Source organism: Ochotona curzoniae, unplaced genomic scaffold, assembly GCF_017591425.1.
Source record: "Ochotona curzoniae isolate NIBS_2020 unplaced genomic scaffold, NIBS_Ocur_1.0 contig_66, whole genome shotgun sequence".
Classification (NCBI taxonomy): Eukaryota; Metazoa; Chordata; class Mammalia; order Lagomorpha; family Ochotonidae; genus Ochotona; species Ochotona curzoniae.
This window is the reverse complement of record NW_024466512.1, coordinates 26,337,112-26,409,200: the sequence shown is the minus strand read 5'-3', so window position 1 is coordinate 26,409,200 and position 72,089 is coordinate 26,337,112. Positions and strand designations below refer to the sequence as shown.

General features: G+C 46.0%; 1 protein-coding gene across 1 annotated transcript; it reads right to left on the bottom strand.

The window, feature by feature from the left end:
• Window positions 1-30,045: 30,045 nt before the first annotated feature.
• Window positions 30,046-71,583, bottom strand: PDLIM1 (PDZ and LIM domain 1). The gene is made up of 7 exons (XM_040992414.1): window positions 71,375-71,583; window positions 52,783-52,934; window positions 50,463-50,547; window positions 45,972-46,171; window positions 35,732-35,883; window positions 30,874-30,994; window positions 30,046-30,513 (listed from the first exon to the last, which is right to left on the bottom strand). The coding sequence occupies exons 1-7, from the start codon at window positions 71,468-71,470 to the stop codon at window positions 30,327-30,329; spliced, it is 993 nt and encodes a 330-aa protein (XP_040848348.1). The 5' UTR covers window positions 71,471-71,583; the 3' UTR covers window positions 30,046-30,326.
• Window positions 71,584-72,089: the final 506 nt, after the last annotated feature.

Sequence of the window (72,089 nt, the reverse complement as noted above, 5' to 3'; positions counted from 1 at the left end):
CTTCAATGGAAGAGAGCTTGATGATCATGTGTTGTGGTGAAGATTGCTTTTGATCAAGCCTGTTGTTAAAGATCTCTTTTGGTCAACTCTGTTGGGAGTTCTGTACCCCTCCTGGATGTTGTTTCTCAATCCTTTCTCTAGATTAGGGAAATTTTCTCTTATTTCATTGAATACACCTTTAATCCCAGCTTCTCCTTCTGCACCTTCCACAACTCTCACAACTCTTATATTTGGCCTTTTAATAGTGTCTTTCAATTCTTGAATACTTTTTTTTGGCTTGACCCAGCTCTGCTTCCAGCTTTTTGTTTGCTTCCCCATGGTGACAGGAAATATCTTCCAATTCAGAGGTTCTTTCTTCCGGCTTCTTCATTCTATTTTGGAGACTCTGCACTGTACTTTTAATTTGCTCTACTGTGTTCTTAATTTCTAATGTATCAGCTTTGATTTGATTCATTTCCAATGTGACATATTCCTTAAATTCCTTGAATGCCTGCTTTACGTGCTTCTCATGGTTGATAAGAAGCTTTATAACAAGTGTTTTGAATTTTTTTTTAATTTTTTTTTTTATTGGAAAGGCGGATATACAGAGAGGAGATACAGAGAGGAAGATCTTCCATCCGATGATTCACTCCCCAAGTGAGCCGCAACGGGTCGATACTATGCCGATCCGAAGCCAGGAGCCTCTTCCGGGTCTCTCACGCGGGTGCAGGGTCCCAAAGCTTTGGGCCGTCCTCGACTGCTTTCCCAGGCCACAGGCAGGGAGCTGGAAGGGAAGCTGGGCTGCCGGGATTAGAACCGGCGCCCATATGGGATCCCGGGCGTGCAAGGTGAGGACTTAACCACTTGCGCCACCGCGCCGGGCCCAAGTGTTTTGAATTTTGTATCTCCAATTTTCTCAGTGTCTTCCTCAATTAACTTTGAGGTTGCCAAAAAGCTTTTGCTTCTTTGCAGGGAGTCTTCAGTACTATTCATTGTGCTTTTGTCTCTTCTTTTGCTATTGGTCATTGCACTTTTGGTTATCAGATTCTTCTTGGAGCAGATTTCTAAGCTGTGTCACCCACAGGTCTACAATTTGATTTTACTTATTGCAGTTGGTACACAGCTCTTTGTGTGCAATCACTTGTGCCACTCCCTCCAATGAGTTCCAGGTCTGGGTTCATGGTCTCTGTAGCCCCAGCTCCTGGCTCACCACTCTCCACCTACTATACCATACTGAGGCTGCACCGTTGTCTATACAACCTTTGTCCTACTTCTGGTTGGAGCATGTCCCAGGATTAGGGAGTCTTATGTAGCTAGGTTGTTGCTGTTGGTAATCTTGTTGGAACCTGTTGTCTGTTAGGTCTGAGGGCCACATGGATCTATTTTGATCCATACAATGCCAATGCTATTTTGAACCATGTGATGCCATAGTTGGTGGTATTTTCCTGTTGGACCAGTGCTTATATACTTAGCGAGTTCTTGCTGAGCTCAGTATATGCATAGCTCACTGTTGTCCCTGCAGACTTAACACTTTTACCACACTGTGCAAAATGATGCCTGATGTGCCACTACTAGAGTTCTTGATCTGCTGGCCGTTAGGTCTGAGGGCTACCCAGACCTGTTTTGGGTGGAGCCTGTAGGATTCCATGTTGTTGCAGTTCTCTGAGCCAGAAATGAGTTCACTCTCAACTCAGTGCATGCTCAGTCCTTTCCCTAGCCTTTGCCTCCTTAAACAAAACAGGGCCTGATTCAGCTCTAAGAGGCGCACTGGGCTGTGAAATCCACCTTGTTCCTGCACCACACATTGGAGGCCTGCTGCTCTGTCTCTGCTCCTGGCCAAGTTAAACAGACCAGTGGGACAGACAGTTCTTTGTCTGGGTTCACCTCTGGAGCTCCCAGTGAGCGTCCCTTCCCACTTTGTTCAGCTGGTGGAGTTCCGGATGCCAGTGGAGTACAGATCGCCACATGCTGAATGCTGCTGGGGTATCAGTCTCAGCAATACCACACCATTGTTTTCGCTGCTTTCCTGTGTCTATCAGTCTCTAGGTACCCCTCTGCCATTGTTCTGTCCTCTCCTGTTTCCTAGGATATGCCCTCTCTGCCTCACACTGGCTTATGTTTCTCCATCCGTTTAAACGTGTCCTTACCCTATTCTGCCATCCTGATTCTCCTGGACCCATAATTCTTAATATGGAGAGATGACAGCTGTTTGAGTTTTCTTAGGCAGGCTGAGGTTTGACTTACAAAATCTGAGTTAGGCTTGGTAACTTTGAAAGAATTCCAACCCTGAGATTCCATATGGTAATTCAACTTTTCCTACTTTGCTTAAGACAATCAGTCAATAAGCCACAATGTCTGCCATTAGATTCTGCTTAAGGCCTTTTTTTTCTGAGCATTGAACCCACTATGTGTCAGAATTCCAAAGAGACACAATTCCTAGGGAATGCTAACCTGATACTTTACGATGATGGCTCTCATCTCAGAAGTGATAACATTATTTTAACAATGGACTTCAGGTAAACATAGTCCATGGACCCCTCTTTCCATCTCTTTGTTTAAATATGGTTGAAAGGGTTTCTGACACTAACTCCCAGTATTCAGCCTGGTCCCCCAAACCCAATGTAGGACCAGATAAGATTGAACAACCAAGACAGATCTCATCTGGCAATGTCAAATAAACAAAGCCTCCTGACCTATAGTGTTTTCAAAAAGAAAGAGATGATGAGGGTGAATATGTGGATGTTAAGATGGAGTCATTGGTGTCAACATGAAACTAAAACATAAGGCTGAAAGGTTGTGAAAAAATGGGCTCTTAGGCGTGATTACCTAATGGGCACTATCACAATAGACTGCCAGAAGTACTGAATTTATACAGGCCCACTGTTTAAAGACATACTAACTAGACAGAAATTTGGAATTCTCATACCATATGCTAGAATCTACACATAACACCCATACTGGGGTTTTTAGACCTGAGTTAGCTCTTTAATATCTTGGAAATTAGGAAGCAAGAATGAGCACTCGGACAATTTATGGCATAATTGGTAAAGGTAAGGTTGTGATACTGTATGGGAACTGGTTTGACTTCCAGATCATCATGAGATCCAACTCCCTGCTAACATGACTATAAAAGCAATGGAAGATGGACAAAGTCCTTTGGTTCCTGCGCTCAAGTGGGAAACCAGGAAGCTTTTATTATCAAACACACCAAACTGATTGAAGGCATTGTTATAGAAACCTCAAACTGGGCCCACTTGTCCAATCCAATGAAGTTAGGGTTGAGGTTCTTATGGATTGAAATTTTGGCTGAGAGGTGTGTGATCAGCTTGTATCCAGGTTGGCCAATGGTTCTTATGCCTGCCTTTGGTTAATCAGGGATGCCATGTTCTTTAGGGAACATATGTTGCCAGGTGAGCTCCAGTTGATCTTCAGATTACATAAAGGTGACAACTACATTATGCCCAGACCTGGAGTTCTCTTCACAAGTCACTCCAGAAGAACACTGGCCATTGGGGGTCTTTATCTATTGGAGAAGCAAATGTTTCCTTGAATTCTGTAATTAGAATAATGCCAGCTAAATCACTCCTTAAATCAGTGAATTCCTTTTAATAAAGGTTAGGCAAGGAGAACTTGTGTTAAAAGAGACAGACAAGAGGCTGGCTCATGCTTCTATATAATGGAGGTTTGGTTTCATACCCCTCTCCCTGTTTTTATATTAATCTTCAATCCTGAGGGAAAGGGCCAATGACCACTCTGTTTCATGCTGTTTATGGAGAGAAGTGGGGTGTTTTCAGGATCAAGGGACAGCAAGTTGTCAAGAAGATTCCCAGTCCCAAGTCTAGCCATGGAGGTCTTCTGCCAAGCCATCAGTTGGCCAGTTTTTGCCCAACTTTATCTTGCCAGTATATCACCATTCCACAGAAACAATACAGGCAACAAGATACTAGTGTTCCCATACCTGTAGTGAAAACCAGAAAAATTAGTAACATCTCAAACTGAAAACTTCAAATCCAAAGCAGGATTAGAGTGGTTATTTAAGACTGTGATTTTAGGACAAGGTCAATATCATTTGTCAGGGCTACAGAGTGTGATTTTGTTCCTTAACACACTATCTGTAGAACAAAGATAACATACCAATGGAGGACAGATCTGATCTATCTAGAAATCATATTTAGGAAGTTGTTAAGCTTCTGTATAATTTTTCTATCTTCCCTGAATTTGAGACCCAAAGCACATCTTTTTCTCTATCCCAGGAGAAGCCAAGGTCACCAACCTTTCTTCCTTACTTAGAGTTGATGGGGTGTTTTTTGTTTTTAAGATTTTTTTTTTACTTGAAAGATTCACAGAAATGAGAGACAAAGATCTTCCATCTACTGGTTCACTCCCCAGATCACCACAACCACTAGACCTGAACTGATCCAAAGTCAAGAGCTTCCTCCAGGTCTCCCATATGGGTGGGGGCCCAAGAACTTGGGTCATTCTCCACTAGTTTCCCAGGTCTGAAACAGGGAGCTTGGTTGGAAATGAAAGATTAGTTTGCTGTGCCACTACACTGGCTAGTGTGGGTATTTTTAGCTTCTTTCCTCTCCAAAGGCATGAGTAAGGACTTTGAGCTCAGCTTTCTATGCTAAGATACCTGGTAGCAATGGCATTGTTTCCAAAGATTCCTAAGGAGTAACCACTGTATACCCTCGACTCCTCTGGTCCATGAAGCTCGTCCATCCATGAATGTTTTAGACCCATATTCTCAAGATCAGTCAGATATAACCCACTAAGACATAACTTTTCAAAAGTCTGTAGTCAGTTACAGATTTCCCAGAGTGATCTAGGGCAAGGTGACATGAATAAAAATATTATTTCCTCTTTTTTATTGGAAAAGCAGATTTACAGAGAGAAAAGGAGAGACAGACTTTCCATCAGCTGGTTCACTCCCCAAACACACGTGACAGCTGGAGCTGGGCTGGTCCAAAACCATGAGCTAGGAGTTTCTTCTGTGTCTCCCTTCTCATTGGAGGACCCAAGTACCAGAGCCGTCCTCCATGGCTTTTCCAGTCCATTAGCAAAGAGCTGGATTGGAAGCCAACACTCAAACTGACACCCATTTAGGAGGCTGGTACTGCAGGCAAAAATTTAGCCTTCTGTGCCATGGTGCCATCTTGATAAATTTTCTTGAATAATATGGCTTGGTATATCCAAAATAAACAAAGGAGCCAGTTATGTGCCTTTTAGTTCAGAAGTAACAGTGCCCCGTGATTAGTGTGCATTGTGGTAGACTGCCTAAAAATGAACTACTCTATCTTCTGCAAGTGTTTTTCTCAGATGAACAGCCAACCTTAGGGGCACTGTCCAGATTTTTTTTTTTTTTTTTTGCTAAATTTTGGGTTAATATGCCTAGGCCTGATCTTTGCTTTTCAGGCAAAAGAGATCAAAGAGCTTCTGCTGAGCCTCACTGTGAGTGCTATGCATGGCATTAGGTGTGAGAATACCAAATACCATGCCTAGTTAGCATTCTGTTTTGCAATGGGAGAACCCTTTCTCATGGGTACAGTTTTAGCAGTCTTGTGGCAGGTAGTATCAACAATCACACATATGAACCCATCCTTCATAACTTCTCAGCTTTTAAAAATTTAACTTAGGCCTACCACCACTCATTTTTATTTTTATATCCTTCTTGCCAGGAATCCTTTTTTTTTTTTTGAATTTTGAATTTTATGGTATAATTTCTATAGGGTCTGGTTTTCTGCTCCAGCTGTGCCCATTTGGCCACAAAGAACTGCATTTCATTTTTTTTTTAATAGCTGAGTAGTATTCCATAGAGTAGATACACCATGGTTTCCTTATCCAGTCCTCTGTTGATGGGCATTTTGGTTGCTTCCAAGTTTTTGCAATTATTGATTGTGCTGCTATGATCACAGGGGTACATGTTGTCTTCTCATGTAACGGGTTTTGGATATGTTTCTATAAGTGCTGTTGCTGGGTCATATGGTAGGTAGATTTTCAGTTGTCTTAATGTTCTCCATACTGATTTCCATAGAGGCTGCACCAGCCTGCAGTCCCACCAGCAGGGGAGTAGGTTTCCCAGTTCTCCGCATCTTCACCAGCAAGTGTTGTTGGTGGTTTTTCGTGCGTGAGCCATTCTTACTGGCATTAGCACCTGAAGAATTTTACAAAATGTCCCTTTTAGGCCTTGATGCCTCTTTTTTACCAAGATCATCACCATGACTGATTTCAAACAACAGGTCCATCAGGCTTATCTGTTGTATAATTCAATTAAAAGTAAACATTTAAATCAATAACATTTCTGTGTTCGTAAGATAAAGTTTGGCATCATCATTTCACATCTTCATAATACGTCCCATATAATTCAAGTATTCAAATCAGTTATTACCGTTATCAGAAGAGAAATACAGAATTAAGCCTATTTAATATGCCAAGAGGCCTTACAACAGCTGATGAAAATAAGATTCTTCAGCATCAAGAAATAACATCTACTCATTTTGTCAAGGTGATTCAACCAGTGATAAATCAGGTTTACTCATAAAGCAATCAAACATTTCAAAGTACGTACATTTCCGTAAGCGTCCTTAACTCTTAGAGCTCAACTCTGCCCAAATAATTAGAACTTAGCAAAGACGGTGGAGAATCAAGTTACATTACTAAAACACAAAGTGTGTGCTTCCTTGATCAGTAACCATAAAAGGAAAAAAAAACCATGAATAGAAGAATTAGCACATAAACCATCTCATAGCTTGGTACAATTTAACAGCTAGAGGTGAAAAGACTTACTGGAGCTGCCTAGGAAATTGACAGTCATAAATTATTTAAAAGAAATGTTACAATGTCTTTCTTTTTTTCACACAGATCTATTTTCCAATATTGAATAGACTTACTGTTTTCAGATAATCACTAGCATATTGATATGCATATTTCAAAAACTTGGTTGCTTTTTTTTTTTTAATTGGAATCACTTTTCAGTGGAAGCTGAGATTCCAGTTCTATGTTAATTTGCAGACAGTGCTGTAAACGATACCTTAATAATTATAGTGAACTTTATCACACGTAAATCTTACAAGATTCATTCCCCTCAAAATTTCTAATTTCCCCACTGTTTCTTCAGCATATTAAACTGTTTTTTCGACAATTTTTTTTATTATATTTTGACAATCTTTACATAGTTAATTGGGGGGAAAAGGTTCAAGGGCTACAGGAAGGTGGGTAAGACTATTATTTCCATATTGTTTCCTTCATGTTTAAAGGAGGGTATTAAGGGAGAAGGCCCACCCAATTTCCCACCCTCCCCAGGTCCCAGATGTAGGGTATGCTCCAAGGTTCTTGCTCAAGTGATTTTGATAGTTCACCAGGTATGAATCGCTGCCAATCATGCCACTCCAAGCACAATGAAGTCTTTGAAGAATCCACTGATTGACATAGTCCATCATAGAGTCTCCATTTGCCCTGTGTTTCGCTGCCAACATATAGCTGAGTTGGTTGATTGACCTGTTCTGTCTTCTCTCTTTTCTTGGTTAGGGTTCTGAGTCCAGCACTTTGATTGGGGAGATCTCCAAAGAAACTTTGTCCGAGGTGTTCTCAAACCAGATTCTTGTATGTACTAGCAAGTACAGGCCCAGCACAGTCCTTCGCCCCAATCAGCTGGTGGTTGCAATCACTGGGTTGATTCTGTTTTCGCTTCCGACTTCCACTGGAACCAATGGGTGTTGCAGTCCAGCCTGGTTCTGCCCAGCACATACTCGGCCCTTGCATAAACCAGTGGGAGCTGCAGCCTAGTTGGAGCGACCCACGATAACCCCCACCAGGCCCGACCCCTACCCTGGTTTGCCAGTATGTGTAGCAGTGGTCCAGTCTGTCCCACACCCCATTCCAGCCCAGCCCCTGTCCTGGTTTTCGTGCCCTCCCATAGAAGTGGTAATGCCAGAGGGACGAGCCCACTATTTCCCTCCAAGGCCTCTCCCACTCCCACATTATGCACTCTCCAGGTAGTTTTGTGGTTTGACTTTACAGAACTAGCCCCCAGTGCCAGCTTCTGCCAGCTGATGCTGTGGCTAAGCCCAAACAACCCTCACCCACTCTAATTTTGTTTGCACCGTAGGAATAATCAGCCCAGCCTGGCTTTTGCCTAATCTAGTCCACATGAGGCACACAGGTGTTGGAGCCCTGCTTAGTCTGGTCTGCCCCCATCCCAGCTCATGCTCTCCAGCGGGAGTAGCTGTCCAGCAAGGGAATTACCCTTTATTCCCCTTATTCCTCCTGCCGGCTCTGCCCCCTCCATTCCTCGCTCTCACATGTGCTGGTTGGGTGTGCGGTCACTTCTGGCACAGGCAACCTCACCTTGGCATTCCGTATTGTGCACTAGTTTTTGTTGAGGCCGAACCCGGCTCGACCCACGCTGTTCTAGTGCTCAGATTTGCTAGTGGATGATGTGAACTGATTCAGCCTGGTCTGCCCCCAACCCATGCCTAATGTATGCACATGGGTAACTTTCCATGGCCTGTCCTGGGCTGTTTCCTATCATGTTTCTTGCACTTACCTGTTGGGTCTGTGTCCTGCCAGAGGAGTTGCCCAGGCTCCTCCATCAGAACCTCTCCCAGTGCCAGATTTTGCACATACCAGTGTGTCCATGAGCCAGCCCTACTCAGTTCACCTTCTGTCTAAACAGGAACAGTGGCTTTTCCTGACTGGCCTTCAACCCAAACTGGTCCATGCTGTTGGATGTTTCAGCCCAGCCATGGTTCTTCCATACCCACATATAGCTCACACATGACTCAGTAGGGGGTTGAGACCTTGCCTAGTCCATCCCACATCTATCCCAATCCTCCAGGACACCAGAAGGTGTTAGAGTCTGGCCCAGTTCGGTGCATCCAATCTCAGTCCACATTTGTGCCATGGGAGACTACAACCGTGTCCCATTCAGAACGCAGCCCCCATTCCAGCCACACGCCCCTTGGTAGAACCTCAACCCGGCTAGGGTTGTCCCCTTCACTCCCCAACTGGGCCTGTTCCCAGCCATAGATAACATGCATACCAGTGGTTGCTCAGACTCAGCTTGGCACAGCCCCTCACCTGTCCCAACCTCTGCCTTAGACACTGTGGCTTAGTGTTCCTGGCTCATGCAGACCAGTAGGTGCAAGAGCCTAGCTTGGCATGACCTGTGCTCCATCCTGGTCTCTAGTTTTGCTTGTGGGCTAAGGTTTGCTCAGTCCTGCCCAGTTCACGCTGTTCCATTACCAATTGACACATTAGCCAGCTGTTGGAGCTACTTTTCCCAGCTTGTCCAAACCCCAGGTCTGGACCACATGTTCACCAGTGGGAGCTATGATTCGCCAAGGGAGTTTCCCAAGTTCCTGCACTTAATCCACTCCCACACCCAGTTCTCATACATGCCATTGGGTTTAGGCCAGGTTCCAGCAAAGTCTGGTCTTCCATTTGGCCTTGTATGAGCTGGTGAAAGTTGCAGCCTGACCCACCCCACACCCTATTCAGGATGCACATTTGGGTGCTAACCAGTGGGGCTAGAATTTTCACAGGATGTGGCCCACACATCCCTCACAGAATTTACCCCCGATTATGGTTCTTGAGTGCTAGTTAATGTAATGGCTTGCTTAATGTGACCCTTCTCCTGATCCATCATTATGTCAGGTAACATGATATAATTCTGCAGGACAAGCCCCAAGCCATAGCTTCTGCATGGACTGGTGTTCAGTGGTCAGCATTGTTCAGTGATTACAAGCTTTTCAAAGGAAGAGTTACTGTCATTGGGGATCTCTACAATTGCTTCACATCCTAGAAGCACAGTGGGTTCAAACTGGAGCTACCTAAGCAGTGATTCAAAGAACCAAAACCCAGAGCTCCGTGGCCGGGTGGCCAGCAGGCAGAGCCTGGCACCAAATTGCGCACTGGCCGCCCAGAGACAGTTTACCATGTGCACATGGTGGCTGGTGTCTGGGATCCAGGCATGAGACACCCCATCCTGAGACCCACCAGCAGCCGGGAGGCTGCTCCAAGTTTAAACTCCCAGGCCCAAGGTCGCGCCCCTCCCCAATCCCATTCACCGCCCAATGAGGGCAGCGGGTGGGCCCCAGATCTGCCCAGTCACGGAGACCTCCCCCCTCGTGTACTCACCCCAAAGGGAGCAGCCCCCGGAGACCAGGCAGGCCCGGGGACAGCTCACCATGTGCACATGGTGGCTGGTGGCTGGGATACAGGCATGAGATGCCCCGTCCTGAGACCCACCAGCAGCTGGGAGGCTGCTGGAAGTTTAAAACCCAGCATATTTAACTTTTAAATATTTTGTCCTATCTTTTCCTTTCCATTGTAGAGCAAGTAGGCATTTTCCTGTAGGACAAAATATTTACAAGTAATGCTCTTTCTTTATCCAGAGAATTATCTATTTCCAAACCCTCTTCGTATTTTCATGTTTGTGCCCTTTTTTCACCTGCTGATTTCCTTCATTTACATTTTGAAATAATGCTTTAAAAATCTCCAAATTAAGACATTTGCTATAAAAGAACATAATGAATTTTAACCTTATTTTTAGGTAGCCTTGAGTTATTTATCATAGATGAATAAGTTATGGGCACATTTGTAACAATCCCAAGTAGTTAACATAGCAGTCTTCAAGGCAGTGATCCCTCCATCTCTAGGAGGAGGAGATCTCTGAAGCTGACATCCAATTCCAGCTAAACTCAATTCTTTTTTTAAGATTTATTTATTTTTATTAAAAAGTCAGATATACAGAGAAGAGGAGAGACAGAGAAGAAGATCCTCCATCCGATTATTCACTCCCCAAGTGAGCACAATGGCCAGTACTGCACCGATCCGAAGCCAGGATCCAGGAACCTCTTCCTGGTCTCCCACATGGGTGCAGGGTCCCAAAGCATTGGACCATCCTCAACTGCTTTCCCAGGCCACAAGCAGGGAGCTGGATGGGAAGTGGAGCTGCCGGGACTAGAACAGGCACCTATATGGGATCCCGGTGCATTCAAGGCGAGGACTTTAGCTGCTAGGCCATGCCGCCAGGCCCTGAACTAAATTCTTAAGGCAGTGTACTCTACCTCTAAAAGGTAAGGAATCCCTTTTGATTCAATGTTCAGTCACAGTCAAACCAAATCACCACAGAACCTCTTACCCTGGAATATGAGAGAGAACCTCAGCAGCAAAGTACATAAGTTTCATCCTCACCAAAAGGGTCTCCTTAGATCTTCAGCTGAATGTAAACCTCCACTTCTTTCACCCAAGAAGCACCTTAGACCAGCAATGCCTGGTCAGCAGTCAGCCACATGGAACTGTCCCAGAGGCAAGTGCTGAGTAGTCACCATGGGTGACTGCTGGCCAGGGCCAGTATGCAGCTGTTACCAGAAAACACTCCAGTTGGTGGGAGGCATGGTCGTAGAACCCTCCCAGCTGATCTGCTCATCTTCTTGGAAAGCCAATCACTGAAATCGGGTGGTAGGAGAAATTAGGTATTTATTGCAAAGGACAGCAGATGGAGCCAGGGAGCCTGGGTCTCAGGAGTCAGTGTGCTTACAAATTGCAGCTGGGCTGAGAGGTGTGTGAATGGCTTGTGCCCAGGGTCCTGGTTGGTCAGTGATGCTCATACTTTCCTTTGCTTGGTGAGTGATGCTGTGCTTGGGGAATGTAGGACGGCCAGGTGGGTTCAGTTGGTCCTGGCGTTACATGAAGGTTGCAGTCACAGTCTGCCCAGCACTGGACTTCCCCTACACATATCACTGCGGGACAGCACTAGCCATCAAGAGTCTTACCGTCAGAGCAGCAACTGACTCCTAGAATCTGGTGATTAGAACCATGTGAGGTCAGCTGCATGAATCACAGTGAGTGAATTCCTGTTGATAAAGATTGGGCTAGGATACTTTGGACTGAGGTAGACAGAAAAGATGCTAGGGCCTAGCTCAGTGGCCTAGCAGGTAAAGTCCTCAGCTTGCATGCTCTGGGATCCCATGTAGGTGCCAGTTCTAATCCCAGGTGCTCCACTTCCCATCCAGCTCCCTGCTGATGGCCTACAAAAACAGTCAAGGACGGTCCAAAGCCTTGGGACCCTGCTCTTGTATGGGAGACCAGGAAGATTGGCTCAGCTCTGACTATTGTGGCCACTTGGGGAGTGAACCAATAGACCAAATATAGATGTATCCTCTTTTCTGTATGTCTGCCTTTCCAATAAAATATAAATTAAAAAAAAAAAAAGACTAAGTCCTGCTTTTACATGAGAGAGCTTTGGTTTCAGCTACAGTCTGATCTAGACCTGATTGTTGAAGCCATTTGATTAGTGAACCAGGGGATGAAAGATCTTTCTTCTCTCCTCTTTTCTCTGTCTTGTCTCTTTTCTGTGTGTCTCACTCTTTCTCTCTTGTCTCTCTCTGCTTTGTCCCTGTGTGTGTCATCTCATGATCTCTCATCTCATCCCTGTCTCTCGTCATCTCTCATCTCTGTTGTCTCTACCTCTTTGTCTCTCGGACTCTGTCTGTCTTGCCTCTCTGGCATCTGTCTCTGCCTTGTCTCTGCTGTGTCCCTCTGTCAGGTCATGCTTCTCTGTGTGTCTCTGTCATATATCGTCTCTCTGGCTGTGTGTCAGCTCCCTGTCTCCTCTACCCTCCCCTATTTTCCCTTGTCTGTCTCTGTATCTTATCTCTGTCTCTGCCTCACTTCTTGTCTCTGCTGTCTCTGTGTCTCATTTTTTTAAGATGCATTTTTATTAGGAAGCCAGATTTACAGAAAGAGACAGAGAAGCCTCTTCTGTCTGTTGATTCAGTTTCCAAGTGGCTGCAACAGCCATAGCTGAGTCAATCCGAGCCAGGAGCCCAGAGCCCCTTCTGGTCTCCCACACGGGTGCAGGGTCCCAAGGCTTTGGGCCGTCCTCAACTGCTTTCCCAGGCCACAAGCAGGGAGCTGGATGGGAACTGGAGCAGCTGGGATTAGAACCGGCACCTACCTCTATGGGATCCTGGTGCATTCAAGCTGAGGACTTTAGCCACTAGGCTAGCGCGCCGGTGCTGGGTCTCATCTTTCTATGCCATTGTTCTCCCTGTCTCACTTCTGTCTCTGCTCTCTGTCTTGTCTCTTTGTCACATCTTTCTGTTTGTCTCTCACTTCGGCATCTCTCTCTTTACTCTCTGTCTCTGCCCTGTCTCTCTGTCATCTGGCTCTGCCCTCCTTCTCTCTGTACATGGACTGTGTGTATTTGTCCTTCACTGTCTAATCTAGCCATCTCTTTCCCTCTCTCTCTCTCACTGACTCACTGGCTCTGTTATGTCTCACACTCTCCCATTCTTATATATTAATCTGATTTACCACTAATTTTTAAGTCTCTTCATTTTGTTTTAAAAGAAAAACTAGAGAACTGAATAGAAATCACTAACAGCTTAATTTATAGCTTACATTAACAGTTTAAGATTAATTTCCCCATTAAAAGGAGGTAGGTAAAATAAAAATCTTTTTTCAAGCTGCAGCTGCGGACTGACTGGGCACAGGGCAGGGAAGCCTTATTTGCATGAAGCAAAAAGCAGTCCAAATCCTGTACATGCCACCACAAAGATGTTTTGGTGGAGAACGCCCGCCATCTGGTGGACCTTCTAGGTATTGTCATGTTCAGTTACTAAAAAGATGTTTTGGTGGGGGAACGCCCGCCATCTGGTGGACTTTTTAGGTATTGTCATGCTCAGCTACTAAAAAGATGTTTTGGTGGAGAACGCCCGCCATCTGGTGGACTTTCTAGGTATTACCATGTTCAACTACTAAAAGAACAAGATTTTTGAATTAGTGTCCAATTTTTTTTTTTAAGATTTATTTATTTTGGGGGGGCCCGGCGCGATGGCGAAGTGCTTAAGGTCCTCGCCTTGCACGCCCAGGATCCCATATGGGCACCGGTTCTAATACTGGCGGCCCCGCTTCCCTTCCAGCTCCCTGCCTGTGGCCCGGGAAAGCAGTCGAGGACGGCCCAAAGTTTTGGGACCCTGCACCCGCGTGGGAGACCCGGAAGAGGCTCTTGGCTTCGGATCAGCATAGCATCGGCCGTTGCGCTCACCTGGGTAGTGAATCATTGGATGGAAGATCTTCCTCTCTGTCTCTCCTCTCTGTATATCTGCCTTTCCAATAAAAAATAATAAAAAAAAAATAAATCTTTTTAAAAAGATTTATTTATTTTTATTGGAAAGGCAGAAATACAGAGAAGAGGAGAGACAGAGAGGAAGATCCAAGATCCTCCATTGATTCATTCCTCAGGGGGCCGCAATGACCAGAGCTGAGCCTATCCAAAACCGGGAGCTTAGATCCTCCTCTGGGTCTCCCACACGGGTGCAGGGTCCCAAGGCTTTGGGCTGTCCTCTACTGCTTTCGCAGGCCACAAGCAGGGAGCTGGATGGGAAGTGGAGCAACCAGGACAGGACCAGCACCATGGGATCCAGCACATGCAAGGCGTTAGGCTACCACACCGAGCCTTTAATGCCCAATTTTTTCTCCTTTTTTAAGATTTATTTATTTTTATTAAAAAGTCTGATATACAGAGAGGAGGAGAGACAGAGAGAAAGATCTTCCATCTAATTCACTCCCCAAGGACCGCAACGGCCAATGCTATGCCAATTCACAGCCAGGAGCCAGGAACTTTTTCCAGGTCTCCCACACGGGTGCAGGGTCCCAAGGCCTTGGGCCATCCTTAACTGCTTTCCCAGGCCACAAGCAAGGAGCTGGATGGGAAGTGGAGCTGCCGGGATTAGAACCGGCACCCATATGGAATCCCAGTGCGTGCAAGGTGAGGACCTTAAACACTACGCTATCATGCCGGGCCCACCAGTTTGCTTTTAACCCTGCTATAACATCTTCTGAACCTCAGTCTGCCCATGGCAGAGCTGCCTGGAGCCTAAGAATGTTTGTATAAATAAATTAGGGATTTTTTTATGTGTACAAAAATTCATCATGCATTAGCAGTTAGTGACCTTTAGAATTTTTTTCCTATTTGCCCTCTCTGCTGGCATTACCCATACATTGCCAGATGATATAAATGTAATCACCAGAGAACTCTCATTATTCAGGAACATTCTGCCAAGGTTTCGAGGGATAGTTGTAACCAAAGCTGGAACTGCCTCTGTCAGATAGTCTCAGCGATGGTTTCTTGGGGGCTAATCACACTGGATGTCAATGCTTTCTTTTTGAAAGGATTCCGACACATCCCATCAAGAGAGCGTTTGGAGAGAGGAACTCAGAAGGTCAGCCACAACTCATGCACTGTGACAATGCCACAGCTCACCTGCAGGAACTCTCCCGCAGTGCGCCGGCTGCTGCAATTCATGCAGTGCGTGCTCAGATCCCTCTGCACTTGCACAATCCTGTGCCTCGAGCCTGTTTCTTACCTGTGACACTGCCTGTTGCAGGACTGATGGTGCAAGCATTTCATGATTCATCAAGTCCCTGGCTGTGTGCAGGAATGTCCTACCTGAGAACTTACTGTTAAGGAGGCACACCAAACACTAAGAACTACAAAAGATCCATCAATTTTCATGTTACCGTGATGTTAATACAAAGAGAACATATTCAGTGTATTTTCTGGATACAAAAATAGGAATGTAATCATATCTTCTCTCTCCCTCTCTCCTTCCCTCCCTCTTTTCTTTTATTCGTTTTTTTTTTATTTGGGGGGGATAACTAATTTATATTACAGCCAAAAACTTAATACTTCATATATCAACAGTTCAACAAGTAAAAAAGTGAAAAGACCAAAGTGCAGCAAGAATATAAGCCAGGAGTACTTTGTTTTCTTTTTAAATAATCTTACTTAGTCGATCAGGGCACTAAGGGTCAAGAGCCACAGGAAAGTGGGTAAGACCATTGTTTCCACACTAATATAATCACTTTTTTTTTTCCTGTATCTGGGGTCAGGGGAGAAACAAAGGGAGAAGCCCCACCCAGCCTCCTACCCATCCCAGGTCCCCGATGGGAGGCACGCTCCAAGGGTCCTGTTCAAGCAGCTTTGATAGTTCAACCATTTTGAATTGCTGCCAAACTCACAGTTACAAGCGCAGTGAAATCTATTCAGAATCCACTGGCTGACATAGTCTCTTCATGGTTGGGGTTCTGAGATCAGCGGTTCAGTTGGAGGGATCCCCAAAGACACTTTGTCTGAGGTGATCCCAGACCTGATTGGCAAGGAGTACTTTTAAAATATTCAAATTAGACAAATGTCCATTTTACTCAGATAATACGTTTTAAAATTACAGCTCATTAAAATTATATTTATACCTATATACACATCTGTAACTACTATAAATAAGAAAAATTTATTTTTGTTTTCAGTTCTAGTTTATTATAATTTGTATAAAGATTTATCGTCACAGACATTTAATTGAAAAAGTCAAGATTTCATTAATTTTTTTAGAACTCAGTAATATTCCATCATGTATATATACATATTTTCTTTATCCAATCATCAGTTAATATATATCAAGGTGGCTCCCAAATCTTAGCTATTGTGAATTAAATTGCCATAAACTTGAATACAGTTAACTTTTTTTTATGTTAAGGGTTCTTTTTAGTTTTTTTAACTTAGTTATTTTGACTTTTGGTGATTTTTACATAGTTGGTTAGGGTGATGAGGCCAAGGGCTGCAGGAAGGCGGGTGAGGTCACACTCCCACATTCGCTCTCCCTTCCTGTCCCTGTGCAGCGGGGAGAGAACGCAGCTATCTCTTCAATATGCTGATTTCATTTCCTCCAGATGTGTCCCCTGAACTGGGATACTTGAATAATAGAATACATCTACTTTCGATTTTCTGAGGAGGCTCTACACTGTCTTCCACAGAGACTGTACCAAATATTCTCACCAACAATGTATAAGGGTTTTTTATCCAAATCTGCATCATCAGCAGCTGTTCATTACTTTTTTTCTTTTTTCTTCTTCTTTTTTTTTTTTTTTTTTTTTTGGTTTGTTACTTTTGAGTGATGGCCATTCTAAGTAGTATGAGGTGATACTCCATTGTGATTTTTAGGTTTTTATTTGCATTTTCCTGACTGCTAAGCATCCTTAACATTTTTTCACTTGTCTGTTACTCATTTTTATTTCCTCCTTTGAAAAAAAAAAAAAAATTAGGGCCTGGCGCAGTAGCCTAGCAGCTAAAGTCCTCACCTTGGATGCGCCTGGGATCCCATATGGGCACTGATTCTAATCCTGGCGGCCCTGCTTCCCATCCAGCTCCCTGCTTGTGGCCTGGGAGGGCAGTCAAGAACGGCCCAAAGCCTTGGGACCCTGCACCTGTGTGGGAGACCAGGAAACAAGTTCCTGGCTCCTGGCTCTGGATCGGCGCAGCACCGGCCATTGTGGTCACTTGGGGAGTGAATCATCAGACAGATCATCTTCTCCTCCTCTCTTTATTTCTGATTTCATAATAAAAATAAATCTTAAAAAAAAAAAAGAGGGCCCGGCGCGATGGCGCAAGTGGTTAAAGGTCCTCACCTTGCATGCCCCAGGATCCCATATGGGCACCGGTTCTAATCCCAGCAGCCCCGCTTCCCTTCCAGCTCCCTGCCTGTGGCCTGGGAAAGCAGTCGAGGATGGCCCAAAGCCTTGGGACCCTGCACCCGCGTGGGAGACCCGGAAGAGGCTCCTGGCTTCAGATCGGCTCAGCTCCAGCTATTGCGGCCGCTTGGGGAGTGAATCATCGGACGGAAGATCTTCCTCTCTGTCTCTCCTCTCTGTATATCCGCCTTTCCAATGAAAAAATAATAAAAATAAATCTTTAAAAAAAAAAAGAAAAGAAAAAAATCTGTCCATATCCTTTTCCCATTTCTTAACTGCATTTCTTATTTTGTTGTTCAATTTCTTGAGCTCATTATATATTCTTGATAGTAATCCTTCATCAAATATGTATTTTGGAAAAATTTTTTTTTCCTGTTGGTTCGCTCTTCACTTTGTTCCTTCACTACGCCAAAACATCTTAGCTTGAAAGACTCCATTGGTCCATTTCTGTCATTGCTTGTGCTTCAGGGATCTTTTCTAAGAAATCGCCGCATAAGGCAACATCATGCCACATCCCCCTCGATTTTCCTCTAATCAGACGGATTCAGGCCTTCGCTTTGGATCTTGATCCACTTCAAACTTGGACATGTGGAGATCCAATTTTCCAACACCGTTTGTTGGAACGACTGTCGTATCCAGTGGTTCTGCTTCATTTGACGATAGATACATGGATGGGTTTCTAGGGTGTCTAGTTTGTGTCATTGGCGTGCAAGTCTGTTTTTGTGCCTGTACCAGGCTGTGTTGATTATAACTTCTCAGCAATATGTCTTAGTATATGGCATTGCTGTGTGTGCTTTATCTTCATTGTAAGACTGCTGTGTCTATTCAGAGCCTTTTGTGTTTTTATGTCAATTTTAGGATAGATCTTTGTGAAGAATGTCCTGACTCTGTTTATTGGGATCACACTGGCTCTGGCCGTTGAACTGGGAAGTAGGGACCCTCTGTTTATGTAAACTGAGCACATGTCATGTACTTCACGACACAGACGTGGGAGCAGAGCGATGCTTTCCACTCTGCCCTCTTCCCACCGGAGCTCCACCCTGCTTCTTCCTTCCTTGTTTAATTCTAACAAGAGCATCCTTCCAGTTCACTTTACATTCACAAACTTAACCTTCTATTAAGTAATAAAAACCCGTGTTCCTTAAGAGTGTACACAAAGGCTGTAACCAATAAACAAATCTCAAAATGTCAGTTTCACTCACACATGTTTATGCTCTGTGTATTAATCACAAGTCAAGGAAAACATACATTGTTTGTCTTTTGGACTAGCCTATTTCTCTAACCTTAATAGTTTCCAGTTGCATTCATTTTCTTGCAAAACACAGAATGTCCTTTTTCTGGTTGAACAGTATTCCCGCAGTGCATCCATGCACCGTATTTTCTTTATTCAGTCATCAGCGGATAGCATTTGTATTGATTTCATATCTTAGCTATTGTGAATTGAGCTGCCACAAATGGAGGTACAGCTATTCTCATAATGATATCATTTAGCCTGTATAAATTCCCAGGAATGAGCGAGCTGGGTCATAGGGTAGATCTCTGTTCACTCTGCTGAGAAATCCCCCTTACTGTCTTCCATAATGGATGCACTGGTTCACATTCCCACCAACAGTGACTTAGGATACATTCTTCCCCAAATTTACTGTTCTCTTACTTCTGTACGATAGTCATTCTAACTGAAATGAGGTGAAAACTCATTGTGGTTTTAGCTTGTATTTCCCTGGGAGCTAGTGAACCTGGGCATTTTTTTTTTAAGATTTGCTTATTTTTATTGAAAAGACAGATCAGATTTACAGAGAAAAGAAGAGACAAAAAGATCTGTCTGCTGTTTCACTTTCCAAGTGGACACAATGGCCAGAACTAAGCTGATCCAAAGCCAGGAGCCAGGAGCTACTTCCAGGTCTCCCACACAGGCACAAAGTCCCAAGGCTTTGGGCCATCCTTCATTGCTTTCCCAGGCCACAAGCAGGGAGCTGGATGGGAAGTAGGATAGCTGAGACACAAACCAGCATCTGTATTGGATCTTGCCACTTGGAACATGAGGATTTAACCACTCAGCTATTGTGCCAAACCCAAGCATTTTTGCTGTTAGAATTTTATCCTTTGAAAATGCCCCTTCATTTGCTTTGCACATTTCTTAACTGGACTATTCATTGTTGCTGAATTTCTTGAGCTCTTTATAGATTCTGGACATTAATCTTATCAGTTACCTATTTTGCATGTATTTTTTCCCCATTCTGTCCAATGTCTCTGCATTGTTGAGTGCTTGCTTTGCAGTATGGAAACCACTTAGATTGATGTAATACTATTTGTCTGTTATTTTGCTTATATTACCTGGGCTTCTGAGGTCTTTTCTAAGAGATTTTTGCCTGCATCAGTATCTTCCAGAGTTTTCTGATTTTTTTTCTGTTAATTTGATGGTATCAGGCCATAGATTTAGATCCTTAATCCATTTTGAGTTGATTTTTGTATAAGGTATAAGGAAGGGATCTTGTTTCATATGTGTGCACAAGGAGAGCCAGTTTTCCCAGGACCATTTGTCCACTTTCCAGGGACTTATTTTAGCTTGTTTCTCAAATATCAGTTGCTTGTTGATTCCTGAATTGATTTCTGGGGTTTTTATTGTATTCCATTAGTTTGTATATCTATCTGTGAGCCAGGGCAAGGCTGTTTGGATTGTCACTACCCTGGGGCATGGCTTGAACTATGGTACTGGGATGCCTCCAGTTTGGCTTCTGTTGTTTAAGATTTCTTTACTATCCAGGGTTGTCTTTGGTTTCCATATGAATTTTAGCATTTTTTTTCTAGATGTGAAAAAAATGTTGATCACATTGAATTTCTGAATTTCTTTGAGTGATGTGAATATTTGGATGATGCCAATCTGTGCAATCCATTAATCCAACAGACTGTTCTACTTGTTGTATCTTCTTTTACTTCTTTAACATTTTCTTTAAAGAGATTTGTCATATCCATAGTCAGATGCATTCCAAGATATTTAAAAATTTTGTAGCTATTGTGAATGATATGAATCTTATGAGTTCTTTCTCAGCCAAGGCATTGTCTTTAAATACAAATGCTATTGATTTTTATGTGCTGACTTTATATTCTGAAACTTTATTAAACTCTATGAGTTCCAATAATCTCTCAGTGGAATCTGTTCATTTCCCTATATTTAGGATCATGTCATCTGCAAACAGTGATAACTTGATTTGCTCCTTTCCAAGTTGCAACCCTTTGACTTCTTTTTCTTATCTAATGGCTTTAGCTAAAACCTCCTAACATAGCATAGCAATGCTGAAAGTGAACATTCTTGTCTGGTTCTAGATATTAGTGGAAATGCTTCCAACTTTCCCCATTCAACTTAATGCTGGCTGTAGGTTTGTCATATATGCTGCTAAAGACTGTTTCTTCTATATCCAGTTTGCTGAAGATTTTTTTATCATGAAAGGATGTTGTATTTATCACATGCTTTTCTACATCTATTCAAATAACATTTTTATTCTTCAGTTTGTTGATGTGATATATCTATTTACTAATTTGTGTATATTGAACTATCCCTGCAGGCCAGGGATAAATCCTACTCGGTATTGGTGAAAGATCTTTCTAGTGTATTGTTGGATTTGGTTGGTTAGTCTTTTATTGGGGATTTTTGCATCAGTGCTGCAAAACCTACTACTTATTTTGTAACAACAGATCATGGATATTGGTCTATAGTTCTTTTTCTTTGTTGTGTCTTCTTATGGCTTTGGAATTAAGGTGATGCTGGCCTCATCGAAGGAATTTAAGAGAATTCCCTTCTCAATTGTTTCGAATAATCAGAGAAGAATTGAAATTAGTTCTTGAAAATGTTGGTAGAATTCATCAGGGAAGCCATCCAGTTCTGGACTTTTCTTTGTGGGAGAATATTACTGATTTGATCTCCATCTTGGTGATTGTTCTATTTAAGTTTTCTATGTTTTCATGATTCAATTTTGATAGGTTTTTTTTTTTTTAGTACCAGTATATTTTTAACCCTTGTATTTTCCCAGGGAAATGAGAAGGGATTAGGAAAGTCCACAGCACAGGTGTTACAAAGCAATTAGAAAATAGAAAAAGAATCACCCAGTATAAAAAAATCTATCTTCAAATAGTTGTATCCCAGTGATCAAGAAAGACCAAAGGGCTTAGTCTCCCGCAGTTCAGGAATAAGAAGAAAACCATCAAAGAGTAGACACAAGTTTTCTCACCCTCCCTCACTCCCCATAAATTCAGTTCTTCACACAAAGATCTGTTTCTAGCAACTACATGGAGTTACAATCATCCATGTCCTGTCAAATAATCTTGTGGCTACTTTGACATAAGTTTCTTGTACCTCCATAAAAGTTTCTGACTAGCTTGAAAATACATTCATAGTCACCTTCTTGGTCTCCAAACCCCAACTTTCTACCCTAAAGGTCCCAGTAGCTTCTCTTCTTTTAGGATACAAATAAAATAGCAGTTTTTATCCATTCAAATACCATTGTCTAGCTATGAGGTCATGACACTCTTAAATAGCAGAATGATGGACTGGTAATTCTTGCTGAAGGACTGTAGTAATAACAAGAGGGAGACAGTGGGAAAGGAGTTAGGGGTGGGGGATGTAAAGGGAAAGCCCTGTGCCTATGGAATTGTATCATGAACACTGAGTATTTTAAAAAGAAAAAAATTCTCAAAAAAAAAGTAATGGTCTTGATTCTGAAGACTGGGGAAAGGGGGTAGAATTTTCCCATTTTCTTCAGCAATTTTGCATGAATCATTTAGAATTGTGAGAATACCCCAAGAATTAAATGTTTGGGTGCAGGTGTGTAAGTTTCCTTTTGTGGATGGGGAAGTGGAGAAGATAATAAGGTGGGAGTCACATTTTAAGGAAAAGAAGATCCAAAGTAGGCTAGGGGTGGGAAAATACAAAAGAAAGGACAGTTTAAGATCCATCCCCACTTCAAGAAAAAAATCCCCAAACTGTTTTAGTCCTTTTAGCTGGTGCATGACTTCTGTCAAAGATGTTTGGTTAATTTTCTCTCAATACAAACAGAAGTTTATAAGCAATAAAAGCCCAAAAGAGCAAGGAGAAAGACCAACACATTACATTTGCACAAACTAAGCAACCCAGTAATCACAGACTTAGTGATAAATAAAGCCCAGACAAGTACAGTAACTGAAGGGGCAGGGCAGCATTTAAGGAAGCTAGAACCCACGATCTGACACACACTACCCAATGCGTTCTGTTGCATTGGGAAGGCAGGTTTTGGTGAACGTTCAACATAGAAGCAAAATCCCTTTTTCTCCTTTAGCTACCATGACCCTAGTAACCACTGCTGTCACAGGGCAAGACTGACTCCAGATGCCACAGAGGCCCTAGCTGATGGGTCTTTCCAGAAGCCAATATCTGGAAAGGCTAAGAATATCCACTACCTGCTTCCTGTTTTTATCCCTGAACAGCAGAGGATAGACAAAGGAGTATTTATCTTCGAACTCATTATCAACTCACATTTTCACACACATGTATTCTCACGTGCGCACACACATATACACATACAAATACATGCTGTTGTGCATAGTGGGCCTGGTCTATTCTGCATGATGAATGTGGTATGTGAAGCAGAGACCAGGCAGCCCTAACCATGATTCCTCACTGGACCTTTCCACTGTCTCAGCCTATCTTAACTGCTCTGTACCACCTTTTCCTGCTCAGATTAATTTTCTGTCTTCCAGGAGGAGGAGTCAAGTCATAGTGCAATCCAGTTAACACTTCATCCACCATCAAGTATTTTCAATGTGGAGGACACTATGACAAAATATAGCCATCTCTAAGTGACAAAATGAGGAAGTTCAATAGGCTGTACACTCCAAATTGTCTCCATGGTGAGACAAGCAACAAAAACAGTCCTGCTGTGCAGACCTGGGGTTACTACCAACTCATGCCCGGGATTGCTGACTTACCTGAGAACACAGTGCAGCAATGAGGCCCTAACATGTACAAATAACAAAAGCAGAATATTTATATTAAAAGTTAAAATACACAACATGCTTCATTCACACACTGTGCAGTTGGCATCCTGGAGAAAGTGGATCCCCTGCAATAATCCAGGGGAGCAAATATTGTGTGTATCCAGAAACTTACCCAATTCTTCTAGATTTTCCACATTATTAGCATCTACTGTTTTTAGGGATTCCTGACAACTCTCTTTGTTTTTCTAGTATTTGCTTGTAACATCTTTTCATCTCTGATGCTGATTTGGGTCTTCATTTTTTTTGGTTGGTTGGTTGGTTGGTTTGGTCAATAGTGCATCAATTTTGTGGTTTTGTTTTTCAGTAAACACAATTTTATAGTCACTGATCTTTTGTATTTTTTGAGCCTCAATTTTGTTTATCCTTGAATTTTAAATATTAATTTCTTTGAGTTTGTTTTGTTTTTTGAGATCTTGATATTTATCTTGATGCCTTTCAAATTTATTGATGTAGGCACTAATTGTCAGCTTCCCTCTTGATGCCGCTTTTTGCTGTAGCCCTTAAGATTTGATGTGTTATGCTATCATCTTCATTCATTTCCAGAAAGTTTATTTCTTCTAAGACCTGTTGATTCAGTGGTGTGTTGCTCTGTCTCTGTGTTTGTATATTTACCAGAATGTCTTAAGTTGCTAATTTTCAAAATCACTTTATTGTGGCCAGAAAAGTTACATGTTATCATTTCAAATTTTTTAAAAAGATTTATTTATTTTATTAAAAAGCCAGATATACAGAGAGGAGAGACAGAGAGGAAGATCCTCCATCCGATGATTCACTCCCCAAGTGAGCACAACAGCCGGTACTGCGCCAATCCAAAGCCGGGAACCAGGAACTTCTTCCGGCTCTCCCACGCGGGTGCAGGGTCCCAAAGCCTTGGGCCGTCCTCCACTGCTCTCCCAGGCCACAAGCAGAGAGCTAGATGGGAAGTGGAACTGCCGGGATTAGAACCGGCGCCCATATGGGATCCCGGGGCGTTCAAGGAAAGGACTTTAGCTGCTAGTCCACGCCGCCGGGCCCATCATTTCAAATTTTTTGAATTTGTTGGGACTTGCTTTATGACCTGGTATATGGTTTGTCCTAGAGAAAATTCCATACACTGACGAAAACAATGAGAATTCTGCATCTGTGGGATGAAATGTTCTGTAGAAACCATTAGGGCCACTTCATCCGGGGCATGAATGAGCTCTATTGTTCCTTTGGTTTTGGTCTAGTTGAACAGGCAACTGATGGAAGCAGGGTGCTGAAATTCCGTTATTATTGTATTGTAATCTGTTTCTCCTTCAGATCCATAAACATTTTTTTAGATAGCCAGGTACTCTGACATTGGGTGCATTTATTTACATAGTCACATCTTCCCGTTGAATTGATCCCTTAAACATTGTATAGTGCCCTCCTTTGTCTTTTTGACCATTTTTATGTTAAAGTATTTTATCTCCTTAGGATGGTCCTCTGTATATCTTTGTTGGTGAGGTATGTTTCCTACAAGCAGCAAACAGACGGGTCCTTTCAATTGGATCATTTAGGCCACTTACTCTCAAGGTTATTACTGATAAGTAATGGCTCAACTTTGCCATTTTTCCATAGACATTCCAACTGTTTGCTTTGGATTTTCCTTATTCCTGTACTAGGTTTCCTGCCTTCATATTCTTTCACAATGATGACCTATCTTTCTATGTTTGTGTATAGCCAATCCCTTAGTATCATTCATCAGACTAAACAAGTACCGACAAATTCTAATATCTGTTTTGAAAGTTCTTTATTTCACCTTCATTTATTAATTGGAACTTTGCAGGGTACAACATTGTTGTTTGATAAAATTTTTTTCCCTTTTAGGACTTGGACTTTGCGTCTCCACTCTCTCCTAATCTGTAAGATTCCTGATGAGAAATCAACTGTCAGTCTAACTAGAGATCCTTTAAAGGCAACCTCGCGTTTCTCAGGAGCACATTTTGGAATCTTTTCCTATGCTTTACTGTGTGACTGTAATGTGTCATGCTAAAAATCTTTCATGGTCATGTCTATTACAGATCTGTGTGCTTCCTGTACTTAGGATATCATTTTATTTTTGCAAATTATGGAAGTTTTCTGCTGTTACTTCACTGATTAGACCTTCTAATTCATTCTATCCTACCACACCTCCAGGACTACCAAGACAAATCATTATGTCCATAAAGCTTGAACATTGCTTTCAGTTTATCTCATTTTTTTGTTTCTATTTCCAAAGATTTGTCTTCTAGTTTGGATATCTTTCTTGTGCTTCAACAAGTCTATTGTAAAGGTTTTCCACTATATTTTTCACTTGGCACATTGAATCCTTCATTTCTAATACTTCAGTTTGATTTCTCTTCAATATCTTAATACTACGGGAAGAATTTTCATACATCTTTAGTATAGATTTTCTTATGCATCCAATTCTCATTGTTTCTGAGTAACCTTATCATTCTTCTGAATTTGTTTCCGGGCATTTCATTGCTCTTTCTCATCATATCCTAATATTGAAACATTGTATTCCTTAGAGACATATGATTTTCCTTTTCCACAAGTCTCATTTTTGTACATTTATTTTTAGGCATTTGTGGAACCACTTACTGATTTTGTCTGATTTTTTTAACCTTTAAACTATGCCTCTGTGGCTTAGTGGCGTGTCTGTTCCCCCAGTGGATATTCAGTCACATGCTAGGTCTGGCCAGAGAGCTCCCGTCAGTGGTTGAGTGGTGGAGGAATCCAGGATGACACCATGTTGGATGTGACAGATCTCTTCTGTGGTCAGCAGGGGGAGGACATTATTGGTATGACCACTGACCGCCACTCTGCCAAGGTGAGCACAGTAGAGCCTGCAGTGGCAACATACAGCATCATGCATTTGAAGGAATTGCACAAAGCATCTGCAGCAGCCTTCATGTGAGCATGGAACTTGAAATGATCAGGCCCTCAGGGAGTGCTGCTTTCCCAGTCCACAGGCAGGGAGCTGGAAGGGAAATGGGGCTGCCAGGATTAGAACCGGCGCCCATATGGGATCCCGGGCGTGCAAGGCGAGGACCTCAACCACTTGTGCCACCGTGCCGGGCCCTACCTTTCCAATTTCTTAATGCAGGCACTAATGTTCTGGATTTTTATCTTCACACTGCTTTTGCTATATCCCCTAAATTATGATTTGTGGTGTTTCCATTTTCATTCATTTCAAGAAATTCCATTTTTTTCTATAACCTGTTATTAATTTAGGATTATGGTTTCAATCTGCATGTACTTACATATTTTCTAGAATTTTTTTGTGTTGCTAATTCCCAGCTTCATTCCATTGTGGTCAGTGAAGATACAAGTTAGTATTTTAATTTTTTTTAATTTGTTAAGACTTGTTTCATATTCTAGCATATGGCCTATCTTAGGGAATATTTCATGTCCTGGTGAAAAGAAAATCTACTCCACAGCTGTGGGATGAAATGTTCTGAAGACATAAGCTTTAAAGATGATTTAGCATTTCTGTCTTGCATATTTTGAATATTCTCTTTGTCGTTTACTTTTGAGTTTAGCCTCAGTGTATCACAGTGAGGATATTTTGTTCTCTGATTTATTCATTTGGAAATCACAGTTCCATTAAGTTAGACAGGGAGAGAGAGAAAGAGATCTCCCAGCCACTGGTTTGTTACTGGGATAGCTTCCATGGCCAGGGCTGGGTCAGGGCAAAGCAAAGAACCCGGAGCTTCCTCTATTAGAGTGGCAAGGGCCTAAACCCTTCATGCCATCCTCTGCTGCTTTTCCTTGGCCGTTAGTAGGGAGTGAGCTGGGTCCATAATGGAGCAGCCAGGACACAAACTGTACCCAAATGAGATGCCTACACCGCAGGCAGCTCACTTGGGGAGTGAATCATTGGACGGAAGATCTTCCTCTCTGTCTCTCCTCTCTGTATATCCGTCTTTCCAATAAAAATTAAAAAAAAAAAAAAAAAAAAACCAATCCTAGGCACTCCATTATGGGCTGCCGGGATCCTGAAAGGTGGCTTAGCTTGCTTTTACATAATGACAGTACTTTTATTTTTTTACTTATTCACTTCCTTCTCTTTCAATATCTTTTTGCTGAATTTTCATACCATACATTGATTTGCTAATTTCATCTAACTTTAGCTATATTTTTTGTATCTGTTGGAAACTTTTCATTATTCATACAATTCCTTATGAAGAACTGTAAGTCAGGCGTCTCCTCCGTCTCCCTTTGTCCATGGTCTGATACTAAAGCACGGTGCTCCTTTGGCGCTGTGCTATTGCCTGGCTTATTAGCCTTTTTGTGTCCTACACTGTTACTTGTGCATCTGAGGAGTTTGTTATTTCTTTCACTTTTACAGGATGATTTCCATGAATTGAGTGTTTCTCCCTGATGATGTGTGCTTTTTGGTATTTATTTTGGTTTCTGTTGCAACCGGACTCTGATAGTCCCTGTGTCGTGAGAGTAGGAGCGGGGAATCTAGGGAGCTCCTCTGGTTGGTCATGGCTGCTGGAATCCCTGATACACAGGTCTGCAGCCATCTCCTGAGGGAGGGACCAGAGTCAGAGGCTTCTCAGGTGCTAGAAGCATGACCTACAGGTATCGCAAGGGAGCCTGGCACACAGGTACCCAGCCACTTGCCAAGTAAAGAGCTGGGGATGTGAGATCAGCATTGGCTCCGTGAGCAGGTTTGGCTCATGGTCTCCCATCCGTGACCAATTTCAGAGCCCCAAGACCAGTGCTAACATGGGGCAGGAGAGGCAGGTGTCCCAAAGAGTAGCTAGATTTGCAAGAGTGGCATTGGCACCAGGACAGAAAAAGCAAGTCCTTTCAGGCTACTCTCCGTTGGCAAGCATTGAGCTGGGCAGGGTGCAGGAAGCCCAGTTCAGAGCTGCCTTGGCAGCTTCTGGGATCGTGTCTGGATCCAAGGCCCGGGGCCTGGATGAGGCACAGAAAATCTGGACCAGAGCCCCCCAAGTGTACAAATGATATGCTGAGCTGGGCACAGCATGGAAGATACATGCCAGAGCCCCAGAAAGTAGGCACACTGGGTTTGATATACCTAGAAAGCCCTGGCAGCTGTGCATGAAAGTGGCAAGAGCCCATGGTGATGTCCAGAGTGATGGGTGGTGTGTAGAAACTCCAGCTACTATAAGTAGGAGGAGTTGGAGCCATGGGGTCCAGAGTTAGATCTGCACTAGTTACACTGCCCAGAGGGAACATACTAACCCACACTTGTTCACACTCCCTACTGTGTGTGAAGGAACCAAACCAAAGCTGGGCAGGGTCACAGCCATCAGTAATGTCTCTAGCATTCCAGGGAGGGAAGGCAGTGGGGAAGCAGATGGTATGCAGGCCCATAGAGGTAGGGATAGGGTCCCAAGGACTGGATATCCCAGCTGCTCTGGAAACACCACATAGAACAGGATGCTTGAGCTGAGCCACCCTTGTGCTGTTGGACTTGGGAGGTCAGACACTTAATGCTGGATGGCAGGACTGTCTGTGGGGTCACTGAGAAAGAGACATGCAGGGGTTTCTGTCCGCACGTGCTGGCCGCCCTCTGACAGCAACTCCCTTCTCTAAGATGGCACCATACTACTACAGCCTGGGCTGCACAGTTGGATCCGGCACCAGGCCTGCCTGAATGAGACTATAGTCAGACAGGACCTTATGGCCCCTGCCCTCTTGAATGAAAGTCTTATGTGTTCTGCCAGGAACTATTTCAAACAGTAAATGCTGAGAAGCTGCATAACCCAACACATGCTTCGAGATAATGCTGACATGGTGGTTCATTCTCTCCAGGGATCGATGAGCTGCAGTGGTTGTGTCTGAAGGGTAACTATGGTTGTCAGTAATCCTTGGAATCTGGTCTCCCATAGTAACAAGACATCTTCTAGCTAAGTCCCACTCCGCAGAGTAACACTGCTGCTGAACAATGTGAATGTCAGACACTGGACTTAGACAAGAGCTGAGAGAAAAAGACCAAAGAAAGTTCTGGAAATCTATAGATGTGCTCTTTGGGAAGGAGGGTTGACTAGAGTGCCCTGTCCACCTCTCTTACCGATCACTCAATCAGCCCCGTGGAACTGGGGCCTCCACTGTTGATGCAAACCACTCCACTGGGGATTACTCATCAGCAGGGTCTTTGGGGAACCGTAGCCAGGGCTCCCAGTCTCTTCTGGGATGAAAACACACTAGCTATTTCCCAGATAGGAAAGCATCAACCACCCTGGGAAGGGACTCATGGAATAATACTCTAAGACCATTTGGTAAAGTTTGACATTCACCATTTCGGAAGTATTTACTTCCTCTGGTAAACCCCAAGAATAGTCAGTTATAAGGAACACATGTCAGTCACACAGAGCGCAGTATCTTAACAGGGGAAGATAATCTGGAGCAAGCTCCAAAGAGATCCATGAAAGAACGTTCAGTGGCCAGTGGCTCACAGCTCCTGGGCCAGCAGCAAACGCAAGACCAGAGGAGTGGCTCGTCTGCCCTGAGGCAAGACACAAATGAGAACCAACACATGTATTGAGTAAAAATGAAGTTTAATCAATATTGAATTCCATTTCATTCAAATTCAGCTGATGTCCTCTGACAGCAGAGAGGAGGTGAGGAAGAGACCCAGCAAGGCTGGCAGGGGACCTGGAACAAGTAACATCCTGTTACTCAGGAAAGCAGTCATGTGGGCACCAGTGGGCGCCAGCTGGAAGGACTCGACCTCCCACACGCACAGCCAAGGAGCAAGGTAAGCAGGGCACCTTCAGGAGGGACGAGAGGACAGGAGGCGGCTGGCTGGGGAAGCTGCTGCCTCACTTGGGGAAGACAGTGACCACGTCGTAGCCCTCTGGGGGTGTGACCCGCTCCCGGGCGTGCTTTTCACAGTAGATCTGGTCCTCCACAAAGAAGTGGCCCTTCTGCTTCAGGTTGGTGCCACAGTCGGAGCACACGTAGCACTCGGGGTGGCGGTGGCGGTCCCGCAGCTTCACAAACATGCCTCTGCAGGAGTGAGGGGCAGAGAGGGTCATCAGGGACGCTGTGAAGAGGCAGGGGTGGTCTCTCTCAAAAATACAGGCCCTCCAGCATAAAGGGGCTTCTCTCTTCTGGGGCCACGGATCGCACTCAGCAGGGCTTGCCCCTTGCCACAGGCTGCCCTATTCACACTGCGTCTACACTTGCAGAACTTGAGGCTTCTGCAGCAAAGGAAAATTCTCACCACCTGCTCCGGGACACACGACCTCCCTGGCCTCTGCTCCACCTGTCCAGGTAGGATTTGCATCTTGCACAGCGCAACGTGCTGCACTTTCCCCCCAGACTGGCTTGAGCCCCTCTTGCCAAGGCTGGGAAGCAGATACTCACACAATGCCAGTGCCACATTTGTCACACATGGGCAACTTCTGAGCAGCGTTTCCAATCGACGCGGCCACTTTGGTGACGGGAGCTTTAACACTTCTGAATCCTGAGGGCTTGTTGGGATCCCCTGCAATGTGGAAAACACTCGTGTTGACCAAGACAGACAGAACCATCTCAAAGCTACCACACAAATGTGAGGGGCAGTAGAGTTCAGCAGATGTATGACTCTGCTGTGTGATCCTGAACAAGCTACTTAGCGTCTCTGGTCCCTCGTTTCACTTTCTATAACACTGGAGAGCATTTGTCCCCTTTCCCAGTATACTTAAGTTGTAGGTCACCCATCCTGTCCAGGGACGCTGTTCAGTGGAGCATGAGCAGAGGCCAGTTCTGCTCTGGCAAAGGCACTCAGCACTCCTGTGTGGTTCGGGCCTGGTTTACGGAGCCTCTGCCCTTTTCCAGCAGAACAGTGAGCCCTAAAGTTCTGTGCTCGTGGCATGAGGCACAGCCCTCTAGAGCCCTCAGTTACCCTCTGCTAACAACAGCAGAACCAGTTTGGGGATCATTTCAGGCTCGTGAAGAGCCACCAGAGGGCGTACTTGCAGGCAACATGACCATACACTAGACCCTTCAAGGGGATTCACGGCTGTTTGTCCAGCTGCTGTCCTGGGGAGCTGGTGAATGCAGAAGTCCGTCTGCCAATACCTGTGTTGGCAGCAGAGATCAGGAAACTACCCTGAGACTCTACAGCTGGGCTCAGGAAGGCTCGGTTCTGCCCGCCCACAGCTGCACCAGCAGCAAGGACGCTGGCGCCCCTTCTACCCCAGAGCCCAAACTTCTTATTTCCTGCTCTTTTCAATCCTTTCTCCCATTCTTGACCACAGAATCAGTTTTGTTCACCATAGATTTTTTCCTCCCCATTAATTTTTTAGATAATACTGTATCAGTTTTTAATCCTTGAGGTTTATTGGTATGCCCTTAAATTCTGTGCCCCAAGCCATGCCTCACTAACCTCACCCTAAGCCTGGCCCTGCCTGAAGGGACTTCAGGTGGTCTGTGTGGGCGCATTCGGCCTCCACAGCCTGCAGCAGCACCGCTCCCTTCCACGGCGACCCTGACCCTGGCACACCACACACAGCCTCCCATCGCCCTTTCAACAAATGGCCTCAGTGAATGCTCGCCAATACCAGGGCTCAGCGAGGCAGATGGCCAAGTGCTTCAGCCGCAGGTGCTCCAAGGACAGCCACGGTCTCATGGGCCAGCCACTTCCCTGACCGCTCCAAGGAAAACAGGCATTAGGGTCCCCTCCCCCCATCCCGTGGCATCTGGACGGGCGCCGGTCGGTCCTGTCGCAGTCATGGAGAAGGTAACGCTGCAATCTAGGGAGAGGTAAGGGGGAGCCATCGAGGCCTGCCATCTCCCTGTCCTGTTTTAGCAGACTCTGAATTCTCTCTGAAGATGACGTGGAACCTAAGTGACTCTGTGGCCGTGTGACAAACCATTGCAGTGGAGTCGGAATGTGGAAATCACAGAAAGACAACGGGTTCATCTCAGAATGTTTCTATCTGCCTTCTTGCTTCCCTCTGCCTGCGAGCCAGCTGCCATGCTGGGCCGCGAAGGAACCTCAGCCTGTGGATGCTCCGTGCTCAGGGTAGGTCCTCCCCTGGGAGCTAGGTCTTAGTGTGGGCAGGGAGCTTTACAGTGAAAGGTCTCACACCCACTTATTCCAAGTCACAACCTCCCGCACATTGGACCAACCTGTCAGCCTCCGGGGTCGGCCCCCAGGTCATCTGTCAAGCCTAATGCTGGAACTTAATGCAGAGGACGGGTCCTACAGCCCCAACTAAAGAGGTGCTCCAAAGAGGGAAATGGCTGTCAGCCAAGTGTCTCATTTAGCATAAAGGAAGCACCTTTTCTCCTTATTTCCTAGAGGTTTAAATGATAACTTTCTCTAAAGGACCAACACAAATGGGGGAGGAAGCAGAGGCTTCCAGTGGAGTCGGCGGGAATCTGCAGTTTCCCTTAAAAGCCGCATCTTCAGTGGGAAGTGAAAGAAGATCACCTACCCAGGGCACACGTAGCCTGACCCTCCCTCTGCAGCCTGCGGGGGCAGCTCGTTCTTTTTTCTCTGGGTCTGTCTGTCTCCTCTCTCATTCTCTCTTTCAATATCTTTTCCCTGTTTCTCCATGTGGCTTCCTCTTTGCTCTTCCAACTACATCTCTCTCTCCCCTACCCCATCTTTTTGTCTCTCTCCCTATCTCTCTATTCTGTCTTTTCTCCCTCTTTGTCTTCTATATTCTTTTTTCTGTTCTTTCTTTTCAGTCTCTGCCTTCTCTCCACCCTGCCTTCAGTCTGTTTTTCCTCTCTTCTCAGATTCTGTGCCTCTCTGGCTGGCTGTCTTTCTCTCTCTCTCAAAAAAAAAGAGAGAGAGAGAGAGAGAAAGGCAGGTCAGATTTACAGAAAAAGATCTTCCATCTAATTATTCCTTCCTCAAGTGGCCACAACCAACCAGTCAGGCTGCTCTGAAGCCAGGAGCCTCTTCCGGGTCTCCCACATGGGTGCAGGGTCCCAAGGCTTTGGGCCGTCCTCCACTGCTTTCGCAGGCCACAAGCAGGGAGCTGGATGGGAAGCTGGGAAGTAGAGCAACTGGGACACGAGCCAGCACTCCGAAGAGGGATCCTGGTGCTCGCAAGGTGAGGATTCAGCCACTGAGCCATCTCTCCTGGTCCATTAACTTCCTTCTTTCCTCTCTCATCTATTCTCTGTCCTGATGCTCCTCCCCGTCTCAGTCGCTGTCTGTGTGTCTGCTCTCTCCTCTCCCCCTTCCCTCACTATCTGCCCCCCTTTGTGCATCCCTTCCTGTCTGACGCTCTTCTCTTCTTTGTATTTTCTTTCAGCCTTTTTCCCTGTGACTTTTTATCTTCTGTTTCTTCTCTGTCCATATTTGTCTTACAGACTCTTCTGCCTTGCTCCTCTCACTTCTTATTCTGTCTCTTTCAGTCTGTTTCTCTCTTCTCTTCATCCTGTCTCTCTCACCATCACCTCCCTCTGCTAGTTGTCTGTTTCCCTTCAGTTTCTCCTCTGTTCCTATCTTCTCTCTTAACCCTCTTCTTTCTCCTCTCTATTCTTTTTCTTCCATCTCCTCTCTCTCTGCCTTCTGCCTTGTCTCTCTCCCCTTTGTCTCCCTTCTGTTTCTTTCCCATCTCCTTATCTCTCTCCTCGTCTCTTCCTCCTTCTCGGATTCCCTCCTCCATGATGCTCTGCTCTCTATTCTTCCTTCTGAGTCTCTTCTCTTATTGTCTGATTCCCTTATCTCTGCCTCACTCCCTTCTCCGTCTCTCCTCCCTAACTCTCTCCTCTCTGACCTGCGTCTCTGAGATCCTGTCTGTCCCCTCTCCCCCACCACCACTTCTCTTTGTCTCTGTCCATCTCTCAGCACAAGGAGGGAAGAAAAAGAACTGTCAATGGCAAGACTCCAGTGAGAGACAGGAGCAAAGGGCTGGCCATCACAGGGACCAGGAAATGTGAATCCTAACTCTCCAGAAAAGTAGACCTTACACCCCCTGGAGACAACAATGAACAGCGAGCCGAATAAGGGAAACTGAGGGAGGGCTGCCACTATGCAGATCCCCTGCGGAAGGAGCAGGAAGCATGCCCTGGATATCAACCTAACACAGGATGATGCAGGGTGACCTTGCACCTGTGAGCCATCAAGTTCATCCCCTGGACAAGCTAAGGCTGACCTGCGCACCCTTGCTGGTGTTTCTATGGATTAGGGACATGTGTGTCCCAGAGCTCGGTGCATCAGGTGGGGGAGACCTGGTGGAAGGCAGGTGTCTGGGAGCGTTACCCTCACTGATGAGGGTTATTAGCAAACAGCAAACCTGAACCCTGCTCCAGCTTCCTATCTTAGGCCACCCTGAGATCTCTTCTGAAAACTCTCCTGCTACTGCCACCCTCATCCCATGCTGGCCCACCAGGGCCACCTGACCTTGGTCTGCCTGCCTCCCAAGCCGTGGCCTAAGGAGGCCTCTTTCCTTGAGAGTAATCAGTTTCAGGCATTTTGTCACCTCAACAGAACACATACCAATGCAGGGGTTCCGCACCATCAAGCCTCAAAGACAATTGCAGAAAAAAAGATGGCCCCAGATGGACAGGGGAGAAAAGCAGTCTGGGAGTATGCGGAGTCATGGCTACAGGGTAAAGTGAGGCCATGGCCACCTGTGGGCTACCAGGGTCTCAACCCACCCTAGAGCAAGGACACATGTAGGACCCAAAGGGAGAGTGGGCAGCCACCTTTGTGGGCTGCTGCCCCATTTTCACTTAGCTTCTCATCAGCCCCATCTGGGCCCCTGCATGAGTGTGCTGGGTGCGCCCAGCTTATATACCAGGGGGGCATGGTCAGGAGGGCAGCTATCCACTGCCTCTGTAGAAATTTCTGACACTGGGCCCAACGCAATAGTGTAGCAGCTAAAGTCTTCACCTTGAACGCTCCGGGATCCCATATGGGCGCCGGTTCTAATCCCATTGGCTCCACTTCCCATCCAGCTCCCTGCTTGTGGCCTGAGAAGGCAGCCGAGGACGGCCCAAAGTTTTGGGACCCTGCACTCTCATGGGAGGCCTGGAAGAGGCTCCTGGCTTCAGATCGGCTCAGCTCCAGCTATTGCGGCTGCTTGGGGAGTAAATCATCGGATGGAAGATCTTCCTCTCTGTCTCTCCTGCTCTCTGTAAATCTGCCTTTCCAATAAAAATAAATCCTTAAAAAAAGTTTCTGGCACCTTTCTCCCAGTACATCCAGTGCACTTTCCACCTTGTGCAGGGCTGCACCCCACTGTGTCAGCCCTGATAACCCTGATGGCCCCATTACCTTTTTCCTCTGACTCCAGGATTTCCTGCAGGACCAGGAATGATGTGGACTGCTTTGGGGGCTCATTCAACTCCTGCTTCTCCTGCAGCATCTTGTAAACTTCCGATTCTTTGTCGATGACGAGGCCGCCTGCAGGCTGTGGATGGTCTAAGCTGCAAAGAATGTTTGGTAACTCATTAGGCCCAGTGAAAAATCAAAGAAAACTTCACCACGCCCCTGCGCCCAGCAAAGACCCGAGACTTCTGCCCATGCCTAAAGAGTCTGCCCTCCGCGCTCTGGGGCTGTTTTTTTCCAAGGGTAATTCAGTGGCTTGGTGACCTTATCCATGGGACAGCAAGGCGCTACATGTTGCTCAGTCACACAAGCAACACCATCAGGAGAAAATTGAGAGCAAGGTGACCACTTGGCCATCAACTGAGCACCCTCGGTAGACCACATGCATTCTTAGCAGAAGTCAGGGGTCCCTCACTGGATCCCCTGCAGGGGCTTTCCTGGAAGCTCCTCTGAGTCCTTAGGACAGTCTGCTCAGACAACCTCGGCTGCCTCTCCTAGTTCCCAGGGCAGTGGCTAGGATGGAGCCCACAAGTGGTCTGTACGTTGCCACGCACCAAGCTGGGTACTGGGCAAGCTGCACCTTGACCCCCACAGCTGCCTCCTGTCACTCTAGGGACCCCAGAACAGGAGGAGAGTCACTACTGCGGGAACTGGCTCCCCTGGGCTCCAGTGGCAGGTGTCCCTGGCTGCCTGCTCACAAGGAAAGGTATAGTGTAGCCAGGAGAACAAGGCAGTCAACCTGATCTGGAGGCCTGGCCCAGCCCAGGATCAGAGCTCAGCAGCTACTACCAGCTGAGAGAACGGTCACCACGCAGTGACCACAACTGTTTGCCTCCTGCTCCTACTGACACACAGGGGGTCCCTAGAGTCACCTCCCAGGCTCTCATCATCTTCCGTTCACCTCAGCTGCTGCTTCACAAGCCCCCACCTGGCAGGGAAAGCATGCCCAGTGAAATCACAAGCCAACATCAAGTGAGCTGCTGGCAGTGCTGAAACCTGGCATGGAAGGGTGGGCTTCTGTGAGTTACCATCTCTGAAGATGAGACTGTATGCTTTCCAGCCTACCTGGCTCCCCCTGCCCCGAGCTTGCAGAAAATGAGCAGGTGCACAATGAATTAGATGTTCATTCACTTGCTTTCCACATTCCATTTCTTTGTAATTAGTTCACATTCCATTTCTAAAAGAAAACAGGTATATGTTTTCCCTGTGCAATTTTCGCTAAGGCTCCTCTCCCTTTCTTTCCTCCTCCTCTTCTCTACTGGGCAGCCAGAACTGTCTCCTGGGACCTTCAAGGGTGCAGATCCCCAGAGAAAAGCCATTACACAATGAAGACTCAGGCGACTCCCTCTGATTCCAACCTTGCTCCCACGATAAGAACATGCCTCCGACGAGTGCCAGGCTTTGCTGCCACCCAAGAAGGTGGAAACTGAAGCAGAAAGACCCATATCCAACAACTTGTCCATCCTGCCAGCTGTAGCTGGGGCAGGGAAGGTAGGCACCCTGTGTTCCAGGCGGGCTCCAGCTATCTTGGCTTCTGTTCCTCTCCCTCCACCTGCACACTGTGCGAGCCCCACAGAGGCAGGTGCTAGAGCCACACCGACTTGTTTTAACCATAGTCTTCCTCTGGCACACCACCTCAGGGTTGCATGTCTGACTTGGAACTTGACCTATTATAAATGTATTATACTATTTTCGACAAATCTTTTTTTCTATTACACTTAGAACTATTTTAAAGTCAGGAACAGACCATGGAATGTTCTTGGGAAGAATTTTTCTTCTTTGGGGTATGTTATGTCTGGAAGCTACCAAGGGAACACTAAAAATGACAAACCCAAACCACAGGATCATCACAGTCTTCCAACAAACAGCCCTGGAATGAATTTCTATGCTTAAGGGAGGAAAAAAGATAATATACTGCTTACTCTCATGGCCTAGTATTATGGTATAGCAGGTAAAATTGTCACCACCTGCAGCCCATGTGGCACAAGTTCACGTCCTACTGCTGCTCTTCTGATCAATCTCCCTACTAGTGATCTGGGAAGATGGCCAAAGTTCCCGGGCCCCTGCAGCCATGTGGAGAGACCTGAAAGAAACTCCTGGCTCCTGCCTTCAGCCTAAATGTTGCAGTCAGTGCAGCAGATGATCAATCAAAATCTGTCTCTCCCCCTTAACACTTTCAAATCAAAATTTTTTTTTAATTAGGCAGAAAAACAGGAGATATCACAGCAAACCCTGCTAATACCAAATGGTTACAAAAGGAGACACAGGGGCAGGCACTGGTCTTAACAGGAAGATAAAGCATTCCCCATATCCGAGTGCGAGTGCATGGGTTCAACCACCAGCTCCGCCCAGACTCCACCTCCCTGCTGACGCAGACCCTGGAAGCCAGCCTTGATGGCTCAAGTGGTTAGGTCCCTGAGTTCAAATCTCCTGGCTCTGGCTTGGCCCAGTCTTAGCAATTATGGGAATTTCCGATGAATGAGCAAATGGGACCATATGTGTTTATCTCTAGTATTTTTTTAAAAAGCATGATAATTTAGATGATATAAGCCAATTTCTTGGAAGCCTTATCTCTACAACTCATCCAAAATGAAATGATCACTTGAATAACCCTAAAGCCACTGAGCACATTATTGAAATAATTTTTAAATTACTCAAAAAGATGTCCAGTCTCTGATGGCTTAACTAAAGAATTTTAACAAACATTTTAAAGAACAAAGCCTGCACAAATTCTTGCAATAAAACAGAATACTTCCCAAATTTTTTATACAATTGAGCTTAGCCAAAAGGCCGAAAAGCAATGCCAACTTGTTTTATAAAACTAGTATCACCTGACACCAAAACTAGACAATTATGGTACCAAAAAAAGAAAACCACAGCCTAATATTCCTCATTAATACAGATGGAAAACTTCTGAGATTGTAAATAGAATTGAACAATATATAAAAAGAATGAAAGCCTACGACGAAGTACTTTATGAAAACAAAGCTGGTCTGATACTAATTAATCCATCAACATAATCACATCAAACTAAAAATACTAAATGTAATCCCCTAAATAAGAACAAAGTTCACTCTATCTGCATGTGACAATTTTCTACATAAAAAATTGCAAGTTACCAAGATAGGATTAGCAGGTGGATTTGATACATCAAAATAACCAAGCATATTCAGAATAACCAGAAATAACCAAAATGACCGAACAACCAAAATACATAACCAAAACACACAAAAAAACCCTGATATTATTTATGTTGCAATGAACACATGGATAACCAAATGTTAAAAACATTATTTACAACTGCTCAAAAAGATTTACCCTCCTACTTTGGTGTAAATTTAACACTCATTTATGGGATTCACATGCTGGAAAGAGAAAAATACTTAGAAGTTATAAGCTTCAAGTATATCAAGATGAGGAACTGGAAAACAGAAGTGTTCATTCTCTCCAAACTAATTTGCAGGTTCACCATGATTTGTATTAAAATTTCAGCAATATTAACATATACAGACAATATTATTCTAAAAGTCATATAAAAACAAGAACTAGAATGGTTCACTTTTTAAATATAAGAAAATGGTAAAAAAAAAAATAAGTTTTGTTATCCTTTCTTTAAAAGATGTGTCTTATTCATTTGAAAGGCAGACTTTCTGATGAAGACACACAGAGCTCTTCCATCTGCTGGGTCATTTCCCAAATGGTCGAAATAGCCAGGGCTGGACCAGACCACAGCCAGGAGCGTCTGTGGCTCTCCCACATGGCTGCAGAGGCCCAAGTACTGGGGCTGTCTTCCAGTGCTTTTGCAGGCTCATTAGCTGGGAGCTGGATCAGAAATAGAGCAGGTGGGACTCAAACTGGTGCTCATATAGGATGCCAGTGTTACAGGCTGAGGCTTAATCCATTATACCACAACACCAGCCACAAGATCTTATATAACTACAGCAATTAATGGAAAGATAAATACATCAAATGAACAGGACAGAGAACACAGAAATAAACCCTCATAAACATGCACAACTGTTATTTTACTAAAAGTGTGAAGAAAAGCAGTTTAATAGAGGAAAGATGGTCTTTTGGGCAAATGGCACAGTGATGATCATATTACTACCTCATTTACAAATTAATTTAAAATGCATCAAAAACCTCAATGTAACAAGTTAAACTAGGTGGGGCTGCTACCCACAATGCCAGCATCCCAGGTGGGCATGCTAGTCCTGGGTGCTCCACTTGCAATACAGCTCCTTGCTTAATGGCCTGGGGAAGGCAGCAAAAGATGGCCCAAGGGGCCAGCACCACAGCACAGCAAGCTAATCCTCTAAGCTGCAGCGCTGGCATACCCTATGTTGCTCTGTTCATGTCCCACCTGCTCTACTTCCGATCCACCTTCCTGCCTGTGGCCTGGGAAAGCAGTAGAGGATGGCCCAAGTCCTTGGGCCCCTGTATGCATGCAGGAGATCTGGAAGAAGCTCCTGGCTCCTGGCTTTGGAGTGGCTCGGCTCCAGCCACTAGGGCTACTTGGGGAGTGAGCCAGTGGATGGAAGATCTTCTCTCTGTATAATCTGCCTTTTTAAATAAAAAATAAAGTAAATCTAAAAAATAGAAAAGATCAACAGATTGAAAAGGTAAGTAATAAAATGGAGAATATGCCTGAAAATCATGTATCTAACAGTGGTCTAATCTCCAGAACATAAAGAACTCCTACACTATGGCCTAGTGGCTGTAAGCTATGGCCTTAAGCCAGCACCTGCATGGCCATTATCCCGTGTGAGAGTCGGTTTCAGTCCCAGCCGTTCCACTTAATGAAACATGGCCCAATCCTTGGACCCCTACCACCCACACGGGAGACCCAGATGAAGTTCCTGGCTTCAGCCTGGCCCAGCCCTGGTAGGGACAGCCATTTGGAAAGTGAACAAGGCCGACAAGAGATGGCTCACTCTCTCTGTCTTTCAAAACCATAAAAAAGTTATCTTCTACAACAAGAAAAAACTCAATGTAAACATGTACAAGGCACTTGAACAGACATTTCTCTAAAAAAGTTAAACAAATGTCCAATAAACATAAGATATTCATCATTAAACATCTCAGATATGTTAATAAAAAAAAACAAACTGAAATATCCCCTCACACGCACTGGTACCATCAATATATAAAAAAAGTGTTAAAGATGTAGAAAAATTGAACCCTTGTGCATCACTGTCAGGAATATAAAATGTTGAAGCTGTTGTAGGAAATGATACAATGTTCCTCAAAAACTCAAGACAGAACTTTTTAAAAGTATTTGTTTATCTGAAAGAGAGAATTACGTCGAGAAAGAGGCAAAGAAAAAGATGTATTCTGTGTACCTCATGGGTATTGGGGCACAAATATTTGGGCCATTGTTCACTTTCCCAGGTGCATTAGCAGGGGGCTGGAAGAGAAGTGACGCACCCAGGACTCAAACTGACACCTGTTTGGCGTGCTGGCATCACAGGTGGTACCATAATGCCACAGCATCAGCACCCCTCTAAACTAATTGAATATGTGATACAGGGTGGGGAACCAGGGGCTTGGGAGAGGGGGGCCGTTACAGAGTTTCAGTTTTATAAGATTTGGCAGTTGTAGACATGCGTTGCCCACCCATGTATATACTGTGCAATACAATCAAAACCAGTTAAGATGGTGAATTTTAGATTGCATGTTTTCAGTCACAATCTAAAAAACAAAACAAAACAACAACAAAAACCACAACCTGGGCCAGCATTGTGGTATAGTGGGTATAGTCGCCTCCAGCAATGCTGGCATCCCATATGGACAACTGGTTCAAGTCCCAGCTACTCCACTTCCCATTTGCCTTCCTGCTAATGGCCTGGGAAAACAGCAGAAGACGGTCCAAGTGCTTGTGACCCTAACACCCATGTGGGAGACAGAGAAAAGGGTCGTGGGTTCAGCCTGGCTCGGCGCTGGCCCCTGCAGCCAGCTGGGGAGTAAATCAGCAGATGGAGGCTCGCTCTCAGTGTGACTTTGGTTCTCTGAAACACATTCAAATAAACTAACCTTAAGGACAAGAGAAAAAAGGAAAGAAAATAGGAAAAACAAGCCCTTGGAACAAGGCAGGAGGGAGGACAGACTCTTGATTTAAAAAACCCAAACAATAAATCTCCAGTGAATTATGCTGAGTTTAAAAAATAAAAAGCCAATTCCAGAAAGCCACATACTTTATGATTCCACTAATAAAGCATTTCTGAAATAACAAAACTGTGGAAATGGAGCACAGACTGGTGGGTTGCCAGGGGTTCAGGAGGCCATGGGACGGAGAGGAGAGAGTGTGGCTCTCCAAGAGACCACAAGAGATCTCGGGCTGCAAATGGTCTAGGTCCTAACTGTACTGATGCCAAAACCCTGGTTTAAACACCACTCTGGTTTTCACAATGTCACCTCTGAGGGAGACGGAGAACGGGTGTAAGAGATCTTGATCTTCTACAACTATGTCTGAACTGTAATTATCTGAAGATAAAAACCCCAGTTCAACTTAAGAAACCTTTTCCTCAAATGGTAGAAACTGGGAGAGGTATCTGTGGTTAAGACACTACACAAAAATATCTGGGTTCAGGTTGTACCTCCACTCCCCATTCCAGCTTCCTGCTAACGCTCACCCTGGGAGGCAGCAGGTGGCGGCTGACGCAACTGGGTCTGTTTCACCCACATGGAATACTGATTGAATTCTCTAGGCTCTGGCTTTACCCCGGCACAGCCCTGCCCACTGCAGACATCTGAGGAATAAACCAGTAACTGGATGATGTCTTTCTCTGCACCCCCACCTCATTAAAAAACAAAACAAAGCAATGGTGGAAGTGCTAACTGAAAATGACAGATTTTAGTTTTTGCTTTATGTGGAAGTGGGGACAAGGGAAGTAGGATGACTCAGAAAAATCTCCTTCACACCTCACATCCCAAGACTGACAGTCTGGGTTTGAGATGCCCTGGCACACAAGACAATGCATCCCGGATCAGCCGGTGTGATCAACATTGGAAGAGGAGCCAGCCTGGACCCTCCCTAAGTTTCATTTCTCAGCAGTCTACATGTTGGTCCTGTAAGAAGAAACCCGTTAAGTAATTACAGGTCCCCAGAGAAAAAGAATAAATCACCTGATCCCAGGCCATCCGGCTGTGGGCTGTGGGCAAGGCTGACCGCAGGGACAGGCGGCCACCTGACAAAAGAGGTCTTCTGACCTAGTGCCAAGTGATTCAGGGCGAACGTCATCCCTCTGACATCATCTTACCGAGGACAATGCATGCCTTTCTTTGCACCACACCAGCTCAGCAGTCTGCCTCATGAGTAGGAAAGTATGTGAAGACACCATGTGGAAGAGCTGCTACCTCGGGACTAAGGTGGAAGTACAGTGTCAGGAGAGCTCCACCAGGTCCTCCACCAGGAAGCTGATGTACTGTACCGGCTGGTCAGGACCCCAAATCCTCACAAGATCTTCTCTGTAACATTTACTTATCTCAGAAGCCCCAGGACCCGGAAGTGCAACAGCCCCTAGGGGACAGTGGACTCTGTAACACCTGGCATTCACTGAGCCCCAAGCTGGGGCAGGGCACCATGCTGAGTGCGCTGCAATATAGCTCCCCACGTGCTCTCACCAACCAGGGATGCAGCGAGTGCCTACACCACCTCGGAGAGCAGAAGACAGTTTCGGAGAAGTTCAGCTTGCCCACAGACACACCGCTGGTAAAAGACTGCGCTCAGGCCCCTCTGTCTACACAGCCATGGGCAGCGCCAGAGATGGGCCTAGGAGCAATGGCATCCAGCTGTGCGTTAAGCCCAGTGACAAAGCATCCAAGAGAAGCTGTGAGCTTCCTGCTGCACTGAGCCGATGTGCCTTAACACACCCATCAGACACAAAAGGAGCAAGCTAAGGCTCTCCCCTTAGCCCTGTGTCCCGGCTGGAAGGGCACAGGGGGAGCCCCCTCGCTTGCCCTCCTGTTGACAGCACTGTCTCTGCTCTGGAATGACTGGGGACAGGGATGTAGCTCCATGAAGACCTCCGAGATGCAGGCCCACACACACAGGATGGCACAAAGCAGCCCAGGCAAAGCCCAGGGGAACGAGTGATGACCTCAGATGCAAAGTATGCAGTGAGCCAATTCTGGAAGCTCAGCGACTTTCAGACTAAACAGCGGGGGCGAGCAAGTTCTCAGCTTCATGCTGACTGTGTCAGCAAGGTATACCCGGTGGCTGCTGGGTTTGCAGGGGAATCATTCACTGCTAAGAATGTTCTAGGAACAGATCAGCAAACAGAGACCACCCCCACCCCTCCACATGCACGCACAGGCAGCACGGCTTGTTGGGGCAGCTCCTTTTGGCTTCCGCTGCAGGTGTTCACACTGCCCCCGAATTCACCTCCAGAGAGTCAGGACAGAGCAGAGGCTGGGTCCCCTCTGTTGAGACAATTTTAACCAAGACACCGAAGCTGACAGAGCCTGGAACAGAGGCCTCCAAGTCCCTAGACATGATCATTCCAGAAGCGGGGAGGGGAGCAGGCAGGGAGCATGAGAGAAGAAAGACGACATTAAGGAAGGAAAAATAGCCAAGGCCACACTAAAAATACATCCCAGGCACATATTTCTCCCAATGCATAGCAACTCTTTCAATTAAGGATGTGTCATTTCCTGGGTTATTAAATCCAGATCATGGAACATTCCACTCTGGGACCGTCACAGGGGGTCACGTTCTCAGCCTCCCCCAGCACACACAAAGCAGGGAGAAAAGGGGCCCATGGCTTTTCACTAAGCTGCCTGCAAGCTTCCCTTCAAGGTGCCTGTGGAAGAAAGCTTGGGGACCCAGTATGGGGCGCTTCCTCAAACACCCCAAGTGTCCATGGGGTCACCCAAAAGTACACCATCATTTTGAGCTTGGGTCTTGCAGGAACCAGAATTTTGAGGGGAAAGTAGCAATCACTTTGCTTTGGTTGCTATGCCAAGCGTCAGTGACCTTCAAGGTCTTCAATATCCCAAGTCATACAGTTCAAAGCCCAGTGTCCTCCTGGGGTCAGGCCACCGAGACCCACACACTGCCAGCGCCCACTAACGTGTCTGTCTGCCCAAAGGGAAAATGAGACGGACCCTACACACACAGCCTGTGCTCCTGGATGGCAGACTCTGCCACAAACAGCACAGAAGTAGTTTGGAACCTCAGCCTCTCTCATTTGCATTTGAAGCAGTTTGCTTTGCAGCTTCAATGTGCCAGGAATCAACTGCAAACTGAAGACGCCAAGAGCAGTACGAAACACTGTTTCCCAACACGATTTCAATGTCATCAACATTTACACGTCAGGAAATTTCAGGAAAGAAAAAAACTTTCTAACTTGCGTTTCAGAAACAGGAATCCCAGGCCCACGTACAGCATCCAGCTACAGTCCAGGAGCAGAACTCACTGAGGTCGAGGCATATGCCCTTGCCTGCCCTGGCCTTTGCCGGCAGCCTCCTCTCTCTCAACTCTGCATCCTGTGACCTTGGCTGTGGGCTGCTGTTTTCCCAGTGTGTCTAGATGCATGTTCAAAGATGAGCAATGGACAGTGGGTCTCCTCTGCTGAGAAGATCCATGAGAAAGGCAGCCATGAGCAAATGGTCCATGACAGATGGGCAACACCTGCCCATCCGCGGCCCCACTCCCCTTGCATCTCCTCCGTGGGTAAGACCACTACAGCCCTCCACTCAGAATCTATTCCTACAGAATGACATTCATGCCTCCAGCAACTTTTTACTATTTTTGGTCCACTCTGGTGAAGAGCAAACACTGCTTCAGTACAATTGTGGTTCCAATGGTGAACACACACGCAATTCACACGAGATTCTCTCAAATCGTCCCCAGCTAGAAAGACTGGACAATGTCAAGTGGATATCAAGGGCTGATGAGGCAACATCAGAAGAGGACAACCATCATAGAAATCAGGACAAAAGTCACTGAAGTTCTCAATAGTCACACGATCTGATTGTGTCCTAAGGCTACTTCACAGTACTTATTTCTTAATACAAGCCTACAAAGCTGGAGGTTTCCCATTTTCACAGGTCTGGAAAATGGAATGAATACAGCAAACATGGGAACTTCTCTCCTCCTCCTTACACTTTCCTGGGTGAGCCTGGTCCTGGCTTTAGAAGACCTCATCCAGGACTGGCCTGGAAGGGAACTCCCCAGCCTACTTACGGTCTGCTGTTGGTCTCCTCCCCACTGGGTGCAGTCCTCGCCTCCAAGGCACTGTTGAAGGTGGAGATGTTCTCTGAAGAGTAGAGGCCAACTGGGTTATTGTACTGGTTGGTGATGACCCTGGGGGCAGTGACGGAGGCAGGCGAGGCAGTGAAGGGCATGGCACTTCGGTTGTGGGCGCTTCCTATGTGCAGGACCTCCTGCAGGCAGAGATCAGAAGTGAAATCAAGGGAACACCCAATGTGCATCCCCTTGATGTGCAGTGCCAGCTGAGCGCCAGGGACAGGGACTCTGACACACCCGTCAAGGCACACGGGCAACTACAGCAGGAACAAGTCTCTCAGGAAGGCCCCTGTGCAAGTCCACACATGGGGTATCAGCTCTGTCCCCCGACTTCCCTGAGGCCTAGGAAGACCTGATTTCCGCAGGGTACCCCACAATAGCACACCCCTGGCTGCCCTGGCTATGGAATCCAGACGAGAGCTAAAATACCTTTTATGGCCCCGTTCCAGAGAAAGTAAACATCCAGAAGAGAGGAGCAGGTGGTCTTTTATCTGTGCACTGCAGATGATAGAAGGTGGTGATAAAACTCCTGCAACTGAGCAAGCAAGATCCGCAAGACAGGATTGCGCAGCCACAGAGGGTAACAGGCCCTGGCTACAGAGACTGCCTCCACCCTGAACAGAAGAGGGACAACAAGAGTTGGGATCCACTGCTCCCTGTGGAGAAGGACCAGGTTAACTAGATAGAAGGGAGACGGCACCTGCTACAGGGGATGCCAGAAGGAGCTGGTGTTCTCATTCACCTCTGTCTGTGGCCTCCACTCAACCCTGGATCTGTGACAATGTTTCACTCAAACAGCCAAAAACACTTTCTAAACCAACATTCCCTCCAAAAAAATCACAGCCTTTCCAATGACTCAGCCGGCAAAGTCCTACCCAAAGCATGAAGGTTTTAGATCTACCCCACCTTCCAGGCCACAAGTGCTGTGAGCAGCCTGCCCGAATTCAGCCCATGCCAGATCTCAAAACTGTGCCAGGCCTAGAACAGCTGCCTCCGAAAGACTTCCTGTCTTGCTGCGGCTCTTCCTCCTTTCTGTTACACCCTCAAATGTTTCACGTTTCTTAGAAAACACAATGCATGAAAACAAACAGCTTGCTCACTGTGTACACAACATGAAGATATTTTTAAGACAAAGAGTTCTTTCTCTCTATTCAAACACTTTCACTTCCTCTGTAACAAGTCAGAGCCAGTGAGGTTTTACTCTATAAATTCCACTAGACAAAAGCTGTGTTCTCACAAAGCAGGTGTGTGTAACATGGCAAGAAAAATGCCAGCAGTCATCAAGCAATGGCAAAGTCCATTGGACAGCACAGCTACTCAAAGCAATCAGATGAAGTCAGATCTACGGAGGGTGGCCTGGGACTTGTGCCCACATGCATATGGCACTGTGGGCAGGCACAGGGCTGAGGCCGATGCCCACCTTTCTTATTCTTGGCCTCCCCCAGCAATCCTTGGGCTCAGCATTCAAGGCTGAGCGCCTAAGAGCCTGCACTTTCCTGCCTTGGCTCAACTTGTCCAGCTACTTCCCCTCCAGTCATGGCTCAGTTAAACCTCTCTTATTTTCTATATTCATTTCTTCCTTTTATCTAACTGTCCCATTTTTTTTCCTTTTATATAACTCTCCCTTTTGCCCTCAGTTCTAGCTTCTATAATTACCTTAATTGCTTTATCTTTCTTTTATATAACTGTCACTTCTTAATCTGTTTGATCTTTTGGTAGTTTCAATTGCTTTATCTTATTACTTCAACTGCACATCTTTGTGGGGACACCAAGTCGTAATTTGATACATGTGTTTAACACATTGTATTCAAATCAGGTTGGTTAGACATTTCCATCTCAAACTTTAAAAAAGCTTAAAAATTTTATTGTTTTCCGCAATTTTTGTAGGTACAAGCATTCATCTCTCTCCCTCTTCTTCCTCCCTCACCATTTTCCCTTCCCACCATTTTTCTTATATTAATTGCAATAGCACAGTCCTTTAGTACAAGCTACAAGTTTAGTGGACATTTAAATGTATCATGCCATGATAAATACATGCAATATTGATGGAATTACAGTGTAGTATTTCAATAAATGTATACATTGTGCACTGAGCCAATCAATTTCGCTTTTGCTGCTCATTACTTTGCATTTGGACACATTAAGCTCTAAATCAAGAAAACGCAGCCGTCTTCCAATTTCAGTGTATGTGCTGCCGAAGCGAGCACGGCAGCCTTCCTCAGAAGGATCTGCCATGACCTTTAACTGTGCCAAGCACACTGCCTGGCACTCAGAAGGGAGTCCACCAGGGCCCCATTCCCTCCTCTCTCCGTTAAAACGCATTTCCACTTAGAATGGGAATCCACAGGAAATTCAGATTAGAAATCCTGATTTTTCACTTGACAGAGAAACTTTCAGAAACGCATCTGGTTTGTACATAAAAGGAATAACTCTACCCCCACGTGAATACTGGTCATTCCAGGAGGCGAGCGGATTCAGGGTTTGCCATTTGGGAGCGATGATGTAATTGTTTGGGCTTTGTATGTATCAGTCTCCAAGGAAACCCAATAATGAGGAAATACAAACTAGGTGTGTAACTATGCTGACCTCAGATAAGCCGGGGTGTTGGCTAGCACGACATGAACTAACAGATCTCTTTATAACAGATGAACTCTGTTCTTGCTTGGTTGCCCCTGTCGTGGAACAACTAGACATGGAAGATCTTGGGAAAAGGAGGAATGGCAAGTTTTTAGTATGAACAAAGAATTACTGGAATCAAGAAAAATATGTACTCACATCTAATCGAAGGAGAATTAAAATATCAGTACAAGTAACCGGATTATATATTTTAGATGAAAATTCAAAGGACAGAAATCAGCCTAACTCAAACATAAATGATTGCATTAAGTGAAAATAAGACTGATAGACAAAAGGAAAACAAGATCACCCATTGTGCATAAGGTACATGGAAACTTGGTACACTGACACATCACAGCTAATTTAATGAACTGGCTGAGAAGTACCAGGAAAATTGAAATGAACTGTGATCTGTTTTAAATTACTTTGCGCAACTACCACTTCACAGACTGTCATTTTATGAACTTTCCTTGCAGGGACTGTAGAAAATTGCATGTTTATGTCAGTTTTGGAAGGGGGAAATGAAAAATGGTATTTACTGTGATTCTTTGTATTATTATATTAATGAAAAAATCTTACTTGGCTACATTACCAACATTTTAATGGAAGCTATTACAGAAATTAGATTTAATCCAATCACTCAATTTGTACACACTAATTTATCCAACAGCCATTTTCTCTGTGACAAGTAACATGTTATATAGAAGGGATTACAAAGATGCTCTAAACATTTTTATTTCCCTTATTTTAAGATTTATTTATTTTCATTGCAAAGTCAGATATACAGAGAGGAGGAGAGACAGAGAGGAAGATCTTCTGTCCAATGGTTCACTCCAAGTAAGCACAACAGCTGGAGCTGAGCCGATCCAAAGCCAGGAGCCCAGAGCCTCCTCTAGGCCTCCCACGCAGGTAAAGGGTCCCAAGGCTTTGGGCCGTGCTCCGCTGCTTTCCCAGGCCACAAGCAGGGAGCTGCATGGGAAGCAGAGCTGCTGGGATTAGAACTGGCGCCCCTTTGGGATCCCAGTGCATGCAAGGCAAGGACCTGAGCCACTAGACTACTGTGCCAGGCCCTGGTTCCCTTATTTCAAAAAAAAAAAACTACCCTTTCCTGATAGCTGAGAAGATGCAAAGAAGGAATAAGCAAAATTGCCTTCAATCTAACCACTGAGAGACATGGTCACAATTATAAGATCCCAGGATAGTCCACTCTTCTGGGAAACTGTTGGGCCACTGAACTGCACCATGGCACCCTGTCACATTTTCATTACATGCCACTTTGTCCTAGTAATCTTAGTCTCACTATAAGTTTTTCTGTAACAAAAAAAAAAGGAGGGGGGTGCATTTTCATCCCAGGACACAGAGACCACACAGGGGGCTACAGAGAAGCGAAGCAGGGTTTTCCATGAAATTCCCCAGTCCTCTCTAGACCTCAGGAAGTCAGCTTATGGGACAATTGTCTATGACGCCCACAATGAGCTGAGCTGGCGCCTTGATTTTTCCATGGTCCTTCCAACCCTACTCTTTGCATAGAATGCTTCCACTACTTCCTTATCACCCACCCCCACCCCTCCTTCTAGCCCAGGCTGGGCGTCCCTTCCCTGGGGTTTTCCAGCCCTTTCCTCCCCCAGTTCCCTTACAGTAAAAAGTGAACAAGAGCCAGCTCCCAGCAGTGACAGTGGAGGGCTTTCTCCGCTCGCTGACCCCCCAACCTCCAGGGCAGGAAAGAACAGGGAGGGATGTGCTGGGCAGAGGCAGAGCCAGGCAAGGGGCAATGGCGAGAGGAGTGACAGTGACAAGTCAGCACTCACTCACCTGGGGTTCCGAGGCCAAGTTCATCTTGTATGGATGGCGCTTCCCCTCCTCCGTCACCAGGGGTGACCAGATTTTCTGCTCCGATCTGCAAACAGATGACAAGAGCTACTATTTCACGTATGCTACATAGACTAAAAACTGATTCAAAAAAATACCTGCCTACCAGAACTACCAGCCTTAATTTAGCACCCTGCCATCAGCCTTTCCCTCCATTTGCCACAGTGGAACCTTCCACATGTCCCCACTCCAATGGCGTGCAGGTCTAATGGTGCCTGATACACACACACACCAGGGGTTTCCCTGGCTGTCTGGCTTTCTTCCACCTTTGCCCTCCCTGTTTGGCGCTGCCTGAGCTCTGCTCAGGACGGAATGGTGGGCTCTGCCTCTATCCTGGCCCTGTGCTCCTGGTCTGTGACCAAACTACCAACTTCTCTGATATTTGGCCCAAAGTAAAGTGATGCCTCCTCAACAGAGGATAGCTCACGTCTCTGCCGCCCACGTGGAACACTCAAGGCAAGCTCCAGACTCCTGGCTTCAGCCTGGCCCACTCCTGCCGGCTGAGGGCAGTCAGAGAATAAGCCAGAGAATGAAGCAGCCCTCTCTTTCCTTGCTGCCTTCAGGAAAATTGCAAATAAACAAAACTACTACTTTTTAAACTTTCAAAAGCTTTTGACTTATACTGGTCACACAGCAATGATTTCAGTCTATTCTCAATTTTCATTAGCACACAGTCTTTTCCACTTTTGTAGACAGAATATCAATATTAACTGTTGTGTCTGTCAGAGTGCCTGGCACAGGGTAAGATGTATGCATTGAAAATGTCAAAAATGAGTAAATGAAACAAACAAAAAAAATACAGGGGCAGGTGTTGTCGGTACAATGAGTTAAGCTGCCCCGGAGATGCCTACAAACCACATCAGAGAATCTGGGACTGAGTTCCACCTCTGCTTCATCCCAGCCACTTGCAGCACCTTGGAGGCAGCAGATAATGGCTCAGGTAGATCCTCACCACACAGACAAAACCCAGACTGAGTTCCTGCCTCCTGACTTCAGCCTGGCCCAGCCGCAGCTGTTGCAAGCAGATGGAGAGTCAACCAGCAGATGGAAAATTCCTGTGTGTCTCTTGACTTTCAAATAAAAAAATAATAAATATGAGATTAAAGATTTATTTATTTTTGTTGGAAAATCAGATATACAGAGAGGAGGAAAGACCTAGACGAAGATCTTCCATCTGCTGGTTCACTTGCCAAGTGGCCACAATGGCTGCAGCTGAGCCGAACCAAAGCCAGGAGCTTCTTCCGGGTCTCCCACATGGGTGCAGGGTCCCAAGGCTTTGGGCCATCCTTGTCTGCTTTCCCAGGCCACAAGCAGGGAGTTAGAAGGAAAGTGGAACAACCAGGATATGAACCAGTGTCCATATGGGATCCCAGCACATGCAAGGCAAGGACTTTAGCTACAGCACCAGACCCAAAATAAATACATTTTTAGAAATTTAAACAAATTTGAAAAGTCAATGATTGCATGTGCTGAGCTAAAACTTCAAGCAGAGGATCTGAATTAAGAAAAGGAAATGAGAATGTGTGTGTGTTTTGGGGGAGGTGCTAACTGAATGGTGCACCTCCGGTGGGGGAGGGCCCTAAGCCACACTTGGGTCTTCTGACACAAGGTAGAAGATACCAACAAATGTACTTCACAGATGAGAATCTAAGAAAGGGTTCATGACAAAGAGCTGTGGACGCTAAGGTTACAGGACAGGAGATCAGAGTCTGAACTGAATCCAATAGGAAATAGGGAGCAACCGAAGGTTGAACCAAATCGCTCCAGAAATCCGGTCCTTGCAGGACCCCTCCCATGACTGAACAAAAGAAGAATGGAAACTCAATCCTCATTACAACCCCCAGGCTGCCCAGTGTGCCTCAGCCTGGGAAGCCTAATCCGTCTCAGCTCCTCAGGTTTGGCACCTGCTTCAAGCAGCACTTGGTCACTGCAGCTCCTACCACAGAGGGTGCACCAGGAGCAGCATCTCAAACTGACGGACGACAGTTAGCCAATGTCATTGGTGACTGATGACTACAGGTCATCACCCCTAAACCGGTTTTACTGGGGTGTGGCATTTTCGTCAATTGTGTAGACCCAAGAGAGAAGGCAGACCTCTCAGAGCAGGAAGCCCACACTGGAAGAAACACTACGGAGACCAGAGGCACCAACAGTGCTTACACGACGCTGAACTGAGGGGTGTAGGGGAACCTGCCATCCGAAAGGCAAGCCCTGCCCACAGGCAGCTGGCACCAGATGAGAAGTAGGCATTTATCGGCCTCACCTTGATATGGTGAGAGTCATGTTGTCCGTGCAGCCCTTGATTTTGTTCTGCGCTTCCAAATGCGTCATACTGCTGGTGTTTTCCCCATCGATGGCTGTGATGATATCTCCGACACATAAATTAGCAACAGCAGCCTTGCTTCCGGGAGTGACCTGGCAAACGAGGGAGGAGGTCAGTTACTATTTGTCTCCAAGGAAACCACTGTATAAGTTACCACAAGGTTTAAGTATCCACTGACACAGGCCAAGCTTAAAGAAAAGAGGGCTGAAAATGTAAGTTTAAACACCAGTTGCTTCATACTTGTATGATGTCTACAATGAGTTCTTTTCTCAGGATCTCACTCAATCCTTAAAACCAGCTTATGTGAAAGGAAGACACACACAGTCTCCATGTTAGAGACCAGGAATCTGAGATAGAAAAGATCTGTGAGCCACCCAGGAACACCCAACGAGCATATCACCATATAACTAGTCATCCAACTAGTGTATTATAGACCCAAATGAACCAGATCCAATCCTCCTCCCACCAAACCTCATGGCTTCCTTTAAATAAGTCACCAATTATATTGGTTAAAATATACACCCATGGGCCCGGCGCAGTGGCGCAAGTGGTTAAGGTCCTCGCCTTGCACGCCCAGGATCCCATATGGGCGCCGGTTCTAATCCCGGCAGCCCCGCTTCCCTTCCAGCTCCCTGCCTGTGGCCCGGGAAAGCAGTCGAGGACGGCCAAAGGGACCCTGCACCCGTGTGGGAGACCCAGAAGAGGCTCCTGGCTTTGGATCGGCATAGCATCGGCCGTTGCGCTCACTTGGAGAGTGAATCATCAGACGGAAGACCTTCCTCTCTGTCTCTCCTCTCTGTATATCTGCCTTTCCAATAAAAAAATAATAAAAATAAATCTTTAAAAAATATATACACCCACATTTAGAAAACATTATGGGCAGAACATCTTCGTTCAGTAAAAAATATGTGTCGGGGGCCCAGCAGTGTGGCCTAGCGGCTAAAGTCCTCGCCTTGAATGCACTGGGATCCCATATGGGTGCCGGTTCTAATCCCGGCGGCTCCACTTCCCATCCTGCTCCCTGCTTGTGGCCTGGGAATGCAGTCAAGGACAGCCCAAAGCCTTGGGACGCCGCACCTCTGTGGGAGACCTGGAAGAAGTTCCTGGCTCTGGTTTTGAATTGGCTCAGATTCAGCCATTGAGGCTGCTTGAGGAGTGAACCATTGGACAGAAGATCTTCCTCTGTCTCTCCTCTCTGTATATCTGACTTTGCAAAAAAAAAAAAAAATCATTTTAAAAATGTGTGTGTGCACACATGCGCACTTATCAAAGAGAATTAGAGGAGCAGACTTCGTGGCTTAGCAAGTAAAACTAATAGATGCAACATCAGCACCCCATATGGGCACTAGATCATGTCCTGGTTGCTCCACCTCCCATCCAGCTCCTTGTTAATATGCCTGGGAAAAGCAACAGAAGATGGTCCACATGTGTGGGCCCTGCCACCCACCAGGACAAAGCTCTTAGCTTCTGGTCTTGGTCCGGCTCAGCCCTGAACATTGAAGCTATCTGGGGGCTAAACCATCGGGTGAAAGAGCCTTATCTAGCTTTCTCTTTCAAATAAATAAATCTAAAGAACACAGCAATCACACATTTCTGTGTCTTATTTACAATGAGCTTGAATTACTTCAGTGTTTAATAAAAGCAAAAATAATATTTAAATAAATGACAAGTGGGTTTGCACTGATTCACTCCCTCCTTGTCCCCCCCCCCCAAGAAATTGACTAGTTGACTGGTTTTCTAGAAACTTCTAGACCAGTAGCTTCAAACTCACATACCCAATGCTCAGGGGAAGCCAGCGAATTACTGCCTATTGAGTACCACATGTGGACCAAATCAATATCAGATCTCCTAACCAGATGTACATCTGCAGTCTTCAAGAGAATACAGATGCTATTACAATGAACAAAGTGCAAACTGAATGAAAAGCAACACTTTCTCCCATGAGATATTTCCTAAAACAAAACATAACAAATATCATTATCCCTACCCTGAGCCAGCCCAGACTTCCCTGACACCTAAAGACCTTCCTGGATGGGAATGTTACCATCCCAGAAAGATGGCATACCACCACCAGGCTCCTGGTATGCACAGGGATCTGCCTCCTCTTGGAGAAGGGCCTTAATTCCTAGGAGCTAATAAGGAAGGTCTTGTGAACATTTGGGCATCTCTGTACACTGAGTCACAGGGGCCAGGTCCTTCAAGGTACCAACCCAGAACGCAAGTTGGAGACACTGGGCCTCCACATTGGATGCAATTTTCACAATTACATATTCGAGTCAGCCCTCATCAAACTAAAAATGCTAACCCTTCTAGGGCGTGGGGCCTTCTAGGTCCTCCCCGAGATCCTTGAGGTCCTTTCCGGCCTGGACATGCTATGACTTTATCAGGCAAAATTCAGCTGGAATGTGGCAGGATATGGAAACCAGGACAGAGATCTTGACCTCCTAACCTTCCTTTCTGGCTTTCCCATCATCTGTTTAGCAGAGATCTGGTTTTGCAGAAAATGAAAGCCCATGAGCCAAGCTTCAGACCTCTGCAGCCAGCCACTGGGATGGGACATTGCAGAAAGGCCAGCACAGGCCACTCTGGTTTTAGTCACCATTGGGGAGTTCAGCCTGAGTCACTCAGTCCACACAGAAAAAAAACAGATTCCTCTCTTTTCGGACATGTCTTCCTACTAAGGTTGATCCAGTGTGGCTTCATATACGAGTTCCATATCTTCTAAGGGACAGTGCATTGTTCTGTTTCAAATTCTATCGCCAAAGTGAGCAGCCTGGACCAAGGAGGAAAATGCCTGATTAAATTCACAAATCATGACCAAATCACGGATCATGACCAAATCAGGCAGATACAACCCAAGCTCTCTCCAAGAGCCCTAAAGTCAGTGCCTCTCTCCTCCCTCATCACACCACCTAAGTTCCAGCTACAGGGACCTCCCCAAGCTTTTTCTTTGCCTGAGGACCTTGGCATCTGCTTCTGCCTCTGCCGGATTCACTATGTCTCACCTTTCAAGTCTCAAATGAGCTGGACAGAGAGGAGTTCCCTGGACTCCAATGTAAGCAATGTCCCTCCCATCTTTCTAACATGTTCTGTTTTTCATGAGACTTGTCATAAGCTTGTGGGTTTCTCCACTTAGCATCTAAAGGCCTATAAAATCCAAGATGTGAGGGCAGGGTTTTGTCCACCCCTGTGGCCACGGGGGTGCCCAGCACCTCACACAGGGACAGACACCTTGCAGGTGCTCAGTAAATGTCCAGTGAACAGTTCAATCTAACACATCTACAGTTGTTAAATGTCCATTTTATCCTTTGCAATGACTACTTCACAAACTCAGAAATATTTTTATTTTAAAATTCAGACATTTTTCTCAACACTGCTACCTTGGCACAAGACTACTCAACAAAACTCAAATAATGGGGCTGGCAGGTGCAGCAGGGAGGGAAGCAAGAAGACAAAATGGAAGTTTCATTTTACTTTCTCATGCTCCCTTGCTGAGAAATCTGAAATCCCCAACATCTCATTCAAACTGTATTGTGGGTGTGGCCTTTCCGCTAAGTACATCCCAACAGAATGTGGACAAGCCAGAACCAGTCTTAAGAGCCTCTAGCTGAGTCACTGAGGCCCAGCCTATCTTCCCGCCTGATTTCTTTTTTATTTATTTATTTATTTTAAACCAAACCGATAGAAGGCCAAAAGCAGCCTTGGAAAATTACAGCCTCATCAGAAGGGCCTCAGATGGAATCACGCATAAACAGATTAAGTTCACATTCTTTACAAATCCTCTCTTTTCCAAAAAAATATAAATTTAAACAAATTACAGAGCTTAACCTTTTAAAAAGTCCTTTCGTTTACAAGTTGTCTTTTGAGATAAGACTGAGGGCAAGTTCATCTCCGACACATTCCCTAACTTCTCAGGGGAGAAGCTATGACTGATGCAGGGCCACACAGCTGAATGCTGGAGGCCAACCATGCAACCAGACCCCCTCATTCCAAACCTCCTCCTGCTGTTTTAGCGCTATGCCACAAGCAGGCTCCTCTCCGAACCCAACTGCCAGAGACAAAGTGAAATCAAGAACGACAGAGGCTCATCTGCTATGGCCTCCTACCCAAGGAATTCCTGCTGCCGGCTGGCTGCCTCCCCACCGCAGCATGACCACGCCTGCTCTGCACTCCATCCCTTATAACATGGGCCAGTCCTAACACAGACCTGAAAGAGACCACAGGACAGACGCCCTGGGCTTTCAGCACAGGATAGCTGTCTTGAATGGTGGACTCCAGTCCTGACCAATCACAGCAGACCAGCAGCAACTGTCACCTGCTAATGACATGGGCAAGCACAGTGCATGTGTTGAGCAAGGGTGAACTTGCACATCTTCAGGTGACGCTGCTGGCAGGCAGAGATGTTTGCCTCATCACAGGTGAGCAAAGGCAGCAACAGGGATTGAACAGTGTGCCTCTGGTAACTCAGCAGCTGAGCGGCAGGCCAGGGCAGGCTCAAGAACCCACCACCACCTGACACTAATCCCAACTTCCTCCTGCCCACCAAGCTCCATCAGAACCATTTCATAACCATTGCATAAGCATTTCACCTCCTAAGACAAAGACTCATCAGCTCAACCTATAACCCCAAACATGCCTCTGTCAGGTCTCTACCCCAAAGGACATACACCTGGATCACACGATTCCCTTCATAACCACCTCTACCCACACTCTGCCACTTTCTGTAGAATTCACTCACAGTGCCAGCGTTGTGGCACAGTACGCTAAGCTGCTGCCTGCGAGATCAGCATCCCACGTGAGTCCTGGTTCAAGCCCCAGTTCCCTACTTCTGATCCAGCTCCCTGCTCATGTGCCTGGGAAATCAGCTGAGGGCAGCCCAACTGCTTGGGCCCTGCAGCCATAGGGGAGATCCCAATGGAGTTTCAGGCTTCTGGTTTCAGCCTGGCCCAGTCCTGGGCATTGTAGTCATTTGGGGAATGAACTAGCAGACATACAATCTAGGTCTCTTCCCCCCAACCCCCAACACTCTTCCTTTCAAATAAAGAAATCATATTTTTAAAAAAAATTATAAAAAATTTTACTCAGGTCTCTCTTACTCTATCCCTAGACTGCGTATTCATCGTACAACCTGTGTACCTGTTCGATACCCCAAGTTTATCTACATTGCTAAAGCTGCCCAGAGTCCTGCACAGAGGTGGGCTTTGTCTTTAAAAAGAAAGTTTATTTTTGTTGTTTTTTATTGGAAAAGCAGATATATAGAGAAAAAGATCTTCCTTCTGCTGGTTCACTCCCCAAGTGGCCACAAAAGCTGGAGCCGAGCTGATCTGAAGCCAGGAGCCAGGAGCTTCTTCCAGGTCTCCCAGACAGGTGGAGGGCTCCAAGGATTGGCCCATCTGTGACTGCTTTTAAAGGCCACAAGGAGGGAGCTGGATTGGAAATGAAGCAGCCAGAACATGAACTGGCACCCAGGATGCAAGGTGAGAATTTAGCCATTAGGCTATCATGCTGGGCTAGGTGTAGGTTTTGAACAGTTCTGTTGCACCTGGTGCAAAACAGGACTATAACATGGCTCTTCCACTTTCTTCAGCTTACAACTAAACATCTCAAAGATGTTCCTGTGAGACAGAATGGGACGCAGGCCCACCTGCCACGGCAAACAAGCACAATCCTCCCTCTCCTTCCCAGGGAACCGCCATGCCCCGGGCTCTCTCCTCCTCTGGCTTCCCTTCTTAGGAGTCAGATGGCCACGGGTGAGCACATTAGCCTCTGATGGGACCTTTTACCTCTGTGCCCCTCCCCCTTCTCATCTGTCTACACACCAGGAATGAAAAGAACAGTGCTGTCATCCGAGCGCTGTGGTGCGAATCCAGGAGAGGAGCCACAGTCAGCAACCATCAGCGCCCTGGAAGTGTCTGTGGGTGGCAGGAACCACACCAACCCTGGGAACACTGCTGAGAAGGTGGGACCAGCCACAAGGATCAGAGGAGGGCTCCTCTCCCTCCTGTGAAAGCCAGAGACCCGGGAAACAGACCAGTCCATAAGCCTGCTTCCTTTGGCTTTTTTTCTCTGTCTGCTTGTTGGCTTTTTCTTAATTTAACATGCTAGTATTTACATACTGGCAGATTTCCCACAAGCCCCTCGTTTCTCAATTCTTGTGAAAATCAGAAAATCAGTCAGTTCTGGACCTTAGATCCCTTATGGCAACAATCACCACCATCTGAGACCTGCTCCCTCTGGGTGAGGCACGAATTCCATCTAGCCACGTGTCCCACCACGCTCTATCACACCCAGTGGAGATACTAGGAACCCACTTCCATTTATTCCATCATTTTAGAGCTACTAATTTTCCTACTCGTTCACTTATGCTGCCTTCTGGCCCCCTTGTTATAAATGAACAGGTGGCTACTGGCACTTAGAAAGTCATCTAACCCAGATGCCAGCACAGTGGCACAGCCAGTTAAGCCACTGGCTACAACCCCGGCATCCCACATGGGCTCCTGTTCGGAGCTGCAGCAGCCTCACTTCCTCTCCAGCTCCTTGCTAACACACCCGGGAAAGCAGCAGCGTACGGCCCCAGTGCCTGGGCCCCTATCACTCACGTGGGAGAGCCAGATGAAGCTCTTGGCTTCACCCTAGCCCAGGCCAGGCTCTCCCAGCCACTGGGGAAGAAACCAGCGACGGAAATGTTCATTCTCTCCTTCCCTATCTCTTTCTCTCTAAGTCAGTCTTTCAAGTAAATAATTATTTTATTTATTTTTATTGAAAAGTCAGATATAGAGAGTAGTAGAGACAGAGAAGATCTTCTGTCCACTGATTCACTCCCCAAGTGGTAACAACGGCTGGAGCTAAGCTGATCCGAAGCCAGGAGCTTCTTCCTGGTCTCCCACGTGGGTGCAAGGTCCCAATTTTTGGGCTGTCCTCGACTGTTTTCCCAGGCCACAAGCAGGGAGCTGAATACGAACCAGCACTCATACGGGATCCCAGCACATGCAAGACAAGGATTTTAGCCACTATGCTACCATGCTAGGCCCACAAAATAATCTTTAAAAAAAAAAAAAACTTTGTGTGAAGCACAATATAGACAAACAATTTAGGACAAGAATTGTCAGATATTCCCACTTTCCTAGGACTATGACCTATTTCCCCTGCTTAATTAGCAAAAGTACCCCCATTTGTTCTCTCAGCCAGTATGGTTAATTGTATTATTACCCTTTAGAAAGAGGTGAAGGTTTTAACAAAAATTTGTGAAATATTCAAAAATCTTTTGGCAGGTTCCCTTCCTCCAACAACAACAACAAAAAAATCACCTCTACTTAGAAAGTTCTGTGAATTTTACTGTGGACCAGACTGCTAATCAACTTCGGGAATGTTCGTGGCAGTATGCTAACCTTGCCACTTGGAGTTGGCACCTAAACCTCAGGCCATTGACCAGGCTCAATAAATCATTCGGGACAGACGGGTGATGTCTGCAAGGATGAGACAATGATACCCCAAGATGGCAGCCATCAGGTTCCTGGGAAGTGAGGGAAACAGGCTGTTAAAAACTAAGAAGCCCAACCTCAACTCAGACCGACCAGAGCAGGGCTACACAGTGGGATCCAAGAAGCTACTTCTTTAAGGCACAAAATCTTCATGGTTCCTGGGTTTGAAAAGATCAACAGAGGTGCTGACTATCCTTTTCCCTAACTCTGCCTGAACAATGTTAGGTCACAGGTCAGACAAGTAGACCCTAAAATTCAGGCTCTTCCAAAAATGGCTACAAAGGCTTACACTCCTGAGAGAGAAGGTCTTTGAAAGAAACACCCATCAGAATAGTGTTTCTCTTATAAACAGTTTAAAAGCAACCAAAAAAGATACCATGGTATAGCTAGCTAATCCTTCGCTTTCAGCACCAGCATCCCATATGGGAGCCAGTTCAAATCCCAGCTGCTCTACCTCCCAAGCCAGGTCCCTGCTTACGGCCTGGGAAAGCAGCAGTGGATGGCTCAAGTCCTTGGGCTCTTTCAGCCATGTGGGAGACCCAGAAGAACTTCCTGGTCTCGGTACTACTCAGCTCTGGCCACTGCAGTTATCTGCGGAGCAGGCCAGCAGATGGGAGACCTGTCTCTCCTTCTCTATTTTTATTTGAAAAACAGATGAGCAAACAAACGATCCTTTAAAAAAGAAAAGATATAGTCCCTAGAACTTTTTACCAATATCCCTGAAGGGACCATACAAATAGAACATTGTGGAAGTTAATTTCACTCAGATGACCGAATACCTCACTCACCAGGGTTCCCATTTTGCCCTGGCCAGACAACTCACAGCTAAATGTAGTATGCAATTACAGAAACCAGCTGATTTAAAGTTCTGCGCACATCTCCCTTCTTCTATGTTCCAATTTCTTGTTAAAATTTTCTGTGTGTCCTTGTGTTTCAATACTATAAATATGTTTGGGCAATGTATTATCACCTTAAATCCATCCTACAACAAAGTGAGAAACTCTAAAACACTGATAGTTACAACTCAGCATTACACAACATGCAACCAGGATAGGGCAATGTGAAATTCAAGTTCAATCTCAATGCTATATGCCTTTAAACACAATCTGTGTTGATACTATGGCAGCACTGAGGTATTCAGGTACACAATTAACAGATTCCGAGCTAGGAGACAAGGCAGGGGCCACCCCATACTGTGTCACCAACATGCGGAATTTGAACTCTTATGTCACTTTGTTTGTGGACCCAGGTTAGGGCCAAGACTTTGGAGCCACATGACAGCCACAGAAACCATGAGTTTCCACAGGCTGCCCTAGGAACACTATTTCAAAGATGCTCTTGATTAGTATACAACCAATTTCCCAGGGAAATGAGGCAATGAAGGAGGGTAAGTGCTTGTGGATGAGCTATGCCTTCAAATCCAACTTCACTTCATGCCCAGGACAGAACAAAGTCCCTAGCGCTAAGGGGTGGCCGCTCAGACTCAAAGAGCAGTCCCCATTTCCTACACAATAACAGAACAAAGCGGATGGTCAACCAGAATGCCCCCATTTCTCCAGAACTCTCCAGAAATGCCCTCACCACAACATCCTTCTAAAGAGATTGTAACTATGCAGTTCCAACAATTACAACCTGTAACATAGGCTAATTGCCCACTCAACCTTAAGCAAGTGACTCAGTTTCCTTACTCATTAAACAATTAGTTACAGTGCCAACTCCTTAGGTTGTAGCAAGCAGACACGAGATTAAGTTTGACAAGAGTTTAAAAGATTGAGCATAATTAAGTTTCCCATGCAAGGTAGCCACCGTTCCTCTTCTTTTTAAACTTTAAGATTTATTTTTATTGGAAAGTCAGATATATAGAGAGAGGAGAGACAGAGAGCTACGCCAATCCAAAGCCAGGAAACAGGAGCCTCTTCCAGGTCTCCCAGATCTTTCATGTGGGTGCATGGTTCCTAGGCTTTGGGCTATCCCTAACTCCTTTCCCAGGCCACAAGCAGGAAACTGGATGGGAAGTGGGGCTGCTGCGATTAGCACTGGTGCCCATGTGGGATCCCGGTACGTGCAAGGCTGAGGGCTTTAGCTGCTAGGAGGCTACCGCGCCAGGCCCCATTCCTATTTTTGACTATATATCATGATGCCTTCTGTGTGTTAGCCATAATGTGAGATTGCCTAGACATCAATTTTCACAGCCATTACAGGCAAGTACTGACCCACTCTAGAACGCACAAACTGACAGGTGGCTTAAGATAGGGTTTAAAGGAAGCCATTGGTTTTTGATTTACTACAGGAAAAAGAAGGCAAAATGCATAAGCCAATTAAACCCAAACACTCCACTGTGATGTGTGGCAACTTGGTTTTAAAAATGATCCAAGTATAGGCAAATGTCTGGAAAGTTTTGCAGCCAACTGTTGTCAGTGTTCACCTAAGAAGTTAACAGGGAAGCTTTCCTCACACATTCTAACCTTTCATATTATTTGTTCTTCTATAACAAGCACAGAAGTTACTGTGTCAACTTTTTATCGACCTGTAACACATCCAAAAAAGTGCACAAATTGTAAATAAATTCCTGAATCCCCATTATGAGAGCACACCCATGGTAATTGCCCCAGATAAAGAAATGAAACACTTCCTGAACCTTCAAACCTGTCTTGGTCTTAAATCTCCTCGTCAAGAAGGTTCCAGACAGACTTCAACACCACAGCCTAATCACGCCTAACCCCTTTTCTGTAACTGCAGTCACACCACTTTACGCCTGGCTCTTCCTCTGCATGGCAGCCACAGCCGTGTCATGGGGAACAGCTACTGTGGTGCCGTAGGCCATGCTGTTCCACCTTGTATGTATTCATTCTATTGGTTGGACATTTAAATCGCATCAAATTTTGGGTTACCACAAGTAGCACTGCTTGGAAGTCTGATTCCATTTATACTGAATCTAGAACCCAATTATTGGGTCACAGTATGAGGTTGTTCAGTTCTCAAATGAAACTATTATGATTTTTAGAAGAATGCAAAATATTGCTGCATCATCCAATGTAAATGCATTTCTCTTTATTTCACAGCAGTCACTCCCGTCATTTCTAATTTGAGTATCATGTCTATTTGAGTGTCAAATGGACCAAAATTTGGACACCGAGTTCTGTATCCAACCTCCTACAAGACCACTGTGTTTCTCAGAAATCCGTTTTTAATAGCCACTCCATTTGCAAGGAGGCAGTGTACTTTACGTGGGAAGCGCACCAGAGACTCTAGTTCCGGATGAGCTGCCAGTTCACCTTCAGTGAGGCTAATGACAGCACCAGCAATCACACACAATGCTAACAGCTCTGTAGGAATTAACTTTATTGTCTTGAGTTTTCACATATATTTCCTCACAACCTTGGAATGGGTGCCACACAATATGTGTATGGCCTGGGCAGCTTCATTTGTCACAAAAAAAAATTGCCATCAAATCTCCTGCTGCCCACCCAAGCAGGTCTCTATCCAGTCAATCTTTCGGGAGTTCTCCACCATTTTAATGACCATGGATCACACAACTGGACTGTACATTCTTCCAGGCAGGGCTGCAGCTGCCAGCCCCACCAGGCCTAGCTAAGGGTAGACCTGCTCTACAGAAGGCACTGAGCAGAGGCCACCTGGACACCAGGAGGTCGCTCCAGCCAAGCCCAAGGTGCTCACAGCTCAGCGGGCCTCGGCCTCCCTTTGAGGACTGCCACAGCATGGGCAACAATGTTAGCCCTAGAAAACCGGCAGCAATGGCTCGTGGGAGCTGGCCTGGGGGTCCGTCCCACTGGCTGCACACACCCTGTTCTGCAGCACACTGGCCTAGTATCCTGTGTCTCTCAGTCGTGGATTGTGGGGAGTAGGGAAGAAGATCATGTCGATGCATGCTTAGCAGAAACAGGCATGCAAATCCTGTTGGCAGCTACAGAAGGATCATCGCACAAACGTTGAGACTACTGGCTTTTGAAGTAGAACACTCAGCCAAAACCCCAGCCACACACGCATTTACTGCTGCCACGACCCAGAGGAAGTACCAGATGCCTCAGGTACCTTATCTATTCAACAGGGTTGCCCATGGTACCTACCTGAAAGATACTGTAACGATCACTGAGAAAATATACTAAGTACTTAAAATAGCACCTGGAGGAGTCAACCTTGTCGAAGAAGGGGTTAAGCCGCCACCTGTAATACCACCATCTGGTATCTGAGAGCCAGTTCAAGTGCTGGCTGCTCCACTTCCATCTCAACTCCCTGCTAACACACCTGGGAAAGCTCAAGGGATTAGGCCTCTGCCACCTGCGTGAGAGACCTGGATGAAGCTTCTGCCTCCTTGTTCTGGCCTAGTCCTGCAGGCCTGGCTGTTGTGACTATCTGAGGAGTGACCATCAGATAAAATAATCTGTCGTGGGCCCAGCACAATGGCTAAAGTTCTCACCTTGCACATGCCGGGATCCCATATGGGTGTCCGTTCGTATCTCAGCTGCTCTACTTCCCATCCAGCTCCCTGCTTGTGGCCTGGGAAAGCAGATGGGAACAGCTCAAGACCATGGGACCCTTCACCTGTGTGGGAGATCTGAAGAAGCGCCTGGCTTCGGATCAGGCTCAGCTGTGGCTGCTGCGGCCACTTGGGGAATGAATCATTGGACAGAGCATCTCCTTTTCTGTCTCCCCTCTCTACCTCTGACTTGCCAATAAAAATAAATAAATCTTTAAGAAAAAAACCTGTCTCTTCCTCTCTATGTAACCCCCCTTTCAAATAAGTTAAATAATCCTTAAAAAAAAAGGTCCCTGGCTTACAAAAAATCCTCAATGTCTTAACTATATTATCATCACAAACAGAGGAAATAAAGTTTTCTCCAGCACATCTTTCAGGCGCAAATGAACATTCTTGTGATTAACAGAAACAAATTTAGCTGTAAATATCCCTGAACTCACAACACATCTTCTCAGTTTATGGTGGAAAGTACAACCAATGCCATGAAAGACAAACACTAAAAAACTGTGCTTTCATAATCAAAGGATTCAAACATTATTACATTATAAAATTGCTCACACTATACAGTGGAGCAGGATTATCTAATCTCTTCAGCAAATGGTGCTAGCAAAACTCGATACATACCTGCAAGAGAATGCAATTAGATTCATACTTCAATATGTACAAAAATCAACTCAAGATGGATCAAGACCCACATTTAAGACCTAAGACTCTGAAGATGCTGGGACAAAAACCAAGAGAAGTTCTCCAAGATGACTTCCTGGCTAAGACGCCCTAAACACTGGCAATGACTAAGCAAGACTAAACTCTATCAGACTTAGAAACTTTTGCGCAGCAAAGCAAATGATCAGTAGAGTGAGAAGACATCTAACAAATGGGGAAAAAAAAATCTGCAAATCACCTGACAAAGAATTAATATCCTGAGTGCATCAGCAATTGAAACTCAACAAGGGCTGGTGCAGCATAGTGCAGTAAGCCTCCACTTGCAATGTGGCATCCCATATGGGCACTTGTTTTTGAGTTCCAGCTATTCCAATCCAGATCCCTGTTAATGCATCTGGGAAAGCAGCAAAATATGGCTCAAGGTTTCGTGCCCCTACACGTATGTGGGAGACCCAGAATAAACTCCAGGTTCCTGGCTTTCAGATCAACCCAGCTCCGGCCATTGCAGCTATTTGGGGAAATAAACAACATATGGAAGATCAGTAATCTCTCTCCTCTAATTCTGCCTTTCAAATAAAAAATAAATGCCTTAAAAATTTTTAAAGCGCAATAACAAAAAACAAATCCAGTTGACAAATGGGCAAAGGACTTCAACACAGTTCTCAAAAGGAGAAAATGAATGGCCAACAGATAAATATTTTTTTAAAAAATACTCCATATCACTAGGCATCAGGGAAATGTAAATCAAAACCACGAATCACCTCACCCCTGCCAGGATGGCTCAAATCCAAACAATCCCACGTGCAGGAGGGGATGTGGCGAAAGGGGAACCGTGGTGGCCCTGTACGTTAGTGCAGCCACCTTGAAAAGCAGAGTGGAGGTTTCTTAAACAGCAACTAGAAATTGGCTTACCATATGATCTAGAAATCCCACTTTCATTCATATATCCAGACTTCAACACAATGAGTCAGAGACACCTGCACCACCATGTTTCTGGCAGAACTGTTCACAATAGGGAACACTTGGAATCAACTCAGGTTTCCACCACCCAATAAATGGATGAAGAAAATGCAACATATATACACAACAGCTTATTTTTGGGCTTTAACAAAACATTCTTTTTGCAGCAAAATGAACTGAAGGATATCATAAGGAGTGGAATAAGCTGGATCCAGAAAAATACTGCATGTTCTCCCTGATATGTGGGGCCTGAAGCTTTTAAAATAAATAAGATTAGAAAGAAATGTCTGTGTGTGCCAGTATCACTGTAAACAGTTTTGTAAAACTCCATTTGATACCTCTGTCAATCCAATGGTTAGGGAGTTATACTACTATTGAAGAGATCTGTGATTCTTTCATAATTTACTATATATATGATCATTTTCCTATTCAGTTATTGTTTATAGCTATGGCTCATATTCCCACTAAAGTCTTTGCTTTTTACCAAGTCTAAGCCTTTTACTGTGGTATGAATCTCGAGTATGTTATCTCAAAAGTTAAAAACAAAGAGGGGAGGAGAAAGAGGAGGACGACGCAGGGGAGTGTCTGTGTTCTAAAGACTTGTGTTAGATATTAAGTAAAAAATTTTTTAAAAGGTAAAATTTAAAAAAATAAACCCCTCCTGGGTTGCCTTATTATTTCATCTTATCTTTACAGAGAATTAGTTTAGAAAGGCAACATGGCCAAGGTCAGTTGCTGAGATGTGAGAGCCACTGCTGTAGAAGTCCCTGCCCTGCGCTCATGACAGGCCCATCAGAGCCCACAGCCCCTCCTGGCGCTGTTCCTCCGAGATGTGCTGGAAAGACCTCTTCCTTTAAAAACTCATTTTCAGACAGAGCCACTTTCGCTCATTTTTCTTCAGTCTCTACCCTTTCCTTCATAACAAAGTAGTTCAGGCAAGGAAAAATGCAAATGCAAACCAATGGCCGTGCCTAGCCTGCGGGCACTTGGGCTTCTCTTGGCATAAGAGGCAAATTACACCAGGTTTCCCCTCCACAGAGCCCAGGCCATGTGCACAGCCTGGGAACTCACCTGGCCCTAGGGCAAAAGCAATTCCTTGGAGCCTTGCTCGAGGTCTGCCCAACCTGGGGCAGGAGGACCCGGTAAGCAGACCTGCCCCATAGCCTCAGAACTGCACTGCAACGGCAGCATGGGAGACAGAGTGCGCACCCAGTGGGCAGTGGCAGGCAGGCCCTGTCTCAGAGTGACAACATGATTTTTATTCCACTTCCCACTTTCTACTTCTCTGCTCCCTGGGGTAGTCAAGACTGGCATGAGCGGCTGCCATTACCCAGTACCCAGGTGGACAATTTCACAGGCAGCACAAGGGCCATCCATACAAAATGAGCCTCGCTGGCCATTTGCTCATGGGACAACAAAGCTCTGCTTTCAACCTTTAGGACAAGATGCAAGATCTAGCTGAATCAGGAAATCACACTGAAAAATCAGAAAGGAGCCTCTGGCTACAGAAGAAGCTCTGATGAAGCCAAGGGGACCTTGGGGGCAGGGGCCCCAGCACCAGGAGGCTCCTGGGAAGGGTTCCCCAGGACTCACATGGCAAAGCATAGCTCCCTCCAGCTAGGAGCACCCAGTTATCTCTGGCTCCACCTTTTCCTGTCTTTTGTCAGCTGCCAGGGGAGAAAAACAAGCAACATAAACTAAGCAGCAATTTTGGCCTGGGTGTGGATTCTCTGAAGGCTTCCCTTGAAAGCAACCAGAGGAAACATGAAACCGACATGCGGGAAAAAACACTCGAGAAGATGACAGAGAAAAAAATCCCCAAGAGTGGCCAAAAAAAATTTAAAAACATGACTGGAGAACTGGGGAGACCAAGGTGAGGGGCTTTAAGTAACCAGCTCAAAGACAAAGTTAGTTTATGCGCATCCGATGTTGCAGGTGTTTGGTGCAGCATTTAAGACACCACTTGGGATGCCCGCAGCTCCTATCAGAGGCCTGAACTCAATCCCGACTCTGCTTCTGATCCAGCTGCCTAATGTACACTATGGGGGGAAGCAGATAATGGCACAAATACTTGGCCCCTGCCATCCTTATGGGAAACAAAGGCTGGGTTCCAGGCCCATGGCCCAGCCCTAGCTATAGTAGGCATTTAGTGGGTGGAACAGGGGGATGGCAGATCTGTCTCTTTCAAATAAAGTTTAAAACAAATGTTGGAAACCTAGGTTGAAACTTTTGAGTTTGTCCAAATAACAGATAAAAATGTGAAGGACTCAAAGAAGCTATTGACAAATAGAGAATGGCTGTGAGGTGTAAAAAGCTGTTCAGAAACAGGCAAAATGAAGCTGTGATATCCAGGACAGCTATTTAATCAGTGATTTTATGAAGCAACGCAAAAAAAAAAATTGACTTCTCAGGGTGAGCTTCCGGGTCCTGGCAACATTCTGGCTCCTGTCCTGGATGGTGGTAACGTGAGTGTTTGCTTTATGGTCATTCGCTACTCATTCTTAATGTATGACTTGCTTACTTCATGTAAAAGCCAAATTCAAAAACAAAATATCTCAAGGACTTAGAGCATTACATCCAGAAGCACTAGCCTTTTAACAAAAGACTGGAGCCAGCACCAGAATAATTCAGGTAAGAGAAAGCTAACCGAGTTGTTCCAGTGAAAGGCACTCATTCCCAGCCTAATTTTATGGTTTGCTTTGGTGTGGAGACACAGAAAGCCCAAAATCCATAAAACCAAACTCGCAGACTCTATCCGCCCGAGATGACAAACACATCACACCTACCAACCAGAAGGTGTGTGTAGCTTGGTCAGTGCTCACACCTGCCCACCATCATTCACTGTTTACAGAGTACTCTCGCATTCCTGACTGAGAGCCACGCATTGGTATTCTCCCCATTTCATAGACCTTCAGACACAAGGCAGCTCTGGACAGGAGAAAGCTCACCCTGTGTACAGCTCAAGTAAAAAGCAAATACCAAACGAGCACCAGATCCCGGACGGCCACGCCCTGGGTCCCTATAGGACAACGATCTTCCCATTCTCAAGGGGTGAACAGTCTCACACTTTTTCCCACTTAGACTGAAGTAAAGAGGCAAATAGATTACACTCAGCAAGACAATCTCACCTCTACTGAGTCAGAGTCACTTTCGCTTTCCAACCAAAACACCTGCCAAGGGCATTATAAAGATTAGGTGCACTCACAAGGCCATGAACACCTTGAGAAAAGTGCTGTGTCTTCTTGTCTTGCATATTAACCAACAGGTGCACATATCATAAATCAATAAACCATTATAGGAGGTACAAACCAATAAATTCACTGTGTGGGGTATACTGCACCGCATTCTATCATTCTGGCACAGGGCCACTTACTGAAATTAACACTTCTAAAAGCAGCTAAGATGATGGCAGTAACTGCCCCTTTAATACCCTGCCAATACATTCTCCGCTACTGAAAAAACAAGGTCCCAGGTCTCATATAAATCTTAGAAGTGGAGAGGGCTGACAGGTTAATTATAGACACAGAGAGCAGCGACAAATGGGCTCTATGAGGTAAGCAAGTCTAAATGTGCGGAGGTAATGCCCTCCCTGGACAAGCATTTATTAATAAGCCAGCAGGGATTTATCCAGCATGGCCAGGAGCAGCACTGAGCCAGCATCGGAGGTGGATTCAGATTTGAGGAAGGCACTGTTCCTGGGCTTAAGGAATCTGACTGGTGGCTGGGAAGACAGCATGCACCTTTGAGAATAATCAGACATGCTGGGCGGGCGGAGGTGGGCAGGTGGAAGACGGGGGCCTTGCAGACACACTGCCTGCTGCTTTGGGAAGGGAAAGATCACTTCCCTCCCAGCCAGGCCCACCTGAAAGGAAGTGTAGGAGGGCTGTGATCAGCAGAGCAGCCCACACGAGGCTCCCAATTCCTCTCTCACGCCTCCCACCCAACTCTTCCAGCTGCTGGAAGTTAAAGGACTCACAGGATCTTCCCTTTCTCTCTACACTCACCCTGCCTTAGCCCCTACAAGAAAAAAAAAAAAAGATGGTTGTTAGGAAGGGGGAAGGGAGAGACCAAGTTGAGGTCAACTTCAGCAGGCAGATGGGCCCAAGAATGGAACCGGCTGCCTATAGTCAACGTGTGGGGTGCTTCTGGCGCCTCTCTTCTTTACCCCACTAGGTACAGACACGGAATGTGGCCCCTCTCGGTGGGGCAGCAATCATGGGTTGGGCCCAGAACACACAAGTCTGAGTCTCAGTGTTGGGTCTCTGCATTATTTGGGGGGTGAGGAGACTCTCCAGAAAGGAGGGCTCTCCAAGAAGTTTTCAAGGGACATCACTGCCGCAACCGCTGTTGTGCAGAGATCCAGCAGTGCCAGTGCCTGACCATCGCGCCCAGGAGAACAGAGACCAACAGGGTTACTCTGAGTTCGGTTATTTCCAAAATGCCGCCTTTTCCCCGAATTCACCTCGGTTTTTGTTTCGGGATTAATCTCATTCATCCCTTCCCCAATTCCACTCTCTTTCTGGAATTCTGCAGAGCTTCCAACATGTTCCCCTCCCTCTGCCCCATGAAGCACAGGGGAGAGAGGGGATACCTCCTAGCGCACGTTCCGCGGGAATCCTCCCAGCCCCGTCCCGTCGCCCGCTGACAACCCGCGCCCCCACACCGCACCCCGCTTCTGCCGCTTAGGAAGAAAACTACTCGGTTCTTGCTGGCGGACACGGCTGCCGAGCCCGGCGTCTGCGAACCGGTGGAAGGGAACGCTCAGTGCACGGCGCACCTGGGCGAGTTTTGCCGCGGTTCCAGCTGGCTCCATTACCGAGTCCGAGCCCGCGCCCGTGGGGGACTCCCAGTACCCCAGGCCCCGTTTGGGGTGCACTTCCACCCTACCCAGTAGCGCCCTGCTCCCACGCGCGTCCCGGACATTTCTTACCCGGGAAATGGCGAGGGGCTGTTCGAAGTCCTTGCCGCCCACGAGGCGGAAGCCCCAGGGTCCCGGGCCCTGGAGGACTATCTGCTGGGTACTCATGGCGTGGCAGCGGCAGGCGGCGACCGTGGGGAACCGACGAGCAGGACACTGAGCGCTGGACTCCCCTGGCAGCTGTCGGATAAAGGAGCGCGCGGCGCCGGCCCCGGGAGCCTGGGGCAGGCAGGAGCGGGGCGGGAGCGGATCGGCTCCGCCCAGGCGCTGCGGCGCGCCCCGCCCGTCCCCCCGCCGGGCCTGCTGGCTCTCTCGGCCTTGAGAGCGGACAGAGGGTCACGGCCTGGAGCGCCCCCGCCCCTGCCAGAGCGCAGGTCCGCTGGGGACACCCAGCTCCTCTCTCCAGCCCCGCGGCCGGCGCCAGGTGAGATTGAATCCTGGCCCCAAAGAGTCAGACGAAGCGAGCTCATGCTTGGTCCGCCGAGGTGCTGTGCAGTGCGAAACCAACTTTCTGAGGTCAGCTCTGCGTTCACGATTGCTTTTTGTAATTGGCTATGATGGCTCTCAGGTGCTCCGGAGTGAGCTCTCACGAGCTGCAGTGAGGCGGCCGGCGCATTTAGTCCCATTTTACAGGTGAAGTAATTGAGAGCGCCCGAAGCCACGCAGCTGACAACGCTGCACCTGGACAGCTGCCTGGACTCCCCTGTGCCAAAGAGAGTCCCGTCCT

Bases quoted from the DNA above. Each gene is read 5' to 3' on its own strand.
- PDLIM1 (XM_040992414.1), bottom strand. From the start codon at position 71,470: ATGAGTACCCAGCAGATAGTCCTCCAGGGCCCGGGACCCTGGGGCTTC. The intron at 52,935-71,374 runs GTAAGAAATGTC...CTCGTTTGCCAG, and splicing joins AGCCCCTCGCCATTTCCCGG to GTCACTCCCGGAAGCAAGGC. The intron at 30,514-30,873 runs GTGAGTATCTGC...TCACTCCTGCAG, and splicing joins AAATGTGGCACTGGCATTGT to AGGCATGTTTGTGAAGCTGC.